The sequence below is a fragment of the Triticum urartu genome, chromosome 6A (genome assembly GCF_056163025.1).
Source record: "Triticum urartu cultivar PI428250 chromosome 6A, HENAU_Tu73, whole genome shotgun sequence".
In the NCBI taxonomy this organism is placed as follows: Eukaryota; Viridiplantae; Streptophyta; class Magnoliopsida; order Poales; family Poaceae; genus Triticum; species Triticum urartu.
Genome location: NC_141878.1, coordinates 88352680 through 88424768, shown reverse-complemented (window position 1 = coordinate 88424768; position 72089 = coordinate 88352680). Strand labels below are relative to the sequence as shown.

The 72089-nt window shown below is 45.2% G+C and overlaps 2 protein-coding genes, 3 non-coding genes and 1 pseudogene across 5 annotated transcripts; 4 read left to right on the top strand and 2 right to left on the bottom strand.

Moving 5' to 3' along the window:
- Nucleotides 1–36987: 36987 nt before the first annotated feature.
- LOC125513583 (polyubiquitin-like) lies at nucleotides 36988–39869 on the top strand. Its single transcript, XM_048678721.2, has 2 exons — nucleotides 36988–37144; nucleotides 38082–39869. Exon 2 carries the CDS (start codon nucleotides 38082–38084, stop codon nucleotides 39681–39683), a length of 1602 nt encoding a protein of 533 aa, XP_048534678.1. The 5' UTR covers nucleotides 36988–37144; the 3' UTR covers nucleotides 39684–39869.
- A 244-nt stretch (nucleotides 39870–40113) lies between these two features.
- On the top strand, nucleotides 40114–40209 carry LOC125517792 (small nucleolar RNA snoR31/Z110/Z27). The gene has a single exon (XR_007287800.1). It is a non-coding gene; the product is annotated as a small nucleolar RNA snoR31/Z110/Z27 (small nucleolar RNA).
- A 210-nt stretch (nucleotides 40210–40419) lies between these two features.
- On the top strand, nucleotides 40420–40535 carry LOC125517687 (small nucleolar RNA SNORD14). Its single transcript, XR_007287735.1, has one exon. It is a non-coding gene; the product is annotated as a small nucleolar RNA SNORD14 (small nucleolar RNA).
- Nucleotides 40536–40614: 79 nt separating this feature from the next.
- LOC125517685 (small nucleolar RNA SNORD14) lies at nucleotides 40615–40731 on the top strand. The gene has a single exon (XR_007287733.1). It is a non-coding gene; the product is annotated as a small nucleolar RNA SNORD14 (small nucleolar RNA).
- A 5762-nt stretch (nucleotides 40732–46493) lies between these two features.
- LOC147964135 (uncharacterized) lies at nucleotides 46494–47546 on the bottom strand. Its single transcript, XM_087531171.1, has one exon. The coding sequence runs from the start codon at nucleotides 47544–47546 to the stop codon at nucleotides 46494–46496; it is 1053 nt and encodes a 350-aa protein (XP_087387297.1).
- Nucleotides 47547–48470: 924 nt separating this feature from the next.
- Nucleotides 48471–49292, bottom strand: LOC147964134 (uncharacterized; annotated as a pseudogene).
- Between the last annotated feature and the right edge of the window lie 22797 nt (nucleotides 49293–72089).

Here is a 72089-nt window from a genome sequence, read left to right as displayed (position 1 = left end):
CATGCTAGAATTGTATTAACCGGAAACATAATACATGTGTGAATACATAGACAAACAAAGTGTCACTAGTATGCCTCTACTTGACTAGCTCGTTAATCAAAGATGGTTATGTTTCCTAACCATGAACAATGAGTTGTTATTTGATTAACGAGGTCACATCATTAGTTGAATGATCTGATTGACATGACCCATTCCATTAGCTTAGCACCCGATCGTTTAGTATGTTGCTATTGCTTTCTTCATGACTTATACATGTTCCTATAACTATGAGATTATGCAACTCCCGTTTACCGGAGGAACACTTTGGGTACTACCAAACGTCACAACGTAACTGGGTGATTATAAAGGAGTACTACAGGTGTCTCCAATGGTACATGTTGGGTTGGCGTATTTCGAGATTAGGTTTTGTCACTCCGATTGTCGGAGAGGTATCTCTGGGCCCTCTCGGTAATGCACATCACATAAGCCTTGCAAGCATTACAACTAATATGGTAGTTGTGAGATGATGTATTACGGAACAAGTAAAGAGACTTGCCGGTAACGAGATTGAACTAGGTACTGGATACCGACGATCGAATCTCGGGCAAGTAACATACCGATGACAAAGGGAACAGCGTATGTTGTTATGCGGTCTGACCGATAAAGATCTTCATAGAATATGTAGGAGCCAATATGGGCATCTAGGTCCCGCTATTGGTTATTGACCGGAGACGTGTCTCGGTCATGTCTACATTGTTCTCGAACCCGTAGGGTCCGCACGCTTAAGGTTACGATGGCAGTTATATTATGAGTTTATGTATTTTGATGTACCGAAGGTTGTTCGGAGTCCCGGATGTGATCACGGACATGACGAGGAGTCTCGAAATGGTCGAGACATAAAGATTGATATATTGGAAGCCTATGTTTGGATATCGGAAGTGTTCCGGGTGAAATCGGGATTTTACCGGAGTACCGGGAGGTTACCGGAACCCCCCGAGAGCCATATGGGCCTTAATGGGCTTTAGTGGAAAGGAGAAAGGGGCAGCCCAAGGTGGCTGCGCACCTCCCCCCTCCCCTAGTCCTATTAGGACTAGGAGAGGTGGCCGGCCCCCCTCTCTATCTTTCCCCTCCGAGGAATCCTAGTTGGACTAGGATTGGGGGGGGGGGGATCCTACTCCCAGAGGGAGTAGGACTCTCCTGCGCCCTCCTCCTTGGCCGGCCAGCCCTCCCCCTTGGATCCTTTATATACGGGGGCAGGGGGCACCTATAGACACACAAGTTGATCCACGTGATCTATTCCTTAGCCATGTGCGGTGCCCCCTGCCACCATATTCCTCGATAATACTGTAGCGGAGTTTAGGCGAAGCCCTGCTGTTGTAGTTCATCAAGATCGTCACCACGCCGTCGTGCTGACGGAACTCTTCCCCGACACTTTGCTGGATCGGAGTCCGGGGATCGTCATCGAGCTGAACGTGTGCTCGAACTCGGAGGTGCCGTAGTTTCGGTGCTTGATCGGTTGGATCGTGAAGACGTACGACTACTTCCTCTACGTCGTGTCAGCGCTTCCGCAGTCGGTCTGCGTTGGGTACGTAGACAACACTCTCCCCTCTCGTTGCTATGCATCACATGATGTTGCGTGTGCGTAGGAAATTTTTTGAAATTACTACGTTCCCCAACAGTGGCATCCGAGCCTAGGTTATTTATGTTGATGTTATATGCACGAGTAGAACACAAGTGAGTTGTGGACGATACAAGTCATACTGCCTACCAGCATGTCATACTTTGGTTCGGTGGTATTGTTGGACGAGACGACCCGGACCAACCTTACGCGTACGCTTACGCGAGACCGGTTCCCTCGACGTGCTTTGCACATAGATGGCTTGCGGGCGACTGTCTCTCCAACTTTAGTTGAACCAAGTATGGCTACGCCCGGTCCTTGCGAAGGTTAAAACGGAGTCTATTTGACAAACTATCGTTGTGGTTTTGATGCGTAGGTGAGATTGGTTGTTGCTTAAAGCCCGTAGCAGCCACGTAAAACTTGCAACAACAAAGTAGAGGACGTCTAACTTGTTTTTGCAGGGCATGTTGTGATGTGATATGGTCAAGGCATGATTTTTATTGTATGAGATGATCATGTTTTGTAACCGAGTTATCGGCAACTGGCAGGAGCCATATGGTTGTCGCTTTATTGTATGCAATGCAATCGCGATGTAATGCTTTACTTTATTACTAAACAGTAGTGATAGTCGTGGAAGCATAAGATTGGCGAGACGACAACGATGCTACGATGGAGATCAAGGTGTCGCGTTGGTGACGATGGTGATCATGACGGTGCTTCGGAGATGGAGATCACAAGCACAAGATGATGATGGCCATATCATATCACTTATATTGATTGCATGTGATGTTTATCTTTTTATGCATCTTATCTTGCTTTGATTGACGGTAGCATTATAAGATGATCTCTCACTAAATTATCAAGAAGTGTTCTCCCTGAGTATGCACCGTTGCCAAAGTTCGTCGTGCCCAGACACCACGTGATGATCGGGTGTGATAAGCTCTACGTCCATCTACAATGGGTGCAAGCCAGTTTTGCACACGCAGAATACTCAGGTTAAACTTGACGAGCCTAGCATATGCAGATATGGCCTCAGAACACGGAGACCGAAAGGTCGAGCGTGAATCATATAGTAGATATGATCAACATAACGATGTTCACCATTGAAAACTACTCCATCTCACGTGATGATCGGTTATGGTTTAGTTGATTTGGATCACGTAATCACTTAGAAGATTAGAGGGATGTCTATCTAAGTGGGAGTTCTTAAGTAATCTGATTAATTGAACTTAAACTTATCATGAACTTAGTACCTGATAGTATCTTGCTTGTTTATGTTGATTGTAGATAGATGGCTCGTGCTGTTGTTCCGTTGAATTTTAATGCGTTCCTTGAGAAAGCAAAGTTGAAAGATGATGGTAGCAATTACACGGACTGGGTCCGTAACTTGAGGATTATCCTCATTGCTGCTCAGAAGAATTACATCCTGGAAGCACCGCTGGGTGCCAGGCCTGCTGCTGGAGCAACACCAGATGTTATGAACGTCTGGCAGAGCAAAGATGATGACTACTCGATAGTTCAGTGTGCCATGCTTTACGGCTTAGAATCGGGACTTCAACGACGTTTTGTACGTCATGGAGCATATGAGATGTTCCAGGAGTTGAAGTTAATATTTCAAGCAAATGCCCGGATTGAGAGATATGGAGTCTCCAATAAGTTCTATAGCTGCAAGATGGAGGAGAACAGTTCTGTCAGTGAGCATATACTCAAAATGTCTGGGTATAATAATCACTTGATTCAATTGGGAGTTAATCTTCCGGATGATTGCGTCATTGACAGAATTCTCCAATCACTGCCACCAAGCTACAAGAGCTTCGTGATGAACTATAATATGCAAGGGATGAACAAGACTATTCCCGAGCTCTTCGCAATGCTGAAAGCTGCGGAGGTAGAAATCAAGAAGGAGCATCAAGTGTTGATGGTTAACAAGACCACTAGTTTCAAGAAAAAGGGCAAAGGGAAGAAGAAGGGGAACTTCAAAAAGAATAGCAAGCAAGTTGCTGCTCAAGAGAAGAAACCCAAGTCTGGACCTAAGCCTGAAACTGAGTGCTTCTACTGCAAGCAGACTGGTCACTGGAAGCGGAACTGCCCCAAGTATTTGGCGGATAAGAAGGATGGCAAGGTGAACAAAGGTATATGTGATATACATGTTATTGATGTGTACCTTACTAGAGCTCGCAGTAGCACCTGGGTATTTGATACTGGTTCTGTTGCTAATATTTGCAACTCGAAACAGGGACTACGGAATAAACGGGCACTGGCAAAGGACGAGGTGACGATGCGCGTGGGAAACGGTTCCAAAGTCGATGTGATCGCGGTCGGCACGCTACCTCTACATCTACCTTCGGGATTAATATTAGACCTAAATAATTGTTATTTGGTGCCAGCGTTGAGCATGAACATTATATCTGGATCTTGTTTAATGCGAGACGGTTATTCATTTAAATCAGAGAATAATGGTTGTTCTATTTATATGAGTAATATCTTTTATGGTCATGCACCCTTGAAGAGTGGTCTATTCTTATTGAATCTCGATAGTAGTAATACACATATTCATAATGTTGAAGCCAAAAGATGCAGAGTTGGTAATGAAAGTGCAACTTATTTGTGGCACTGTCGTTTAGGTCATATCGGTGTAAAGCGCATGAAGAAACTCCATACTGATGGACTTTTGGAACCACTTGATTATGAATCACTTGGTACTTGCGAACCGTGCCTCATGGGCAAGATGACTAAAACACCGTTCTTCGGTACTATGGAGAGAGCAACAGATTTGTTGGAAATCATACATACCGATGTATGTGGTCCGATGAATATTGAGGCTCGTGGCGGATATCGTTATTTTCTCACTTTCACAGATGATTTAAGCAGATATGGGTATATCTACTTAATGAAACATAAATCTGAAACATTTGAAAAGTTCAAAGAATTTCAGAGTGAAGTTGAAAATCATCGTAACAAGAAAATAAAGTTTCTACGATCTGATTGTGGAGGAGAATATTTGAGTTACGAGTTTGGTGTACATTTGAAAAACTGTGGAATAGTTTCGCAAATCACGCCACCCGGAACACCACAGCGTAATGGTGTGTCCGAACGTCGTAATCGTACTTTACTAGATATGGTGCGATCTATGATGTCTCTTACAGATTTACCGCTATCATTCTGGGGTTATGCTTTATTGACGGCCGCATTCACGTTAAATAGGGCACCATCAAAATCCGTTGAGACGACGCCTTATGAACTGTGGTTTGGCAAGAAACCAAAGTTGTCGTTTCTTAAAGTTTGGGGCTGCGATGCTTATGTGAAAAAGCTTCAACCTGATAAGCTCGAACCCAAATCAGAGAAATGTGTCTTCATAGGATACCCAAAGGAGACTGTTGGGTACACCTTCTATCACAGATCCAAAGGCAAGACATTCATTGCTAAGAATGGATCCTTTCTAGAGAAGGAGTTTCTCTCGAAAGAAGTGAGTGGGAGGAAAGTAGAACTTGACGAGGTAACTATACCTGCTCCCTTAGTGGAAAGTAGTACATCACAGAAAACTGTTTCAGTGACACCTACACCAGTTGGTGAGGAAGCTAATGATAATGATCATGAAACTTCAGATCAAGATACTACTGAACCTCGTAGATCAAACAGAGTAAGATCCGCACCAGAGTGGTACGGTAATCCTGTTCTGGAAGTCATGCTACTAGATCATGATGAACCTACGAACTATGAAGAAGCGATGGTGAGCCCAGATTCCGCAAAGTGGCTTGAAGCCATGAAATCTGAGATGGGATCCATGTATGAGAACAAAGTATGGACTTTGGTTGACTTGCCCGATGATCGGCAAGCAATTGAGAATAAATGGATCTTCAAGAAGAAGACTGACGCTGATGGTAATGTTACTGTCTACAAAGCTCGACTTGTCGCAAAAGGTTTTCGGCAAGTTCAAGGGATTGACTACGATGAGACCTTCTCACCCGTAGCGATGCTTAAGTCCGTCCGAATCATGTTGGCGATTGCCGCATTTCATGATTATGAAATTTGGCAGATGGATGTCAAAACTGCATTCCTGAATGGATTTCTGGAAGAAGAGTTGTATATGATGCAACCGGAAGGTTTTGTCGATCCAAAGGGAGCTAACAAAGTGTGCAAGCTCCAGCGATCCATTTATGGACTGGTGCAAGCCTCTCGGAGTTGGAATAAATGCTTTGATAGTGTGATCAAAGCATTTGGTTTTATACAGACTTTCGGAGAAGCCTGTATTTACAAGAAAGTGAGTGGGAGCTCTGTAGCATTCTGATATTATATGTGGATGACATATTACTAATTGGAAATGATATAGAATTTCTGGATAGCATAAAGGGATACTTGAATAAGAGTTTTTCAATGAAAGACCTCGGTGAAGCTGCTTACATATTAGGCATTAAGATCTATAGAGATAGATCAAGACGCTTAATTGGACTTTCACAAAGCACATACCTTGACAAGATTTTGAAGAAGTTCAAAATGGATCAAGCAAAGAAAGGGTTCTTGCCTGTATTACAAGGTGTGAAGTTGAGTAAGACTCAATGTCCGACCACTGCAGAAGATAGAGAGAAAATGAAAGATGTTCCCTATGCTTCAGCTATAGGCTCTATCATGTATGCAATGCTGTGTACCAGACCTGATGTGTGCCTTGCTATAAGTTTAGCAGGGAGATACCAAAGTAATCCAGGAATGGATCACTGGACAGCGGTCAAGAACATCCTGAGATACCTAAAAAGGACTAAGGATATGTTTCTCGTATATGGAGGTGACAAAGAGCTCACCATAAAAGGTTGCGTTGATGCAAGCTTTGACACTGATCCGGACGATTCTAAATCGCAAACCGGATACGTGTTTACATTGAACGGTGGAGCTGTCAGTTGGTGCAGTTCTAAACAAAGCGTCGTAGCGGGATCTACATGTGAAGCGGAGTACATAGCTGCTTCAGAAGCAGCGAACGAAGGGGTCTGGATGAAGGATTTCATATTCGATCTAGGTGTCACCTAGTGCATCGGGTCCAATGAAAATCTTTTGTGACAATACTGGTGCAATTGCACTGGCAAAGGAATCCAGATTTCACAAAAGGACCAAGCACATCAAGAGACGCTTCAACTCCATCCGGGATCTAGTCCAGGTGGGAGACATAGAGATTTGCAAGATACATACGGATCTGAATTTTGCAGACCCGTTGACTAAGCCTCTTCCATGAGCAAAACATGATCAGCACCAAGGCTCCATGGGTGTTAGAATCATTACAGTGTAATCTAGATTATTGACTCTAGTGCAAGTGGGAGACTGAAGGAAATATGCCCTAGAGGCAATAATAAAGTTATTATTTATTTCCTTATAATCATGATAAATGTTTATTATTCATGCTAGAATTGTATTAACCGGAAACATAATACATGTGTGAATACATAGACAAACAAAGTGTCACTAGTATGCCTCTACTTGACTAGCTCGTTAATCAAAGATGGTTATGTTTCCTAACCATGAACAATGAGTTGTTATTTGATTAACGAGGTCACATCATTAGTTGAATGATCTGATTGACATGACCCATTCCATTAGCTTAGCACCCGATCGTTTAGTATGTTGCTATTGCTTTCTTCATGACTTATACATGTTCCTATAACTATGAGATTATGCAACTCCCGTTTACAGGAGGAACACTTTGGGTACTACCAAACGTCACAACGTAACTGGGTGATTATAAAGGAGTACTACAGGTGTCTCCAATGGTACATGTTGGGTTGGCGTATTTCGAGATTAGGTTTTGTCACTCCGATTGTCGGAGAGGTATCTCTGGGCCCTCTCGGTAATGCACATCACATAAGCCTTGCAAGCATTACAACTAATATGGTAGTTGTGAGATGATGTATTACGGAACGAGTAAAGAGACTTGCCGATAACGAGATTGAACTAGGTACTGGATACCGACGATCGAATCTCGGGGAAGTAACATACCGATGACAAAGGGAACAACGTATGTTGTTATGCGGTCTGACCGATAAAGATCTTCGTAGAATATGTAGGAGCCAATATGGGCATCCAGGTCCCGCTATTGGTTATTGACCGGAGACGTGTCTCGGTCATGTCTACATTGTTCTCGAACCCGTAGGGTCCGCACGCTTAAGGTTACGATGACAGTTATATTATGAGTTTATGTATTTTGATGTACCGAAGGTTGTTCGGAGTCCCGGATGTGATCACGGACATGACGAGGAGTCTCGAAATGGTCGAGACATAAAGATTGATATATTGGAAGCCTATGTTTGGATATCGGAAGTGTTCCGGGTGAAATCGGGATTTTACCGGAGTACCGGGAGGTTACCGGAACCCCCCGAGAGCCATATGGGCCTTAATGGGCTTTAGTGGAAAGGAGAAAGGGGCAGCCCAAGGTGGCTGCGCACCTCCCCCCTCCCCTAGTCCTATTAGGACTAGGAGAGGTGGCCGGCCCCCCTCTCTATCTTTCCCCTCCGAGGAATCCTAGTTGGACTAGGATTGGGGGGGGGGGAATCCTACTCCCAGAGGGAGTAGGACTCTCCTGCGCCCTCCTCCTTGGCCGGCCAGCCCTCCCCCTTGGATCCTTTATATACGGGGGCAGGGGGCACCTATAGACACACAAGTTGATCCACGTGATCTATTCCTTAGCCGTGTGCCGTGCCCCCTGCCACCATATTCCTCGATAATACTGTAGCGGAGTTTAGGCGAAGCCCTGCTGTTGTAGTTCATCAAGATCGTCAGCACGCCGTCGTGCTGACGGAACTCTTCCCCGACACTTTGCTGGATCGGAGTCCGGGGATCGTCATCGAGCTGAACGTGTGCTCGAACTCGGAGGTGCCGTAGTTTCGGTGCTTGATCGGTTGGATCGTGAAGACGTACGACTACTTCCTCTACGTCGTGTCAGCGCTTCCGCAGTCGGTCTGCGTTGGGTACGTAGACAACACTCTCCCCTCTCATTGCTATGCATCACATGATCTTGCGTGTGCGTAGGAAATTTTTTGAAATTACTACGTTCCCCAACAGTGGCATCCGAGCCTAGGTTATTTATGTTGATGTTATATGCACGAGTAGAACACAAGTGAGTTGTGGACGATACAAGTCATACTGCCTACCAGCATGTCATACTTTGGTTCGGCGGTATTGTTGGACGAGACGACCCGGACCAACCTTACGCGTACGCTTACGCGAGACCGGTTCCCTCGACGTGCTTTGCACATAGATGGCTTGCGGGCGACTGTCTCTCCAACTTTAGTTGAACCAAGTATGGCTACGCCCGGTCCTTGCGAAGGTTAAAACGGAGTCTATTTGACAAACTATCGTTGTGGTTTTGATGCGTAGGTGAGATTGGTTGTTGCTTAAAGCCCGTAGCAGCCACGTAAAACTTGCAACAACAAAGTAGAGGACGTCTAACTTGTTTTTGCAGGGCATGTTGTGATGTGATATGGTCAAGGCATGATTTTTATTGTATGAGATGATCATGTTTTGTAACCGAGTTATCGGCAACTAGCAGGAGCCATATGGTTGTCGCTTTATTGTATGCAATGCAATCGCGATGTAATGCTTTACTTTATTACTAAACAGTAGTGATAGTCGTGGAAGCATAAGATTGGCGAGACGACAACGATGCTACGATGGAGATCAAGGTGTCGCGTTGGTGACGATGGTGATCATGACGGTGCTTCGGAGATGGAGATCACAAGCACAAGATGATGATGGCCATATCATATCACTTATATTGATTGCATGTGATGTTTATCTTTTTATGCATCTTATCTTGCTTTGATTGACGGTAGCATTATAAGATGATCTCTCACTAAATTATCAAGAAGTGTTCTCCCTGAGTATGCACCGTTGCCAAAGTTCGTCGTGCCCAGACACCACGTGATGATCGGGTGTGATAAGCTCTACGTCCATCTACAATGGGTGCAAGCCAGTTTTGCACACGCAGAATACTCAGGTTAAACTTGACGAGCCTAGCATATGCAGATATGGCCTCAGAACACGGAGACCGAAAGGTCGAGCGTGAATCATATAGTAGATATGATCAACATAACGATGTTCACCATTGAAAACTACTCCATCTCACGTGATGATCGGTTATGGTTTAGTTGATTTGGATCACGTAATCACTTAGAAGATTAGAGGGATGTCTATCTAAGTGGGAGTTCTTAAGTAATCTGATTAATTGAACTTAAACTTATCATGAACTTAGTACCTGATAGTATCTTGCTTGTTTATGTTGATAGTAGATAGATGGCTCGTGCTGTTGTTCCGTTGAATTTTAATGCGTTCCTTGAGAAAGCAAAGTTGAAAGATGATGGTAGCAATTACACGGACTGGGTCCGTAACTTGAGGATTATCCTCATTGCTGCTCAGAAGAATTACATCCTGGAAGCACCGCTGGGTGCCAGGCCTGCTGCTGGAGCAACACCAGATGTTATGAACGTCTGGCAGAGCAAAGATGATGACTACTCGATAGTTCAGTGTGCCATGCTTTACGGCTTAGAATCGGGACTTCAACGACATTTTGTACGTCATGGAGCATATGAGATATTCCAGGAGTTGAAGTTAATATTTCAAGCAAATGCCCGGATTGAGAGATATGGAGTCTCCAATAAGTTCTATAGCTGCAAGATGGAGGAGAACAGTTCTGTCAGTGAGCATATACTCAAAATGTCTGGGTATAATAATCACTTGATTCAATTGGGAGTTAATCTTCCGGATGATTGCGTCATTGACAGAATTCTCCAATCACTGCCACCAAGCTACAAGAGCTTCGTGATGAACTATAATATGCAAGGGATGAACAAGACTATTCCCGAGCTCTTCGCAATGCTGAAAGCTGCGGAGGTAGAAATCAAGAAGGAGCATCAAGTGTTGATGGTTAACAAGACCACTAGTTTCAAGAAAAAGGGCAAAGGGAAGAAGAAGGGGAACTTCAAAAAGAATAGCAAGCAAGTTGCTGCTCAAGAGAAGAAACCCAAGTCTGGACCTAAGCCTGAAACTGAGTGCTTCTACTGCAAGCAGACTGGTCACTGGAAGCGGAACTGCCCCAAGTATTTGGCGGATAAGAAGGATGGCAAGGTGAACAAAGGTATATGTGATATACATGTTATTGATGTGTACCTTACTAGAGCTCGCAGTAGCACCTGGGTATTTGATACTGGTTCTGTTGCTAATATTTGCAACTCGAAACAGGGACTACGGAATAAACGGGCACTGGCAAAGGACGAGGTGACGATGCGCGTGGGAAACGGTTCCAAAGTCGATGTGATCGCGGTCGGCACGCTACCTCTACATCTACCTTCGGGATTAATATTAGACCTAAATAATTGTTATTTGGTGCCAGCGTTGAGCATGAACATTATATCTGGATCTTGTTTAATGCGAGACGGTTATTCATTTAAATCAGAGAATAATGGTTGTTCTATTTATATGAGTAATATCTTTTATGGTCATGCACCCTTGAAGAGTGGTCTATTCTTATTGAATCTCGATAGTAGTAATACACATATTCATAATGTTGAAGCCAAAAGATGCAGAGTTGATAATGAAAGTGCAACTTATTTGTGGCACTGTCATTTAGGTCATATCGGTGTAAAGCGCATGAAGAAACTCCATACTGATGGACTTTTGGAACCACTTGATTATGAATCACTTGGTACTTGCGAACCGTGCCTCATGGGCAAGATGACTAAAACACCGTTCTTCGGTACTATGGAGAGAGCAACAGATTTGTTGGAAATCATACATACCGATGTATGTGGTCCGATGAATATTGAGGCTCGTGGCGGATATCGTTATTTTCTCACTTTCACAGATGATTTAAGCAGATATGGGTATATCTACTTAATGAAACATAAATCTGAAACATTTGAAAAGTTCAAAGAATTTCAGAGTGAAGTTGAAAATCATCGTAACAAGAAAATAAAGTTTCTACGATCTGATTGTGGAGGAGAATATTTGAGTTACGAGTTTGGTGTACATTTGAAAAACTGTGGAATAGTTTCGCAAATCACGCCACCCGGAACACCACAGCGTAATGGTGTGTCCGAACGTCGTAATCGTACTTTACTAGATATGGTGCGATCTATGATGTCTCTTACAGATTTACCGCTATCATTCTGGGGTTATGCTTTATTGACGGCCGCATTCACGTTAAATAGGGCACCTTCAAAATCCGTTGAGACGACGCCTTATGAACTGTGGTTTGGCAAGAAACCAAAGTTGTCGTTTCTTAAAGTTTGGGGCTGCGATGCTTATGTGAAAAAGCTTCAACCTGATAAGCTCGAACCCAAATCAGAGAAATGTGTCTTCATAGGATACCCAAAGGAGACTGTTGGGTACACCTTCTATCACAGATCCAAAGGCAAGACATTCATTGCTAAGAATGGATCCTTTCTAGAGAAGGAGTTTCTCTCGAAAGAAGTGAGTGGGAGGAAAGTAGAACTTGACGAGGTAACTATACCTGCTCCCTTAGTGGAAAGTAGTACATCACAGAAAACTGTTTCAGTGACACCTACACCAGTTGGTGAGGAAGCTAATGATAATGATCATGAAACTTCAGATCAAGATACTACTGAACCTCGTAGATCAAACAGAGTAAGATCCGCACCAGAGTGGTACGGTAATCCTGTTCTGGAAGTCATGCTACTAGATCATGATGAACCTACGAACTATGAAGAAGCGATGGTGAGCCCAGATTCCGCAAAGTGGCTTGAAGCCATGAAATCTGAGATGGGATCCATGTATGAGAACAAAGTATGGACTTTGGTTGACTTGCCCGATGATCGGCAAGCAATTGAGAATAAATGGATCTTCAAGAAGAAGACTGACGCTGATGGTAATGTTACTGTCTACAAAGCTCGACTTGTCGCAAAAGGTTTTCGGCAAGTTCAAGGGATTGACTACGATGAGACCTTCTCACCCGTAGCGATGCTTAAGTCCGTCCGAATCATGTTGGCGATTGCCGCATTTCATGATTATGAAATTTGGCAGATGGATGTCAAAACTGCATTCCTGAATGGATTTCTGGAAGAAGAGTTGTATATGATGCAACCGGAAGGTTTTGTCGATCCAAAGGGAGCTAACAAAGTGTGCAAGCTCCAGCGATCCATTTATGGACTGGTGCAAGCCTCTCGGAGTTGGAATAAATGCTTTGATAGTGTGATCAAAGCATTTGGTTTTATACAGACTTTCGGAGAAGCCTGTATTTACAAGAAAGTGAGTGGGAGCTCTGTAGCATTCTGATATTATATGTGGATGACATATTACTAATTGGAAATGATATAGAATTTCTGGATAGCATAAAGGGATACTTGAATAAGAGTTTTTCAATGAAAGACCTCGGTGAAGCTGCTTACATATTAGGCATTAAGATCTATAGAGATAGATCAAGACGCTTAATTGGACTTTCACAAAGCACATACCTTGACAAGATTTTGAAGAAGTTCAAAATGGATCAAGCAAAGAAAGGGTTCTTGCCTGTATTACAAGGTGTGAAGTTGAGTAAGACTCAATGTCCGACCACTGCAGAAGATAGAGAGAAAATGAAAGATGTTCCCTATGCTTCAGCTATAGGCTCTATCATGTATGCAATGCTGTGTACCAGACCTGATGTGTGCCTTGCTATAAGTTTAGCAGGGAGATACCAAAGTAATCCAGGAATGGATCACTGGACAGCGGTCAAGAACATCCTGAGATACCTAAAAAGGACTAAGGATATGTTTCTCGTATATGGAGGTGACAAAGAGCTCACCGTAAAAGGTTACGTTGATGCAAGCTTTGACACTGATCCGGACGATTCTAAATTGCAAACCGGATACGTGTTTACATTGAACGGTGGAGCTGTCAGTTGGTGCAGTTCTAAACAAAGCATCGTAGCGGGATCTACATGTGAAGCGGAGTACATAGCTGCTTCGGAAGCAGCGAACGAAGGGGTCTGGATGAAGGAGTTCATATCCGATCTAGGTGTCACCTAGTGCATCGGGTCCAATGAAAATCTTTTGTGACAATACTGGTGCAATTGCACTGGCAAAGGAATCCAGATTTCACAAAAGGACCAAGCACATCAAGAGACGCTTCAACTCCATCCGGGATCTAGTCCAGGTGGGAGACATAGAGATTTGCAAGATACATACGGATCTGAATGTTGCAGACCCGTTGACTAAGCCTCTTCCATGAGCAAAACATGATCAGCACCAAGGCTCCATGGGTGTTAGAATCATTACAGTGTAATCTAGATTATTGACTCTAGTGCAAGTGGGAGACTGAAGGAAATATGCCCTAGAGGCAATAATAAAGTTATTATTTATTTCCTTATAATCATGATAAATGTTTATTATTCATGCTAGAATTGTATTAACCGGAAACATAATACATGTGTGAATACATAGACAAACAAAGTGTCACTAGTATGCCTCTACTTGACTAGCTCGTTAATCAAAGATGGTTATGTTTCCTAACCATGAACAATGAGTTGTTATTTGATTAACGAGGTCACATCATTAGTTGAATGATCTGATTGACATGACCCATTCCATTAGCTTAGCACCCGATCGTTTAGTATGTTGCTATTGCTTTCTTCATGACTTATACATGTTCCTATAACTATGAGATTATGCAACTCCCGTTTACCGGAGGAACACTTTGGGTACTACCAAACGTCACAACGTAACTGGGTGATTATAAAGGAGTACTACAGGTGTCTCCAATGGTACATGTTGGGTTGGCGTATTTCGAGATTAGGTTTTGTCACTCCGATTGTCGGAGAGGTATCTCTGGGCCCTCTCGGTAATGCACATCACATAAGCCTTGCAAGCATTACAACTAATATGGTAGTTGTGAGATGATGTATTACGGAACGAGTAAAGAGACTTGCCGATAACGAGATTGAACTAGGTACTGGATACCGACGATCGAATCTCGGGTAAGTAACATACCGATGACAAAGGGAACAACGTATGTTGTTATGCGGTCTGACCGATAAAGATCTTCGTAGAATATGTAGGAGCCAATATGGGCATCCAGGTCCCGCTATTGGTTATTGACCGGAGACGTGTCTCGGTCATGTCTACATTGTTCTCGAACCCGTAGGGTCCGCACGCTTAAGGTTACGATGACAGTTATATTATGAGTTTATGTATTTTGATGTACCGAAGGTTGTTCGGAGTCCCGGATGTGATCACGGACATGACGAGGAGTCTCGAAATGGTCGAGACATAAAGATTGATATATTGGAAGCCTATGTTTGGATATCAGAAGTGTTCCGGGTGAAATCGGGATTTTACCGGAGTACCGGGAGGTTACCGGAACCCCCCGAGAGCCATATGGGCCTTAATGGGCTTTAGTGGAAAGGAGAAAGGGTCAGCCCAAGGTGGCTGCGCACCTCCCCCCTCCCCTAGTCCTATTAGGACTAGGAGAGGTGGCCGGCCCCCCTCTCTATCTTTCCCCTCCGAGGAATCCTAGTTGGACTAGGATTGGGGGGGGGAATCCTACTCCCAGAGGGAGTAGGACTCTCCTGCGCCCTCCTCCTTGGCCGGCCAGCCCTCCCCCTTGGATCCTTTATATACGAGGGCAAGGGGCACCTCTAGACACACAAGTTGATCCACGTGATCTATTCCTTAGCCGTGTGCGGTGCCCCCTGCCACCATATTCCTCGATAATACTGTAGCGGAGTTTAGGCGAAGCCCTGCTGCTGTAGTTCATCAAGATCGTCACCACGCCGTCGTGCTGACGGAACTCTTCCCCGACACTTTGCTTTATCGGAGTCCGGGGATCGTCATCGAGCTGAACGTGTGCTCGAACTCGGAGGTGCCGTAGTTTCGGTGCTTGATCGGTTGGATCGTGAAGACGTACGACTACTTCCTCTACATCGTGTCAGCGCTTCCGCAGTCGGTCTGCGTAGGGTACGTAGACAACACTCTCCCCTCTCGTTGCTATGCATCACATGATCTTGCGTGTTTTTTTTGAAATTACTACGTTCCCCAACACTACCGTCGCAGGGCTTCGCCTAAGCACCGCTACAATATGACCGAGGTGGAATATGGTGGAGGGGGGCACCGCACACGGCTAAGAAACGATCACGAAGATCAAATTGTGTGTCTAGAGGTGACCCCCTGCCCCCGTATATAAAGGTGCCAGGGGGAGGGGGTGGCCGGCCTAGAAGGGGGCGTGCCAAGGGGAGTCCTACTCCCACTGGGAGTAGGACTCCTTCCTTCCTTGTTGGAGTAGGAGAAGGGGAAAGAGGGGGAGAGGAAGAAGGAAAAGGGGGCTGCGCCCCTTGTCCAATTCGGACCAGAGGGGGGGCGCAGGCCTCCTTCCTTTTGGCCTCTCTCCTCTATTCCCGTATGGCCCAATAAGGCCCATATACTCCCCGGCGAATTCCCGTAACTCTCCGGTACTCCGAAAAATACCCGAATCACTCGGAACCTTTCCGATGTCCGAATATAGTCGTCCAATATATCGATCTTTACGTCTCGACCATTTCGAGACTCCTCGTCATGTCCCCGATCTCATCCGGGACTCCAAACTCCTTCGGTACATCAAAACTCATAAACTCATAATATAACTGTCATCGAAACCTTAAGCGTGCGGACCCTACGGTTCGAGAACAATGTAGACATGACCGAGACATGTCTCCGGTCAATAACCAATAGCGGAACCTGGATGCTCATATTGGCTCCTACATATTCTACAAAGATCTTTATCAGTCAGACCGCATAACAACATACGTTGTTCCCTTTATCATCGGTATGTTACTTGCCCGAGATTCGATCGTCGGTATCTCAATACCTAGTTCAATCTCGTTACCGGCAAGTCTCTTTATTCATCCCGTAATACATCATCTCACAACTAACTCATTAGTTGCAATGCTTGCAAGGCTTTATGTGATGTGCATTACCGAGAGGGCCCAAAGATACCTCTCCGACAATCGGAGTGACAAATCCTAATCTCGAAATACGCCAACCCAACATGTACCTTTGGAGACACCTGTAGAGCACCTTTATAATCACCCAGTTATGTTGTGACGTTTGGTAGCACACAAAGTGTTCCTCCGGCAAACGGGAGTTGCATAATCTCATAGTCATAGGAACATGTATAAGTCATGAAGAAAGCAATAGCAACATACTAAACGATCGGGTGCTAAGCTAATGGAATGGGTCATGTCAATCAGATCATTCACCTAATGATGTGATCCCGTTAATCAAATGACAACTCTTTGTCCATGGTTAGGAAACATAACCATCTTTGATTAACGAGCTAGTCAAGTAGAGGCATACTAGTGACACTCTGTTTGTCTATGTATTCACACATGTATTATATTTCCGGTTAATACAATTCTAGCATGAATAATAAACATTTATCATGATATAAGGAAATAAATAATAACTTTATTATTGCCTCTAGGGCATATTTCCTTCAGTCTCCCACTTGCACTAGAGTCAATAATCTAGTTCACATCCCCATGTGATTTAACACTAATAGGTCACATCTTTATGTGATTAGTTCACATCTTCATGTGGCCAACACCCAAAGGGTTTACTAGATTCAGTAATCTAGTTCACATCGCTATGCGATTAACACCCAAAGAGTACTAAGGTGTGATCATGTTTTGCTTGTGAGAGAAGTTTAGTCAACGGGTCTGCCACATTCAGATCCGTATGTATTTTGCAAATTTCTATGTCAACAATGCTCTGCATAGAGCTACTCTAGCTAATTGCTCCCACTTTCAATATGTATCCAGATTGGGACTTAGAGTCATCTGGATTAGTGTCAAAACTTGCATCGACGTAACCCTTTACGACGAACCTTTTTTTTCACCTCCATAATCGAGAAACATATCCTTATTCCATTAAGGATAATTTTGACCGTTGTCCAGTGATCTACTCCTAGATCACTATTGTACTACCTTGCCAAATCAGTGTAGGGTATACAATAGATCTAGTACATAGCATGGCATACTTTATAGAACCTATGGCTGAGGCATAGGGAATGACTTTCATTCTCTTTCTATCTTCTGTCGTGGTCGGGTTTTGAGTCTTACTCAATTTCACACCTTGTAACACAGACAAGAACTCTTTCTTTGACTATTCTATTTTGAACTACTTCAAAATCTTGTCAAGGTATGTACTCATTGAAAAAAACTTATCAAGCATCTTGATCTATCTCTATAGATCTTGATGTTCAATATGTCAGCAGCTTCACCGAGGTCTTTCTTTGGAAATTTCCTTTCAAACACTCCTTTATGCTTTGTAGAATAATTCTACATTATTTCCGATCAACAATATGTCATTCACATATACTTATCAGAAATGTTGTAGTGCTCCCACTCACTTTCTTGTAAATACAGGCTTCATCGCAAGTCTGTATAAAACTATATGCTTTGATCAACTTATCAAAGCGTATATTCCAACTCCGAGATGCTTGCACCAGTCCATAGATGGATCGCTGGAGCTTGCATATTTTGTTAGCACCTTTAGGATTGACACAACCTTCTGGTTGTATCATATACAACTCTCTTTAATAAATCTATTAAGGAATGCAGTTTTGTTTATCCATTTGCCAGATTTCATAAAATGCGGCAATTGCTAACATGATTCGGACAGACTTAAGCATAGATACGAGTGAGAAACTCTCATCGTAGTCAACACCTTGAACTTGTCGAAAACCTTTTGCGACAATTCTAGCTTTGTAGATAGTAACACTACTATCAGCGTCCGTCTTCCTCTTGAAGATCCATTTATTCTCAATTGCTTGCCGATCATCGGGCAAGTCAACCAAAGTCCATACTTTGTTCTCATACATGGATCCCATCTCAGATTTCATGGCCTCAAGCCATTTTGCGGAATCTGGGCTCACCATCGCTTCTTCATAGTTCGTAGGTTCGTCATGGTCAAGTAGCATGACCTCCAGAACAGGATACCGTACCACTCTGGTGCGGATCTCACTCTGGTTTACCTACGAGATTCGGTAGTAACTTGATCTGAAGTTACATGATCATCATCATTAGCTTCCTCACTAATTGGTGTAGTAGTCACAGGAACAGATTTCTGTGATGAACTACTTTCCAATAAGGGAGAAGGTACAATTACCTTATCAAGTTCTACTTTCCTCCCACTCACTTCTTTCGAGAGAACCTCCTTCTCTAGAAAGGATTCATTCTTAGCAATGAATGTCTTGCCTTTGGATCTGTGATAAAAGGTGTACCCAACAGTAACTTTTTGGGTATCCTATGAAGACACACTTTTCCAATTTGGGTTTGAGCTTATCAGGATGAAACTTTTTCACATAAGCATTGCAACCCCAAACTTTAAGAAACGGCAACTTTGGTTTCTTGCCAAACCACAGTTCATACAGTGTCGTCTCAACAGATTTAGATGGTGCCCTTTTAACGTGAATGCAGCTGTCTCTAATGCATAACCCCAAAACGACAGTGGTAGATCGGTAAGAGACATCATAGATTGCACTATATCCAATAAAGTATGGTTATGACGTTCGGACACACCATTATGCTGTGGTGTTCCATGTGGCATGAGTTTGTGAAACTATTCCACATTGTTTTAATTGAAGACCAAACTCGTAACTCAAATATTTGTCTCCGCGATCAGATCGTAGAAACTTTATTTTCTTGTCACGATGATTTTCCACTTCACTCTGAAATTCTTTGAACTTTTCAAATGTTTTAGACTTATGTTTCATCAAGTAGATATACCCATATCTGCTCAAATCATCTGTGAAGTTCAGAAAATAACGATACTTGCCGTGAGCCTTAACACTCATCGAACCGCATACATCAGTATGTATTATTTCCAATAAGTCAGTTGCTCGCTCCGGAGAACGGAGTCTTAGTCATCTTACCCATGAGGCATGGTTTGCAAGCATCAAGTGATTCATAATCAAGTGATTCCAAAATCCCATCAGCATGGAGTTTCTTCATGCGCTTTACACCAATATAACCTAAATGGCAGTGCTACAAATAAGTTGCACTATCATTATTAACTTTGCATCTTTTGGTTTCAATATTATGATTATGTGTATCACTATGATCGAGATCCAACGAACTATTTTCATTGGGTGTGTAACCATATAAGGTTTTATTCATGTAAACAGAACAACAATTTATTCTCTTACTTAAATGAATAACCGTATTACAATAAACATGATCAAATCATATTCATGCTTAATGAAAACACCAAATAACACTTATTCAGGTTCAACACTAATGCCGAAAGTATAGGGAGTGTGCGATGATGATCATATCAATCTTAGAACCACTTCCAACACACATCGTCACTTCACCCTTAACTAGTCTCTGTTTATTCTGCAACTCCCGCTTCGAGTTACTAATCTTAGCAACTGAACTAGTATCAAATACTGAGGGGTTGCTATAAACACTAGTAAAGTACACATCAATAACATGTATATCAAATATACTTATGTTCACTTTGCCATCCTTCTTATCTGCCAATCACTTGGGGTAGTTCCGCTTCCAGTGACCAATCCATTTGCAGTAGAAACACTTAGTCTCAGGCTTAGGACCAGACTTGGGCTTCTTCACTTGAGCAGCAACTTGCTTGCTGTTCTTCTTGAAGTTCCCCTTCTTCCCTCTTCCCTTTTCTTGAAACTAGTGGTCTTGTCTACCATCAACACTTGATGTTTTTTCTCGATTTCTACCTTCGTCAGTTTCCGCATTACGAAGAGCTTGGGAATCGTTTCCGTTATCCCTTGCATATCATAGTTCATCACGAAGTTCTACTAACTTGGTGATGGTGACTAGAGAATTCTGTCAATCACTATCTTATTTGGAAGATTAACTCCCACTTGATTCAAGCGATTGTAGTACTCAGACAATCTGGGCACATGCTCACTAGTTGAGCGATTCTCCTCCATCTTTTATCTATAGAACTTGTTGGAGACTTCATATCTCTCAACTCGGGTATTTGCTTGAAATATTAACTTCAACTCCTGGAACATCTCATATGCTCCATGACGTTCAAAACGTCTTTGAAGTCCCGATTCTAAGCCATTAAGCATGGTGCACTAAACTATCAAGTAGTCATCATATTGAGCTAGCCAAACGTTCATAACGTCTGCATCTGCTCCTGCAATAGGTCTGTCACCTAGCGGTGCATCAAGGACATAATTCTTCTGTGCAGCAATGAGGATAAACCTCAGATCACGGATCCAATCCGCATCATTGCTACTAACATCTTTCAACACAATTTCCTCTAGGAACATATCAAAATAAACACAGGGAAGCAACAACGCGAGCTATTGATCTACAACATAATTTGCAAAATACTACTAGGACTAAGTTCATGATAAATTTAAGTTCAATTAATCATATTACTTAAGAACTCCCACTTAGATAGACATCCCTCTAATCCTCTAAGTGATTACGTGATCCAAATCAACTAAACCATGTCCGATCATCACGTGAGATGGAGTAGTTTCATTGGTGAACATCACTATGTTGATCATATCTACTATATGATTCACGCTCGACCTTTCGGTCTCCGTGTTCCGAGGCCATATCTGTATATGCTTGGCTCGTCAAGTATAACCTGAGTATTCCGCGTGTGCAACTGTTTTGCACCCGTTGTATTTGAACGTAGAGCCTATCACACCCGATCATCACGTGGTGTCTCAGCACGAAGAACTTTCGCAATGGTGCATACTCAGGGAGAACACTTCTTGATAATTAGTGAGAGATCATCTTATAATGCCACCGTCAATCTAAGCAAGATAAGATGCATAAAAGATAAACATCACATGCAATCAATATAAGTGATATGATATGGCCATCATCATCTTGTGCTTGTGATCTCCATCTTCGAAGCACCGTCGTGATCACCATCGTCATCGGCGCGACACCTTGATCTCCATCGTAGCATCGTTGTCGTCTCGCCAATCTTATGCTTCCACGACTATCACTACCGCTTAGTGATAAAGTAAAGCATTACAGCGCGATTGCATTGCATACAATAAAGCGACAACCATATGGCTCCTGCCAGTTGCCGATAACTCGGTTACAAAACATGATCATCTCATACAATAAAATTTAGCATCATGTCTTGACCATATCACATCACAACATTCCCTGCAAAAACAAGTTAGATGTTCTCTACTTTGTTGTTGCAAGTTTTACGTGGCTGCTACGGGCTTAAGCAAGAACCAATCTTACCTATGCATCAAAACCACAACGATAGTTTGTCAAGTTGGTGCTGTTTTAACCTTCGCAAGGACCGGGCGTAGCCACACTCGGTTCAACTAAAGTTGGAGAAACTGTCACCCGCTAGCCACCTTTGTGCAAAGCACGTCGGGAGAACCGGTCTCGCGTAAGCGTACGCGTAATGTCGGTCCGGGCCGCTTCGTCCAACAATACCGCTGAACCAAAGTATGACATGCTGGTAAGTAGTATGACTTATATCGCCCACAACTCACTTGTGTTCTACTCGTGCATATAACATCAACACATAAAACCTAGGCTCGGATGCCACTGTTGGGGAACGTAGTAATTTCAAAAAAATTCCTACGCACACACAAGATCATGGTGATGCATAGCAACGAGAGGGGAGAGTGTGATCTACGTACCCTTGTAGACCGACAGCGGAAGCGTTGTGACAACGCGGTTGATGTAGTCGTACGTCTTCATGATCTGACCGATCCAAGCACCGTTACTCCGGCACCTCCGAGTTCTTGGCACACGTTCAGCTCGATGACGATCCCCGGGCTCCGATCCAGCAAAGCGTCGGGGAGGAGTTCCGTCAGCACGACGGCGTGGTGACGATCTTGATGTTCTACTATCGCAGGGCTTCGCCTAAGCACCGCTACAATATGACCGAGGTGAAATATGGTGGAGGGGGGCACCGCACACGGCTAAGGAACGATCACGAAGATCAACTTGTGTGTCTAGAGGTACCCCCCTGCCCCCGTATATAAAGGAGCAAGGGGGAGGGGGCGGCCGGCCTAGAAGGGGGCGTGCCAAGGGGAGTCCTACTCCCACTGGGAGTAGGACTCCTTCCTTCCTTGTTGGAGTAGGAGAAGGGGAAAGAGGGGGAGAGGAAGAAGGAAAAGGGGGCTGCGCCCCTTGTCCAATTCGGACCAGAGGGGGGGCGCATGCCTCCTTCCTTTTGGCCTCTCTCCTCTATTCCCGTATGGCCCAATAAGGCCCATATACTCCTCGGCGAATTCCCGTAACTCTCCGGTACTCCGAAAAATACCCGAATCACTGGAAACCTTTCCGATGTCCGAATATAGTCGTCCAATATATCGATCTTTACGTCTCGGCCATTTCGAGACTCCTCGTCATGTCCCCGATCTCATCCGGGACTCCAAACTCCTTCGGTACATCAAAACTCATAAACTCATAATATAACTGTCATCGAAACCTTAAGCGTGCGGACCCTACGGTTCGAGAACAATGTAGACATGACCGAGACATGTCTCCGGTCAATAACCAATAGCGGAACCTGGATGCTCATATTGGCTCCTACATATTCTACGAAGATCTTTATCGGTCAAACCGCATAACAACATACGTTGTTCCCTTTGTCATCGGTATGTTACTTGCCCGAGATTCGATCGTCGGTATCTCAATACCTAGTTCAATCTCGTTACCGGCAAGTCTCTTTACTTGTTCCGTAATACATCATCTCACAACTAACTCATTAGTTGCAATGCTTGCAAGGCTTTATGTGATGTGCATTACTGAGAGGGCCCAGAGATACCTCTCCGACAATTGGAGTGACAAATCCTAATCTCGAAATACACCAGCCCAACATGTACCTTTGGAGACACCTGTAGAGCACCTTTATAATCACCCAGTTACATTGTGACGTTTGGTAGCACACAAAGTGTTCCTCCGGCAAACGGGAGTTGCATAATCTCATAGTCATAGGAACATGTATAAGTCATGAAGAAAGCAATAGCAACATACTAAACGATCGGGTGCTAAGCTAATGGAATGGGTCATGTCAATCAGATCATTCACCTAATGATGTGATCCCATTAATCAAATAACAACTCTTTGTCCATGGTTAGGAAACATAACCATCTTTGATTAACGAGCTAGTCAAGTAGAGGCATACTAGTGACACTCTGTTTGTCTATGTATTCACACATGTATTATATTTCCGGTTAATACAATTCTAGCATGAATAATAAACATTTATCATGATATAAGGAAATAAATAATAACTTTATTATTGCCTCTAGGGCATATTTCCTTCACCAAGATGAGGATAATCTTTGTGTTATATGTAATGCTTATGTCCATGAGGACAGATCTCACTTGTTCTTCCAGTGAATTTCAGCTCCAGAGTGTGGAATTACCTTCAGATTGACTGGTCCCAGGGGTCTAATACCCAGGAGTGTGTTTCCAGTGCCAGAACCAGTTTTGGCCACCCTTTTTTCTTTGAAGTGATGCTCACAGCAGCATGGAATATTTGGATCCTCAGAAATGGGAGGATCTTTAGGGGGGAGCAGGCTCGTTTTGCCACTTGGAGGTGCAATTTTATACATGATATCCTTCTTTTGGCTCACAGGCTTAACATTAGCGTTAGAGCTCAACTCATACCTTGGGTCAATGCCCTTCTGTAAATATAGGTTAGCATCAGCTCTTGCCTCGGGTCATGACCCTTTGTAACTATAGGTAAGTATTAGATAGGACTTTTTTTGTTTTGGCACTTTCTCAGTGCTTTGTATTTTGTTGGACCTTCTCTTTTTTTAAATAAAATGGGCTGTGGGGTTTTACCCTACAGTAAATATTCAAAAAAAAAGATGACATGATGTAGAGGGATAGTTTCATGCAATATGATAAAAACCCCATCTTGTTATCCTCGATGGCAATGATACAATACGTGCCTTGCTGCCCCTTCTGTCACTGGGAAAGGACACCGCAAGATCGAACCCAAAGCTAAGCACTTCTCCCATGGCAAGAACAACCAATCTAGTAGGCCAAACCAAACTGATAATTCGGAGAGACTTGCAAAGATAACCAATCATACATAAAAGAATTCAGAGAAGATTCAAATATTATTCATAGATAGACTTGATCATAAACCCACAATTCATCGATCTCAACAAACACACCGCAAAAAGAAGATTACATCGAATATATCTCCACGAGAGAGGGGGAGAACATTGTATTGAGATCCAAAAAGAGAGAAGAAGCCATCTAGCTACTAGCTATGGACCCGTAGGTCTGAAGTAAACTACTCACACTTCATGGGAGGGGCTTCGATGATGATGTAGAAGCCCTCCGTGATTGATGCCCCCTCCGGCGGAGCTCCGGAACAGGCCCCAAGATGGGATCTCGTGGATACAGAAAGTTGCGGCGGTGGAATTAGGTTTTTGGCTCCCTATTTGATCGTTTGGGGGTACGTGGGCATATATAGGAGGAAGAAGTACGTCGGTGGAGCAATAGGGGGCCCACGAGGGTGGGGGCACGTCTGGGGGGTAGGGCGCGCCCCCTACCTTGTGGCCTCCTGTTACATGCCTTGACGTAGGGTCCAAGTCTCCTGAGTTGTATTCGGTGAGAAAATCACGTTCCCGAAGGTTTCATTCCGTTTGGACTCCGTTTGATATTCCTTTTCTTTGAAACCCTAAAACAGGCAAAAACAACAATTCTGGGCTGGGCCTCCGGTTAATAGGTTAGTCCCAAAAATAATATAAAGTGGATAATAAAGCCCAATAATGTCCAAAACAGTAGATAATATAGCATGGAGCAATCAAAAATTATAGATACGTTGGAGACGTATCATAGTGCTTAGGCAAAGCCCTGCGAAGATTGTTCTTCACCAACACCGTCACCGCCCCGTCGTGCTGCCGGAACTCATCTACTACTTCGCCCGTCTTGCTGGATCAAGAAGGCGAGGACGTCATCGAGCTGAACGTGTGCTGAACACGAAGGTGTTGTACGTTCAGTACTTGATCGGGACGGATCGTGAAGGTGTATGACTACATCAACCGCGTTGATAAAACGCTTCCGCTTTCGGTCTATGAGGGTACGTAGACACACTCTCCCCTCTCGTTGCTGTGCATCACCATGATAGATCTTGCGTGTCCGTAGGAAAATTTTGAAATTACTGCGTTCCCTAACAGTGGCATCCGAGCCAGGTCTATGCGTAGATGTTATATGCACGAGTAGAACACAAAGGAGTTGTGGGCGTGGGTATATACATATTTCTTGCTGTCACTAGTTGATTCTTGATTCAACGGTATTGTTGGATGAAGCGGCCCAGACCGACATTACGCGTATGCTTACGCGAGACTGGTTCTACCGACGTGCTTCGCACACAGGTGGCTGGTGGGTGTCAGTTTCTCCAACTTTAGTTGAATCGGATTCAATGAACATGGTTCTTTCTGAAGATCAAAAAGCAATCACTATACCACGTTGTGGTTTTTGATGCGTAGGTAAGAACGGTTCTCGCTCAGCCCGTAGCAGCCACGTAAAACTTGCAACAACAAAGTAGAGGACGTCTAACTTGTTTTTGCAGGGCATGTTGTGATGTGATATGGTCAAGACATGATGCTAAATTTTATTGTATGAGATGATCATGTTTTCTAACAGAGTTATCGACAACTGGCAGGAGCCATATGGTTGTCGCGTTATTTTATGAAATGCAATCGCCATGTAATTGCTTTACTTTATCACTAAGCGGTAGCGATAGTCGTAGAAGCAATAGTTGGCGAGACAAAAACGATGCTTCGATAGAGATCAAGGTGTCAAGCCGGTGACGATGGTGATCATGACAGTGCTTTGGAGATGGAGATCAAAGGCACAAGATGATGATGGCCATATCATATCACTTATATTGATTGCATGTGATGTTTATCCTTTATGCATCTTATTTTGCTTAGTTCGGAGGTAGCATTATAAGATGATCTCTCACTAAATTTCAAGGTATAAGTGTTCTCCCTGAGTATGCACCGTTGCTACAGTTCGTCGTGTCGAGACACCACGTGATGATCGGGTGTGATAAACTCTACGTTCACCTACAACGGGTGCAAGTCAGTTTTGCACAGGCAGAATACTCAGATTAAACTTGACGAGCCTAGCATATGCAGATATGGCCTCGGAACACTGAGACTGAAAGGTCGAGCGTGAATCATATAGTAGATATGATCAATATAGTGATGTTCACCATTGAAAACTACTCCATCTCACGTGATGATCGGACATGGTTTAGTTGATATGGATCACGTGATCACTTAGATGATTAGAGAGATGTCTATCTAAGTGGGAGTTCTTAAGTAATTTCATTAATTGAACTTTAATTTATCATGAACTTAGTACCTGATAGTATTTTGCATGTCTATGTTGTTGTAGATAGATGGCCCGTGCTGTTGTTCCATTGAATTTTAATGCGTTCCTAGAGAAAGCTAAGTTGAAAGATGATGGTGGCAACTACACGGATTGGGTCCATAACTTGAGGATTATCCTCATTGCTACACAAAAGAATTATGTCCTGGAAGCACCGCTAGGTGACAAACCCGCTGCAGGAGCAACGCCAGATGTTGTGAACACCTGGCAGAGCAAAGCTGATGACTACTCGATAGTTCAGTGTGCCATGCTTTACGGCTTAGAACCGGGACTTCAACAACGTTTTGAACGTCATGGAGCATATGAGATGTTCCAGGAGTTGAAGTTAATATTTCAAGCAAATGCCCGAATTGAGAGATATGAAGTATCCAATAAGTTCTACAGCTGCAAGATGGAGGAGAATAGTTCTGTCAGTGAACATATACTCAGAATGTCTGGGTACCACAACCACTTGACTCAGCTTGGAATTAATCTTCCTGATGATAGTGTCATTGACAGAGTTCTTCAATCACTGCCACCAAGCTACAAGAGCTTCGTGATGAACTATAATATGCAAGGGATGGATAAGACAATTCCCGAGCTCTTCGCAATGCTATAGGCTGCGGAGGTAGAAATCAAGAAGGAGCATCAAGTGTTGATGGTCAACAAGACCACCAGTTTCAATAATAAGGACAAAGGGAAGAAGGGGAACCTCAAGAAGAACAACAAGCAAGTTGCTACTCAAGTGAAGAAGCCCAAGTCTGGACCTAAGCCTAAGACTGAGTGCTTCTACTGCAAAGGAACTAGTCACTGGAAGCGGAACTGCCCCAAGTATTTGGCGGATAAGAAGGATGGCAAAGTGAAAGGTATATTTGATATACATGTTATTGATGTGTACCTTACTAATGCTCGCAGTAGTGCCTGGGTATTGTTACTGGTTCTGTTGCTAATGTTTGCAACTCGAAACAGGAGCTACGGATTAAGCGAAGATTGGCTAAGGACGAGGTAATGATGCGCGTGGGAAATGGTTCCAAAGTCGATGTGATCGCCGTCGGCACGCTACCTGTACATCTACCTTTGGGATTAGTTTTAGACCTAAATAATTGTTATTTGGTGCCAGCGTTGAGCATGAACATTATATCTGGATCTTGTTTAATGTGAGACGGTTATTAATTTAAATCAGAGAATAATGGTTGTTCTATTTATATGAGTAATATATTTTATGGTCACGCACCCTTGATGAGAGGTCTATTTTTATTAAATCTTGATAGTAGTAATACACATGTTCATAGTATTGAAGCCAAAAGATGCAGAGTTGATAATGATAGTGCAACTTATTTGTGGCACTGCCGTTTAGGTCATATTGGTGTAAAGCGCATGAAGAAACTCCATTCTGATGGACTTTTGGAATCACTTGATTATGAATCACTTGGTACTTGCGAACCATGCCTCATGGGCAAGATGACTAAAACTCCGTTCTCCGAAACAATGGAGCGAGCAACAGAGTTATTGGAAATCATACATATTGATGTATGTGGTCCAATGAACATTGATGCTCGCGGCGGATATCGTTATTTTCTCACCTTCACAGATGATTTGAGCAGATATAGGTATATCTACTTAATGAAACATAAGTCTGAAACATTTGAAAAGTTCAAAGAATTTCAGAGTGAAGTGGAAAATCATCGTAACAAGATAATCAAGTTTCTACGATCTGATCATGGAGGTGAATATTTGAGTTATGAGTTTGGATTTCATTTGAAACAATGCGGAATAGTTTCGCAACTCACGCCACCTGGAACACCACAATGTAACGGTGTGTCCGAATGTCGTAACCACACTTTATTAGATATGGTGCGATCTATGATGTCTCTCACTGATTTACCGCTATCGTTTTGGGGTTATGCTTTAGAGACGGTTGCATTCACGTTAAATAGGGCACCATCTAAATCCATCAAGACGACACCTTATGAACTGTGGTTTGGCAAGAAACTCAAGTTGTCGTTACTTAAAGTTTGGGGCTGCGATGCTTACGTGAAAAAGCTTCAACCTGATAAGCTCGAACCCAAATCGGAGAAATGTGTCTTCATAGGATACCCAAAGGAGACTGTTGGGGTACACCTTCTATCATAGATCCGAAGGCAAGATATTCGTTGCTAAGAATGGATCCTTTCTAGGGAAGGAGTTTCTCTCGAAAGAAGTGAGTGGGAGGAAAGTAGAACTTGACGAGATAATTGTACCTTCTCCCTTATTGGAAAGTAGTTCATCACTAAAATCAGTTCCAGTGATTCCTACACCGGTAAGTGAGGAAGCCGATGATGATGATCATGAAACTTCTGATCAAGTTACTACCGAACCTCGTAGGTCAACCAGAGTAAGATCCGCACCAGAGTGGTATGGTAATCCTATTTTGGAAGTCATGTTACTTGATCATGATGAACCTACAAACTATGAGGAAGCGATGATGAGCCCGGATTTCACAAAATGGCTTGAGGCCATGAAATCTGAGATGGGATCCATGTATGAGAACAAAGTATGAACTTTGGTTGACTTGACCGATGATCGACATGCCATAGAGAATAAATGGATCTTCAAGAAGTCTGACGCTGGCGGTAATGTTACTGTCTACAAAGCTCAATTTGTTGCGAAAGGTTTTTGACAAGTTCAAGGAGTTCACTATGATGAGACCTTCTCACCCGTAGCGATGCTTAAGTCCGTCTGAATCATGTTAGCAATTGCCACATTTTATGATTATAAAATTTGGCAAATGGATGTCAAAACTGCATTCCTTAAGGGATATCTTAAAGAAGAGTTGTATATGATGCAACCAGAAGGTTTTGTTGATCCAAAAGGTGCTAACAAAGTGTGCAAGCTCCAGCGATCCATTTATGGACTGGTGCAAGCCTCTCGGAGTTGGAATATACGCTTTGATAGTGTGATCAAAGCATATGGTTTTATACAGACTTTTGGAGAAGTCTGTATTTACAAGAAAGTGAGTGGGAGCTCTGTAGCATTTCTGATATTATATGTAGATGACATATTGTTGATCGGAAATGATATTGAATTTCTGAATAGCATAAAAGGATACTTGAATAAGAATTTTTCAATGAAAGACCTTGGTTAAGCTGCTTATATATTGGGCATCAAGATCTATAGACATAGATCAAGACGCTTAATTGGACTTTCACAAAGCACATACCTTGATAAAGTTTTGAAAAAGTTCAAAATGGATCAAGCCAAGAAAGGGTTCTTGCCTATGTTACAAGGTGTGGAGTTGAGTCAGACTCAATGCCTGACCACTGCAGAAGATAGAGAGAAAATGAAATGTGTTCCCTATGCTTCAGCCATAGGCTCTATCATGTATGCAATGTTGTGTACCAGACCTGATGTGTGCCTTGCTATTAGTTTAGCAGGGAGGTACCAAAGTAATTTAGGAGTGGATCACTAGACAGCGGTCAAGAACATCCTGAAATACCTGAAAAGGACTAAGGATATGTTTCTTGTTTATGGAGGTGATAAAGAGCTCGTCGTAAACAGTTACATTGATGCAAGCTTTGACACTGATCCGGATGACTCTAAGTCATAAACCGGATACGTATTTTTTTAAATGGTGGAGCTGTCATTTGGTGCAGTTCCAAGCAGAGCGTCGTGGCGGGATCTACATGTGAAGCAGAGTACATAGCTGCTTCGGAAGCAGCACATGAAGGAGTCTGGATGAAGGAGTTCATATCTGATCTAGTTGTCATACATAGTGCATCGGGTCTAATGAAAATATATTTTTGACAATACGGGTGCAATTGCCTTGGTAAAGGAATCCAGATTTCACAAGAGAACCAAGCACATCAAGAGATGCTTCAATTCCATCCGCGATCAAGTCAAGGAGGGAGACATGGAGATTTGCAAGATACATACGGATCTGAATGTTGCAGACCCGTTGACTAAGCCTCTCTCACGAGCAAAACATGACCAGCACCAAGGCTCCATGGGTGTTAGAATCATCACAATGTAATCTAGATTATTGACTCTAGTGAAAGTGGACTGAAGGAAATATGTCCTAGAGGCAATAATAAAGTTGTTATTTATATTTCCTTATCCCATGATAAATGTTTATTATTCATGCTAGAATTGTACTAACCGGAAACTTACTACATGTGTGAATACATAGACAAACATAGTGTCACTAGTATGCCTCTACTTGACTAACTCGTTAATCAAAGATGGTTAAGTTTCCTAGCCATGGATAAAGAGTTGTCATTTGATAAACAGGATCACATCATTAGAGAATGATGTGATTGACTTGACCCATCTGTTAGCTTAGCACGTTGATCGTTTAGTTTGTTGCTATTGCTTTCTCCATAACTTATACATGTTCCTATGACTATGAGATCATGCAACTCTCGAATACCGGAGGAACACTTTGTGTGCTATCAAACGTCACAACGTAACTGGGTGATTATAAAGGTGCTCTACAGGTATCTTCGATGGTGTTTGTTGAGTTGGCATAGATCGAGATTAGGATTTGTCACTCCGTCTATCAGAGAGGTATCTCTGGGCCTTCTCGGTAATGTACATCACTATGAACCTTGCAAGCAATGTGACTAATGAGTTAGTTGCGGGATGTTGCATTACGGAACGAGTAAAGAGACTTGTCGGTAACGAGATTGAACTAGGTATTGAGATACCAATGATCGAATCTCGGGCAAGTAACATACCGATGACAAAGGGAACAACATATGTTGTTATGCGGTTCGATCGATAAAGATCTTCGTAGAATATGTAGGAGCCAATATGGGCATCCAGGTTCCGCTATTGGTTATTGACCGGAGAGGTGTCTCGGTCATGTCTACATAGTTCTCGAACCCGTAGGGTCCGCAGGCTTAACGTTCGTTGATGATATAGTACTATATGAGTTATGTATGTTGGTGACTGAATGTTGTTCAGAGTCCCGGATAAGATCACGGACATGACGAGGAACTCTAGAATGGTCCAGAGATAAAGATTGATATATGAGATAATAGTGTTTGGTCTCCGAAAGGGGTTCCGGATGTTTCCCGAAATGTTTGGGTACGATAACACTTTATTTGGGCAAAAGGGAAAAGCCCACAAGGTTTTTGGAAAAGAGCAAAAGGAAAGTTTCGACCCCAAGGCTCAACATATAAATAGAGGGTAGGGCTAGCACCCAAGACACATCAAGAAACACCAAGCCGTGTGCCGGCAACCCCGTGCCCTCTAGTTTATCCCTCGTCATAGTTTTCGTAGTGCTTAGGCGAAGCCCTGCGAAGATTGTTCTTCACCAACACCGTCACCATGCCGTCGTGCTGCCGGAACTCATCTACTACTTCGCCCGTCTTGCTGGATCAAGAAGGCGAGGACGTCATCGAGCTGAACGTGTGCTAAACACGGAGGTGTTGTACGTTCGGTACTTGATCAGGACGGATTGTGAAGGTGTACGACTACATCAACCGCGTTGATAAAACGCTTCCGCTTTCGGTCTATGAGGGTACATAGATACACTCTCCCCTCTCGTTGCTATGCATCACCATGATAGATCTTCCGTGTGCGTAGGAAAATTTTGAAATTACTGTGTTCCCCAACAATGGTTACATTAATATTAAAAATAGTTTTGAGAGAAACTAGAATTGTTTCGGAGTTCCTGGAAGAGTTTCAGGGTTTACTGGGATTTTTTATATAAGTGAGAAATGTTTTCGATGATATTTAATTGATAATAAAAGGCTCTAATATTGATTAGGGGGCTTTTATAATTAATTAAATATCAACAGGTCAAAGAACATAAAAAAGGCCAAGTGGTGGGAGGTGATTGGGCCCTAGGGTCCAATCTACTATATCTAAATAGGAGCCTCCACTACCCTATTTTCCTGCATTCTCGTGCGTCCACGTCTCTATAATTATTTCCAGTTGTTTGATTAACCATGTATGGCTCAGATATGCACTTGATTCCTCCGTGCATGCTACATGCCCCTCCGGTTGACTCCTTCGGGCTTTCCTCAACCCATGGAAGCGGAAGCGGAAGTAAGTCCAATCGATACGTGTGATGTAATCGAAATTGCGAGTCTCCGAAAACTGCTCCTCATAAAATGGTATCCCCGTCTCTCCCGTTCCCTATCTCTCTTCTCCCCACTCGACACTCACGCGACGATGGATGCAGGAGAACCCAACTGCCTATATGGTTTACGACCGCCGTCGACGGTAGAATAGGCGGCTACAGAGGCACGCCCCCTAGCTTGAAGCTAGAGGGGCCCGAATTGGACCCCCTTAAGCCGACGCAAGGGAAGGACTCCTCCGACTTGTGGCGCCCCCTCCCTCTCCTCCAACCTATATATATTAGAGATTTTTGCCACAATTAAACACACAGCTTTGGAGCCTCCTTTAGTTCTCTCGTTCTAGTTGTAACTAGTAAGATGCCCGTACTACGCTACGGGGTCACAAAAGATCAGGTGAAACATTGTTGTTTATTTAAATTATTTCCAAGATCCAATTCATTTCTATGTCCCGCAAAAAAAAGTTCCTAGACATTGATCAAACGATGTTATATTGTTGATAGGTTGGCATCGAGCACAACCAAAAATACTACTTTTGTGTTTGTTATGTCTTTTTTTTTCTCTATGTTCATTGCTTCTGTTGACTTCAGATTCTGCCTATGGGGAGAAACATCCAATTTTTTAAGACACATCCCGAATATTTGTCTCCTGGTTGTCCGTTGTGAACGTTTTCTTTGCATAGACCTGGTTGATGTAAGAAAAGTTATAAGTAGTCAAATACTAATATTTTTGTATATACATACATGTGCACTCACCCCTTCTATATAAATATGATTCAAGAGCATCTTTTACTTTACATTTTGTTTCTTTGTTCCGTACAAAATGTATTGAAAGTGTTGTCCATTCGGTTTTTTGTTTGCCTAAATAACTTTAGACCCCATAAAGGTTTTTTTCCCTTTGTCTAAATATTCTACAAACCCGTTTATGTACATACCAATTTTAGGTGAGAAGGTAGATGAAGCGAGATCTCGAGGGCTGAGAGCATCTCCAGCCGCGTCCCCAGAAAGACCTCCCCAGACGATTTTCTCGTGCTGACGCCGAAAAAACGGCCCAGTCGCGTCCCAGGAGTCCGATTTTCGCCGGCCTGGGCCGAAAACAGCGCCGAAGGACCCAGGCCGAACCCGGCGCGCTGGGGCGCCCGGGGGCACCGGGGCGAGCTGTTTTGGCGCGAAAAAGCCGCGGACCAGCCGCGTCAGCGACACGGCGCCTCGTCTTCCCCCAACGGCCTCGGTTCCCACGGGGAATCAGTGGCAAGGCTGCTGCCGGTCAGCCTTACCATTGATTCCTCACGGGCGGCGCGTCACGGGACGGCGCGCCGATGCCTCCCCTCCCTCGCACGCGTTCACACGGGCGCGGCGCGGCTATATAGCCGGTGGCCTCACTCGCCTGTGCCCACACCAGCCCCGCCCCTCGCCGCCGCCCAGCCCCTCCCTCTCCCTCTCTACCTCTCCCGAGCCCGTCGCCATGGCAGAGCGTTTCCCCGGAGACGAGGCGGCGGCCAACGGCTTCGGCCGCCGTTCGCTGCGCGAACAGGAGTCCTGGCTCCTGTTCCAGGCGAACATCCCGGGCCGCTGGACATGCGCGTCGGGCCGACGGGGTGGAGACTCGGCGACGGGGGAGTGCCCGTTCCCCCGTTGCCCGACGCCGTGGCCAAGCCCAAATACTTCGCCGAGGAGGTCGAGGTCGTACGCGCCTCCCTCACTGACGCCCAGCTCTCCCTCCCCCAGTACGCCGCCGACAACCACGCGGCTTGGGCGGCGTACTTCGAGCGCCGCCAGCAGTAGCGGTTGGCGTCCACCAACGACGCGCCGGTGGTCGGCGGCCAGAAGAACAGCGAGGGGCGCCACCTGTGGTGGGGCGTCCCCGGCCGCACACTCGAGGGCGTGCTGACGTACCTCGAGGGCGGCAACGACCCGCCGTTGGCGTACCCGGCGAGGGTGGCCGCCCCGGCACACCACCGACGCGCCGGGCCATGGGCGCCAAGGAGGTTCAGGTCCTCCTCCTCTTCTTCCTCCTCGCGATCTTCCTCGCACTCCTCCGGTACTCCGGCCCTGCTCGGCGTCAAGGCCGAGCCCGCGGCGGAGACGCCGCTCGGCCGGCGCACTCGCGGCGCCGGCATCGTCATCAACGAGGGCGGCCGGTGCGCCTCCTCGTCGGCTCCTCCTCCGCGCTTCGTCAAGCCAAAGACGGAGTCGGGGCTCGCGCCGGTGAAGAAGGAGCCGGCCGCGCCGGTGAAGACGGAACTCAACGACGACGACGCGGCCCTGGAATGGGCGCGCAGGGACTCCATAGCGATGGAGAAGGAGCATCTGGAGAAGGCGAAGGAGCGCCAGTGCGCCGCCCTGCGCCGCTTCGCGGAGCGCCGACGCGGCCGCGACGAAGGTGGAGTCGTCGTCATCTGCGACAGCGACGACGACGACGCGTCGCCGCCATCAGCCCGCGTTGGCGACGCCGGTCAGGGGTCCACCAGGGACGGCCGTGTCAAGGAGGAGAAGTCCGATGATGGCGGCGATGACGACGACTACTCGACGTTCAGCCAGTTTCTCTTTTAGACTAGTTATCTATTTTGCTACGTAATTAAAATTCACGAACATGTCTAATATATGCCTAAGTTTGCCGAAATTTATCGTGTTTAGCCGAACTTCGCCGAACTGTGCCGAAATTTGCTATACAAATTTTACTTTTAAACGCGCCTGGGGCGGCCCTGGGCCGGCGGCTGGGGATCAACTCGCCCCAGGCCTAATTTTTACGCCGGCTCACCCTCAGGCGGCGATTTTAGGCGCATCCTGAAAGGCCAACGACTGGAGATGCTCTAATATTGTTGGCATAGATGTTTGGAGCAAATGACTAAAAGAAGGGTATACTATGCTTGGCGGATGATGCCATGGCCTCATAGATGCCTAAAATATTGCTTTCGTTTATGGTGGCGGTGTACGTAGATTCTTGTCGCAGTTAATGGGGTGCGGACTAGAGATGGATCTTGTGTTAACCAACAGCTGGTTAGGGTGTGGTCGCAATTGCCAAATGTGTGAACGGATTTTCTATTTGCCGCATGCTCTCTGTCCCCCTCAATATGGGACAAGAAGGAGAAAGCTGTGCAGGGAGAACAAAAAGTCATCTGTAAGGTGAAAATTGAGAAGAAAATGTTTGGTCGGAAATCATACGTCTGATTTTGCTCAATGTGTACCTTACCAACAATATGGCATTGCTTTGAAGGATGTCTTGGTACATCTTTTATTGTTCACTAGACTCTTGACACTTAAATAAACAATTCCCGCCGATTTTTTGTGATTCTATAGCATAGCACGGGCATCTTACTAGTAGGAGTAGAGATTTGGAGTTGATCTAATTAAAGATAGACCTAGAATTCTCTAAGCCTCGTAATAAAGAAGGAAGATCAAATGAAGGCCCACACCGAGTTATAAAAGAAGAAGCTCGAGATCGAGAAGAACGTCCAAAAGAAGAAGCTCAAGATCGAGACGAGCATTGTAAGACAAAAGCTAACGAGGTGAAGCTCACGCTAATAACGAAGGAAGTGGAGATCATGACGGTCAAACTTGAGCAAATGTGTCCCAAGGAAAAAGGTTTGGTTCAAAAAGAGGGGAAAGAAGATGCTCGAGCTATATGAACGAACAATGGCCGAGAGCATAATCATTTTGTATACCGACATGTGTGCCATCATGAACTACGGCTAAGATGCATGAATTATGGCCAATTTTGACTTGACAGGTTCATTTTATTTTTCTAGCTGTGTTGGTCTGATGTCAATTTCAACACGCACAGACATGGATTTATTTTTTATTTATTCGTTTGGATCGGCTGGAGGCGCGTCATCCGTTCGCGTCCGTCTAAATCTGACCATCGGCCACTCCATTTCAACCGAATTTTATTTCGAGAAGTTTATTTATTTATTTCGAGAAGTGAACGGCCACAATTACGCCACGTCAACGTAGCAACACCGACGCGGAAGGAAGGAGCGTCACGGCACGGGATTCCTTCTCCACCCCGGCCGGTCACCAGCGGCCATAAATACCCACCAACCTCCCAGCCCGCAATCCAATCCGCACCACCGCTCCGACGAACGGAACCAACAAATCCCCCAGCCGATCTCGTCTCCGGTCGACTCCAGCTCCCCCTCCTCCGGTCCTCCCCCACCGCCCCAAGGTACGGCGATTCCCTTCCCCTCTCCCCGTACCGTCCGGATCCACGTTTCCGTGGTAGTTGGAGGATTATTGCCGTCGAATTTTGCCCGGCTATGCTCCGATCTGGGGTTGCGGGAACGAAGCTTGTTGTCCCGATCAATCGCTCATGTTAGATAGCTGAAGCTTCAAGCAAATTCGTAGGAATTATGCGTGTATATGAAATCGTAGGGGTTATGCCTGTAGATGTCGTGTTCTCCCAAATCTGTTCGTCTTCGGAGCCAATTCATGATGCCGTCTGATCTCATATGCATGTTTTCTCTCTACTAGGACGTCCGTTCCTGCTTGATAGATTCGCTTAAGTCTTCATGATCGAATCCAGTAGTAGCTTTGTGTGCCAGATCCGTCGCTCGTGATCATGTTCTTGTCGTACCAGGATCGTCCTTAAACTCCTTATAGGCCTAGGACTAGGATTGTTGATTGTTTTCCCTCTCAAAGCTAGGTTTATTTTCTTAGAAGATGATAATATCCGACAGCTATATGGAGCCCTAGATAAAAGATATCTGTGGATTTTCTGTGGTACATGTTCTGTCAGTTCCTCTTTAATCAATATAAGGAAAATATACTGCTGCCCATTGTTTATTCTCTATGGCGTGATGTGTAAAAGCTTACAAAATGCATTAGTATTTATAATGTTAGTTTGCTTGCCTCATATGCATGTTTTCTCTACTAGTTCTGTCTTCCTCCCTGATATCTTCTTAAACTCTCTATGATTGAATCCAATAGTAATTTTGTGTGTCTGGTTTTTTCTCTGATGAGCATACTGCTTTTTTGCAGAAAATATGCTGCTGCTGCTGTTTATTCTCTATGACTTGATGTATAAAAGCATTAGTATTTATAATGTGGGTTTGCTTGGTCTGCTTCTAGAGGCTCATTATCCTGTTTGGTATTATTCTCTGCAGATGCAGATATTTGTGAAGACATTGACAGGCAAGACCATCACCCTTGAGGTGGAGTCGTCTGACACCATTGACAACGTCAAGGCAAAAATCCAGGACAAGGAGGGCATCCCCCCGGACCAGCAGCGCCTCATCTTCGCTGGCAAGCAGCTGGAGGACGGCAGGACCCTTGCTGACTACAACATCCAGAAGGAGTCCACCCTCCACCTTGTCCTCCGCCTTCGGGGAGGCATGCAGATCTTTGTCAAGACCCTCACTGGCAAGACAATTACACTTGAGGTGGAGTCGTCTGACACCATCGACAATGTCAAGGCGAAGATCCAGGACAAGGAGGGCATCCCCCCGGACCAGCAGCGCCTCATCTTTGCTGGCAAGCAGCTTGAGGACGGCAGGACCCTTGCTGACTACAACATCCAGAAGGAGTCCACCCTCCACCTTGTCCTCCGCCTTCGGGGAGGCATGCAGATCTTTGTCAAGACCCTCACTGGCAAGACCATCACCCTTGAGGTGGAGTCCTCGGACACCATCGACAACGTCAAGGCGAAGATCCAGGACAAGGAGGGCATCCCCCCGGACCAGCAGCGCCTCATCTTTGCTGGCAAGCAGCTCGAGGACGGCAGGACCCTTGCTGACTACAACATCCAGAAGGAGTCCACCCTCCACCTTGTCCTCCGTCTTCGGGGAGGCATGCAGATCTTTGTGAAGACCCTCACTGGCAAGACCATCACCCTTGAGGTGGAGTCCTCGGACACCATCGACAACGTCAAGGTGAAGATCCAGGACAAGGAGGGCATCCCCCCTGACCAGCAGCGCCTCATCTTTGCTGGCAAGCAGCTCGAGGATGGCCGTACCCTTGCTGATTACAACATCCAGAAGGAGTCCACCCTTCACCTTGTCCTGCGTTTACGAGGTGGCATGCAGATCTTTGTGAAGACCCTTACTGGCAAGACCATCACTCTGGAGGTTGAGAGCTCGGACACCATCGACAACGTCAAGGCCAAGATCCAGGACAAGGAGGGCATCCCCCCGGACCAGCAGCGCCTCATCTTTGCTGGCAAGCAGCTGGAGGATGGCCGTACCCTTGCTGATTACAACATCCAGAAGGAGTCCACCCTTCACCTTGTCCTGCGTCTCCGAGGTGGTATGCAGATCTTTGTGAAGACCCTTACCGGCAAGACCATCACTCTGGAGGTTGAGAGCTCAGACACCATCGACAATGTCAAGGCCAAGATCCAGGACAAGGAGGGCATCCCCCCTGACCAGCAGCGCCTCATCTTTGCAGGAAAGCAGCTGGAGGATGGCCGCACTCTTGCTGACTACAACATCCAGAAGGAGTCCACTCTTCACCTTGTCCTGCGTCTTCGTGGTGGTATGCAGATCTTTGTGAAGACCCTTACTGGCAAGACTATCACTCTGGAGGTTGAGAGCTCAGACACCATCGACAACGTCAAGGCCAAGATCCAGGACAAGGAGGGCATTCCCCCGGACCAGCAGCGTCTCATCTTCGCTGGCAAGCAGCTGGAGGATGGCCGCACCCTTGCCGACTACAACATCCAGAAGGAATCCACTCTCCACCTGGTGCTCCGCCTCCGCGGTGGTCAGTAATTGCCGTGGGTGCTCTGGTGGGTGCCCCTGTCTTCCATGTGAAGTGTTAGTCTCATTTGTGTCAAGTCCTACTATCATGTCTGGTTTCATGGACCATCGAGTCCCCGTGAGATGTGTGTTGGTTTCGTTTAAACAGTTGCTGGAATAGCAGTACGGTCAAGTATGAATAAGTGAACTTTGAACTAATCTGCCTATGTGTATTTTACTGTTTTTTTAAATATCTTCCGGTTAAATTGGTTGCCACTTCTAGTTTTTATTTGGCAATCTACTTTTGCGGCCTTTTGTGATCTGAACTGTAGCTTAATTCCATTCGACTCCAGTTTATTTATTACTATTTGGTTCTAATATGTTTTGTAGGTTCTTTGTTTTGCTTTTGAGGAGTTCGTTGCAATGAAAACATATTGTTTCTTCTTTAATTTGGTTTGTGTTCACTATCATGTGATGAAACCTTGAAACAATCTTAGGACACCTTCTGACACAGTGCTGTTATACTGTGAATGAGAAGTCTTTATTTTCTGATGATGCTAAATGCTGCTCATTGCATATTGTTGGCCCCCCTTTATTTTGTCAGATTTTGAAGTTTAGCTGCAAGTGTTCTTGGTTTGACTTGTGTCATTGTGTGCTTGTCTTGGTTGGGATCCCCTCATTTCAGTGCTTTCATACAGTGTGCATGATTTTATGTCGGTCCTTATTTTCTGACTTCATTCTTATTGTGATTTGCTGCTGGGAGAAGTATTGACAATGCTGCTAAATTTAAGGCTTGTTTCTCAAAACATTCGCAGTTGCAAGAGCTTTTGCCTTGCCAGGCTTGAGAGCTGATGCTGATAATTCCTTCCTTGGATGTCTGAGCCTTGTTATTTTCCTGGTCAACATTGTGTTTCAAAATGAGCTTCAGCACTGTAAACATAGTATGTTCAATATGCCCCTGCATCGCAAATGATGATAAAATCAAGGCTTGTTTCTCAGAACATTCGCAGTTGCCACGTAAGAGCTTTTGCCCAGCCAGGCTTGAGAGCTAATGCTGTTTGATCCTTGGATGTCTGATGCAATGCTGGGTATATATATTTGCTTTAGTTCCATTTGGTGTTAATTCAGTGGGTGGTAATGTATGCCCAAGGCTTGTTTCTCAAAACATTTGCAGTTGCCGTCTAAGAGCCAAGCTTTAGCTAATGTTGTTAGATCCTTCCTTGGATGTCTAGGGCATGTATGAGTCTCATCTTCTGTCTCCTTTTGTTTTCTTCTTTTGGTTCTATCTTCCTAATCCTTGATATCGTGTATATATTGGCTTGACAGTGATAAAAAACACTAACAAAACATACTTCCTCCGTGAAGAAATATAAGAGCGTTTATAGATCACTAAAGTATAGTGATCTAAACGAGGGAGTAGCATCTTTCGGGACTGATTGCTCTTTGTGCCATGCTGTCAAATCTTCAATTTTGACATCCACCCTCCAGATTTCCTTCTTTTTTTTTTTGCATTCTTTTGTTTAGATTACCTATATGTTGAAAATTTAGAGACATGGATGTTTTGTGTATTTGTTCATGTTTGTCCAGTGATGAAAAGCATGTTAATAATACCATCTTTTGGGATATGCGTCCACGCTACCCATTCTGCATTTTCTGAAGCCAAATTGAACAACTTCCTGAATTATTTCATTGCTCTGTCTACCTAGTTCTGTCTCAAAGGAATCACTTGGATTCCACTTAAACCTGGTGCATGAATCCGTGTCAGCAAGAACCGAAACAAAGCCTAGGGCTTGGGTTTAGGGTTTTTTGGCGAGATTCAAATCATGTGACTCGCCCCTTGATGACTCACTCACCTTCTCCGTGGCTCAAATCTCCAAAAGATGGGAAACTTGAGTTGCTTTGTCTACTGTAGGTTCTAATTGTCCGTGGTAGGAATGCTCCCATGAAATCGTTCTGAAGCTGAAATGCTATATTTGCTTTGTTGATCCTGCTGCGTTCAATTATGATATGTTCTATAGTAGCCAATTGAAGTGCTTGTATCAACCCGTTCGGGTTAAATTCTTGTCTGCCTTTGGAGTGTGTAGGTCTGCATGGTGGTCAATGCTCCTAGTTCTCTACTCTTGAGGTTCTGGATGCAAAATTTACCATCAAAGTGAGCACAAGCTGAACTGATGCATTTCGTATCAAGATCATGTTTTCACGAAAGAAAAGTATTTTCTGCATGCTCGTTGATTTTCTTTGGTCCTTTCCGTAAATCAACATGGCACTTAGCAACAAATCATTCTAGAGATAGCCGTTCTTCATCGATTTCTCCTTGGAGCAACTCTTCCAAGATGCTTAATTCTGAACCAGGGTGATCAGTTTAAGATTTACTTCGTGGCAGCACAAGAATAGATGGTCCAAGTGACAAAACCATGAAAGAAGAATCTAATAAAGAAAAAGAATCATCAAAAATGGCCCTGACCTCTGGCAAGGGCACGAAAGGATAGTCTGTTTGCTTGGATTTTCTACAATCCATCAACCAATCGATAGTCTGTTGTGCATGGCTTGCATGGCGGGTGGGGCGTGACGAGTGATGGTTTAGCGCATTGCTACACGATGCATAGTGGTGTGCGTACCGCATAGGCACGCGACCAGTGGCACGGTGGTCGTGTTGCACGGTGCGTGGAGATGCTGGTGCTCCATGGGGACAAGTAGAAGTAAGAACATGTCATGGCCTTTTGGGTTTGTTTTGAATCAGAATGATCCAATCTCTTGACGATGGTTTACAGGACGCTTATATATCTCCTGGAGAGACACGACGATCCAGAGGAGGTGTCGGTTCCAGAGAGATGCATCGGTTGCCAGGACACAGGCGTCCGCGGATGCAACCGCTTGGCCGTTGGGCAAGGGAAGATTTCCCTTTTACAGATCTCAACACTTCCCCTAATCTACGCTTGACCATGTAGATTATTTTCACGATTGTCGGGGAAGCTTTATCATCTCAAAATATTCTTCTTTAAAAGTTCTTCATAAAATCTTTGATGAGATCTTGAAACATATACTCACAAAGAAAAATAGCATAATGTGATATCATTAAAATGAGGATATTTCAAGAAGAGACTCCCCCTGACACCTGCAAGTCCCTAAGTCTTCGCATACCAATTCCATAAACACATTTTTGAAATGTAGAATGTGGTAGAAACTTGGTAAATAAATCAGCAAGGTTGTCGCATGATTTGACTTGCAGAATGCTTATTTCCCCGCTTTTCTGAAGATTATGGGGAAAAATCATTTAGGAGAAATATGCTTGGTGATATTATTCTTGATATATCCTGTTTGCATCTGCGCAACACAGGCCGCATTATCTTCATATATAATGGTAGGTGATTTTATTGAACCCATTCCACATGACTGTTGTATGTGGTTTATCATTCTGCGAAGCCATACACATTCGCATGTTGCTTTAAATAATGAAATTATTTCAGAATGATTGGTAGATGTTGCCACCAGAGTCTGTTTGGAAGACTTCCATGATATAACAGTGCCACCATGTAGGAACACGAAGCCGGTCTACGATTTGGCATTATGGGGATCAGACAAATAGCCGGCATCTGCATATCCAATCACATCAGAGTCCTGATTTTTTTGGAACTGGAAAAATAGGCCAAGATCATTTGTGCCTTGGAGATATCGAAAGATATTTTTCACTCCAGACCAATGACGTTTGGTGGGAGTTGCGCTATGTCTAGCAAGTAGATTCACTGCAAATGCAATATCAGGTCTTGTGCAATTTGCAAGATACATAAGCGCTCCAACAGCACTAAGGTATGGAACTTCAGGTCCCAACACCTCTTCTCCATCATCCCTTGGTTTGAAAGGATCTTTCTCTATGTCTAGAGATCGAACCACCATAGGAGTTTTAGATGGATAGGATTTGTCCATATTGAATTTCTCCAATATTTTCTGGATATAGGCAGATTGGTGTACCATGATTCCTGAGGGAAGATGCTCAAGTTGAATACCTAAGCAAAATTTGGTTTTACCCAAATCCTTCATCTCAAATTCCATCTTTACGTGATTGCATGCTTCATCAATGTCTGGTGTGCTGCCGATGATGTTGAGATCATCAACATACACAGAAATGATGCAAAATCCTGTAGAGGACTTCTTGATGAAAACACATGGGCAATCAACACTATTGGAGTATCCTTTCTGAAGAAGGAACTCACTGAGTCGGTTGTACCACATCCGTCCCGACTGCCTTAAGCCATATAATGACTTATTCAGCTTTACACAATACATGTTGCGTTTTGCATTTTTATTCAGGACAGAGATTCCATCAGGAACCTTCATATATATGTCCGAATCTAGTGACCCGTAAAGGTATGCGGTCACGACGTCCATCAACTGCATAGATAGACGATTTTGCACTGCCAAGGATATAAGATATCGGAAAGTGGTTGCACTCATTACTGGAGAATATGTTTCAGTGAAATCAATGTCGGGTTTCTGCATGAAACCTTGTGCTACGAGCCTTGCTTTATATCTCACCGCCTCATTGTTCTCATTCCGTTTCCGGAAAAAACCCATTTGAATCCCACAGGGAAAACACTGGAAGGTGTAGGTATTGCTTCAGTGAATACCTTTCTTTTGTTAAGCGAGGCAATTTCTGCTTGGATTGCATCCTTCCATTTAGGCCAGTCGGAGCGCTTTTGGCACTCAACGATAGACCTTGGATCATGATCAGTGAGAAGGGTATCTGCAATCTTTTCAGCAAAATATATGTCGACTGTCGTAGTCTTACGGTCAAATAATTCTCCAGAATCAACATAGTTGATGGATATTTCCTGCACCCCTAGTGACTCTTCGTGATTTCCCAATACGATCAAGTCTGGGTGTTCCGATGTCCCAGTCAGTTTGTGCATACTGGAACTGGGTTGTGGAGGTTGCCCTTCCACTGGGTGTAAACTGCCCATCAGGTGTTTGTCAACGTTGAGTTGACCTGCATTTACTGACTTCGAGGTTTTTTTCCTCGATTTCCTTTGCTGCTTGCTAGAAGCATGCTCCGGGTCAGAGGCCGTACTACTCCCCCTCTTTTTAGGAATAGGGAGTTGAGTGGTTTTTATTGGTACCTCCACTCTTTCTGGCGCGTTTCTGGCCGGGTTTAAGGATTTTGTAACACCTTTCAAATCAGTAAATGAATCTGGCAGATTATTTGCAAGATGTTGCAAATTAATGATCTTCCGAACTTGAAGTTCGGTCTCTTGGGTACGTGGATCAGAGGATCAAATGGCATGAGCATTCCAATCAATTTCCGAGCATTCTTTCTGGTACTTGAAATCTCCCCCTAATGTCGGAAAATGTTCCTCATTAAATATGCAATCAGCGTGACGGGCTGTGAACAGATCCCAGTCAGGGGTTCCAGGTACTTGATAATCGACGGCGATTTGTACCCCACATAGATCCCCAACTTCCTGTGTGGGCCCATAGATGTCCGCTGTGGTGGTGAGATCGGGATGTATGCAGCACATCCGAACTTACGCGGATGGGAAATGCTTGGAGGATTTCCACGTACCAATTCTAGAGGGGAAGAACTGTGATATGCAGTTGGCCTCAATTGTATCAAGTCAGCAGCGTGTAAAACAGCGTGACCCCAACAAGAGGTTGGCAAGTTGCAATTCGTCAACAAAGGTCTTGCAATGAGTTTGATCCTCTTAATCATTGCTTCAGCCAAACCATTTTGTGTATGGACATATGGAACAGAGTGCTGAACTTCAATCCCCAAAGCCATGCAATAATCATTGAAAGCACGTGAGGAGAATTCTGCAGCATTGTCCATCCGAATTGATTTAATTCGACTTTCAGGATAATGAGCTTGCAACTTAATGACTTGCCTCATTATCTTGGCAAATGCATGGTTTCGTGTGGATAGAAGACACACATGTGACCATCGTGTAGATGCGTCAATCAGAACCATGAAATACCGGAAAGGTCCAGATAATGGCTGAATGGGACCATAAATATCTCCTTGAATACGTTCAAGGAACTGAAGTGGTTCAGCTTGTATTTTGAGGTGCGAGGGCCTCAAAATTAGCTTTCCCGTGGCACAAGATGTGCACACAAAATCAGAAGATTGAGGAAATTTTGACTCAAGCAAATTATGACCAATGGAATTGCTAGTAATTTTTCTCACCATCCCTATTCCAGGATGGCCTAGGCGATCATGCCAGGTTTGGAATGCGTTAACATTCTGAAAAATTACTTTGTATGCAACATGTTCCACGGGTTTGATGTACGTATAGTACACACCAGACGATAGAGAAGGAATTTTCTCATGTACCTTTTTGCCATATCCGTCATCTTTAGTAAAGAGCAGATACTCCTCTTTGTTGTCTTCATGGGTTTCAATATGAAAACCATTTTTACGGATATCTCGATAACTGATCAGGGTACGTGCAGAATCGGGATACAGTAAAGCATCCTCAATTGTCACATATGTACCACTTGGGAGGGTGAATATGGCACGTCCAGTACCAACAATCACAGTATCGCGTCCAGCGATAGTTAGAATATCTCCATTTGTCTTTTTCAGAGTTTGGAAATATTTCATCTCCCTCAGTATGGAGTTTGTGGCACCACTGTCCACAAGGCATAATTCCTCTTCCATCGGATTGTCCCCGTAGAAAACTATATAAAACAAAGAATTTTCAATAAGAAAACCTCATAGTAATATATAGAATACAATCTTTATTATATCAAATGTGCTGATACAATACAATATAAAGACAACAACAAACTTATGTTCTTATTACAATCATCACAAATGGACATAATTAAGTAGATCACTAGGAGATTGAGGGACTAGTCGAAGTCGCCAAACACGTTGTTTGCGGTGTACTCAATCAACGTGTTCTCCATTTCAGCAGTAGCCTCAGGCAGATAAGGAATCACGGCGTTGCTCGGTCTAGGAGGAACATCGTGCGAACCACCAGCTCCTTTTGCGCTATCCGGATGAAGGTTGAAGTTGGCTTCAAACCTTTTCCCTTGAGGTGCTTTGCGTCCCTGAGATTGCTGGTACAGCATAACCAGATGCTTGGGCATTGTGCACTTTTCAGTAGAATGCGTGGAGCATCCACACTTGTTGCAAAGCTTAGATTTATCAAACCTGAGCTTTGAAGTGCCTTTTCCCTTGCCTGGGTATCTAGATCTCCTGTTCCCATTGCGCTTTCGCTTATGCTCGAAATTGGATTGTTTACCCCGAGGGGTACCATTAAACTTCTGTCTATTTGCAACATTCAGATGGACTTCAGGTAAAGGTTGTGCCCCAACTGGGTGCTGAGAGCCATTCTTAGTGAGTAGCTCATCATGCTTTTCAGCCTGAAGTAACATGTGAATAAGCTCGGAATAGACAGTGTAGTTACGAGCACGGTATTGCTGTTGGAGGATCCTATCTGAAGGGAGCATAGTAGACAATGTTTTCTCTATCTTCTCCCCCTCAGTAGGTTCCTTCTCACAAAAACGCAGTTTGGAACATATCTTATGAACAACATGATTGTACTCACCGATGGACTTGAAATCCTGAAGACGGAGATGAGTCCAATCATGGAGTGCTTCTGGCAGGACTACTGCCTTCTGCTGTTCATACCTCGTTTTGAGGGCCAGAAACAGAGTACTAGGAGATTCCTCCTGTAAATACTCAGACTTGAGATCTGGATGAATATGGTGCCTTATGATGAATAAAGCAGCATAGTTCTGCTGTTCTGTCAGCGGCGTGACCCCATCCGGGAGAGGAGTCTCCGGGGGTTGTATTGCACGCGCTATCCCACGAGACGCAAGACTGATCTTGATGTCCATAGCCCATGTAGGGTAATTGTGGCCATTGAGGGCAAGCTCCTCAAACTCTTTGGCAGTCATCTTCGCCTACATAGGAGAACCAGAGATAATTAATTTACGGGTGGTAAATTAAAAACCATCATGGTTGTGTAATAAGAATGCAAAAATTTGATACTCAAGTGTAAACTTGAAAAATTCTCAACCTCAATTGTGTGAACATAACACTTTGAAGATCACTTAGATCTCACAGTAATAGGCTACATCGCCATTACCTTGTGTATGCTACAATTCAAATATAAGGAATACACGTTGGAGGTAATCGTTTGTCGAGAATGACAAAGCGTAGACCTCACAGTAAGAGAGGACAGTCTGCAAATAAGCAGTAGATCACAACTCATTACCTTGTGATTCCAAATAAAATGAGGGAGAAACATTCAAAAATTTGCAAGTTTGATATGCGAGAGAAGATCTTAATCGCAAAGACATGTTCGATAAAAATGAGATGTGGTAAACACATGGAACATGTCATTCTTCCCAGATGAAATCCGGTTCTTTATTTATATTATCAATCCATTACATAATATAAACACACCTACTAATAATTACACAAGTCCTAACATAGAATAAATCTAGAACAGGACTAAAATGTAAGTAGTAGTCAACCTAAGTACTAAACAATGCTAAACATAGACTAAAATTGCACAAATACAATAATTAGTACTAATGTTAAGAAAGCAGAGAAAAAAAATAAAAAAATCCACACTTCTGGCCGGCCCACCCGCCACAGCACTACACAGGGGGGAAAACGCGGGCGCCTGGGCCTGGGCCTGCCCGGCCTTTGGCCGGCCCACACGCCGCCACACCGCACAAGACAGGGGGGAGCGGGCGGATCGGAAAAGGGTCGGAGTATCCGAACCCCAAACCACCACCTCTGCTCGATCCCCACTGTCACACGGCGGTGCCAGCGGAAGGAGTGGCCTTCGCAGGCCCTCGCGATTCCGGTGATCACTGGCGTAGCACCGACGACCCCTCCTTGTTCGAAGAATAGTCGACGACGACGTGATCCGGGCGAGCGGTCCCTGGTGCGGCGCTGGCGAGTCCGAGGTTCGCCAGAGCCCACGAACCAGGGCGGCGGCTGGGGCGACGGTCGATGGCGGTGACGGCGCGCCCGAAGAGACGCCCGAAGCGCCATGCGGCTCGGCTGCTCGAGCCCGCAGCCATCTCCTGCCCATGCGTGGCGATGGCGTCAGCGCCCTCCATGCCGGCTCCAAGGCGGACTACTCCAGAGGCACCGGTCAGCGCGGAGATGAAGGCGAGCACCTCCTCCTCGTTCACGACGGCGCGCATCGGTACAGGGGCGTAGCCAGGCGGGCGGAGGCTCGGGCCAGCGGCCACGGCATCAGGCGTCGGCGTTGACGGCGGGATCCATGCGGTCGGCGGAGGAGGTGGTGGGGGCGGAGACCCAGTGGGCAGGGCAGGCGCGTTAGCGGCCCCGTGCATCATGGGGGCGCTCGGGCCGGCCACCAGCCAAGGGTCGTACCCCATGGATGCTTGGCCACGGGCGCGGGGAGCACCGCAGTGGGCGCGTCCGGGAGCACGGGGACCGTGTCCAGGGGCTTGGTGAGCACCGCGATGGGCGCATCCAGCGGCGCGGTGGCTGCCAGGGGCGGCACGTCCAGTGGCGCTCCGACCGAACTATCGGATGGCTTGCATCCGGCGATGGAAACGGCAGTGGCCACCAACTCCATGGCGGCGAAGGGCAATGAGGCTGTAGCGGCGACCGTCCTCGCAGATTAGACGGAGGAAGAAGGAGACGAGGCCTGTCATCTCACTGGCAGCGAGTGCTTTCTCTCTTCTCCTTTCTCTGTTGCCTTTTTGCTCTCGCTGGTTGTTCTACGGGCTGATAACGTGTTTTGAATCAGAATGATCCAATCTCTTGACGATGGTTTACAGGATGCTTATATATCTCCTGGAGAGACACAACGATCCAGAGGAGGCGTTGGTTCTAGAGAGATGCGTCGGTTGCCAGGACACAGGCGTCCACGGATGCAACCGCTTGGCCGTTGGGCAAGGGAAGATTTCCCTTTTACAGAATTAATCACAACAGGGTTCAAACGATTTTAGACCAAAATTTGTACCGGCGACATAAGTTTATGCCCCTCTTGGCCTCTTGGTTCACAACAGTGGAAGGACCGAAGCTCTCGAATAGTCTCCTAGTTCCCAAGCCCACGATAGTTCCACCACAAGCAACTTATTTGTCCTGTCGAGGTTGCTCCATAGTTGCAGCCTCATTGCTTTCCTCTTCTTTCCTGTAGAGTCGCTCGAAAACTTCATCATAGAAAAGATCAACAAGCATCAACACGCTCCCTACATCACCCTTCCCATGCACATTATTTGCATCCATGCCCACCCTTCAATAAACAACATTATTGCCATGTCCTCTACCTCCAAACGGCCTAATCCTCGTCTCCCATTACCTCCTTTGTGAAAGTGAAATTGATACACAAATTTCTATTCATGTTTGAGACGGAAATCGGTGGTAAGAGAGTATCAAAACTGACAACCCATTTGGATTTTGCAGTGGCCCTTAAGCGGTGTATAGGCTTAAGTGGCGTCCTGGATCTGTTTTGGTCACATGAGGTAGATGTTACTTTAAATTACGTTTCTTCGTAACATATTGATGTAAGGTGGAGAATATACCGCAAGGCATGGCATTTTACTGGCTTTTATGCCAAGGCTCAGAGCAGTGAGTGATCATTGAGTTGGGATATGTTGAGATGGCTTAGGGGGGCGAGTGGCCTACCCTGGCTGTGTGGGGAAATATTCAATGAAATTCTTGGCAATGGTTAAATATTCTGGTGCAAATGACATAGTAGAATGGTAGATGAATGGTTTTGGTTCAGTTGTTGACTTCTTTCAGTTCCAAGACCTAGCATACTCTGGTGTACCTTATACATGGGACAGTATGCAGGAAGGAGTTGATATTGTGAAGATTAGGTTGGATCATTTCCTAGCTGATCTGGCGTTCATGCAATTTGTGTGAGGCGACTATGGTTAACATATATTCCCTCGCCAAGGTTGGACCATTGTGTGGTGTCAGTCAAGATTCAATTGTTGATGCACGAGGAGAATGGGAGGGGGTACAAGCCTTTATAATGAATATGCTTGGCATAACCAAGAGCCATGTGATGCAACATTCATGTAAGGATGGAAAAAAAGGCTTGGGTGAGGGCGGTCTAGTTGGGATAAACAACACCCTAATGCACATGCAAGTTCATCTGACTGAGTGGAAGAGTGACAAGTTTGGACATGTTAAAAGGAAAATCAAGAAAGTACGTAAAAAGTTTGAATGTGAGAGATAAGTGTCTTGTATCGTGGAACCTCAAGGAGGGAGTGGGAGCTCGCCAGGAAGCTCAATAAGATTTTCCATACAAAGGAGATCATGGCGCGACGAGGGTGGACTGGTTGCGTGCCAGCCATAGGAATACGAGTTTTTTTCCATACCACAGCAAAATCGTATACATTCTTTGGAAGATGTTCATGGGGGTATGTGAAACAAAAGATGAGATATGTGGAGGCGGTGCTACATCATTTGCCTGTGAAGGTTATTGAGCCGATGAATGAAATGCTTCTCGGCCGTTTCAAGAAGAAGTTGAGGGAAAATTGTTTTCCATGAACCCATCCAAAGGCTAGGGAGTTGATGGGTATAATGCACGTTTTTTCCAGTGCCATTGGAAGGTGATTAAAGACTATGTTACAAAGCGGTTTTGGGATTTCTTAATGGAGGCATTATGCCAAAAGTGATTAACAAAATGGAAATCTATTTAATTCCAAAACTTAAGTTCCCTAGGAATATTACTCAACATAGGATAATTTCTTTGTGTAATGTTATCTATAACTTTGATTAAAAGTTTTGGCTAACCATTTGCAGGAAATCTTGATGAGATTATTGCTGAAGAGCAATGTGCACTGTGCTGAGAAGGCTTGTTACAGATAATGTGTTGATGACATATGAGTGCATTCACTTGATGATGAGGAAGAAGGGTAGACAAGGATGGTGTGCAGCTAAGCCGGACAAGATGAAGGCTTACGACCATAGAGTGAGCTTTCCTGCATGGGATAATGCAACAACATGAATACATGCCCTTACGCAGCCTCCGGTGGTTGATACGTCCATTTTGCATCATGCTTTTATATTGATATTTATTGCATTATGGGCTGTTATTACACATTATGTCACAATACTTATGCCTATTCTCTCTTATTTTACAAGGTTTACATAAGGAGGGAGAATGCCAGCAGCTGGAATTCTGGGCTGGAAAAGGAGCAAATATTAGAGACCTATTCTGCACAACTCCAAAAGTCTTGAAACTCCACGGAAGTTATTTTTGGAAATAATAAAAAATACTGAGCGAAGAAAATACCAGAGGGGGCCCACACCCTGGCCACGAGGGTGGGGGCGCGCCCTACCCCCCTAGGCGCGCCCTCCTGCCTCGTGGGACCCCTGTTGGCCCTTCGGTGCCCATCTTCTTCTATCTGAAGTCTTTCGTCCGAAGAAAAATCATAAGCAAGCTTTCGGGACGAGACTCCGCCGCCACGAGGCAGAACCTTGGCGGAACCAATCTAGGGCTCTGGCGGAGCTGTTCTACCGGGGACACTTCCCTCCGGGAGGGGAAATCATCGCCATCGTGATCACCAATGCTCCTCTCATCGGGAGGGGGCCAATCTCCATCAACATCTTCACCAGCACCATCTCCTCTCAAACCCTAGTTCATCTCTTGTATCCAATTCTTGTCTCTAAGTCTGGGATTGGTACCTGTAGGTTACTAGTAGTGTTGATTACTCCTTGTAGTTGATGCTAGTCGGTTTATTTGGTGGAAGATCATATGTTCAGATCCTATATGCACATTAATACTCCTCTGATTATGAACATGAATATGCTTTGTGAGTAGTTACGTTTGTTCCTGGGGACATGAGAGAAGTCTTGCTATTAGTAGTCATGTGAATTTGGTATTCGTTCGATGTTTTGATGAGATGTATGTTGTCTCTCCTCTAGTGGTGTTATGTGAACGTCAACTACATGACACTTCACCATTACTTGGGCCTAGATGAAGGCATTGGGAAGTAATAAGTAGATGATGGGTTGCTAGAGTGACAGAAGCTTAAACCCTAGTTTATGCATTGCTTCGTAAGGGGATGATTTGGATCCATATGTTTCATGCTATGGTTAGGTTTACCTTAATACTTCTTTTGTAGTTGCGGATGCTTGCAATAGGAGTTAATCATAAGTGGGATGCTTGTCCAAGTAAGGACAGCACCCAAGCACCGGTCCACCCACATATCAAATTATCAAAGTACCGAACGCGAATCATATGAACGTGATGAAAACTAGCTTGACGATAATTCCCATGTGTCCTCGGGAGCGCTTTCTTCTATATAAGAGTTTGTCTAGGCTTGTACTTTTCTACAAAAATGATTGGGCCACCTTGCTGCACTTTATTTACTTTTGTTACTTGTTGCTCGTTACAAATTATCATATCACAAAACTATCTATTACCTATAATTTCAGTGCTTGCAGAGAATACCTTGCTGAAAACCGCTTATCATTTCCTTCTGCTCCTCGTTGGGTTCGACACTCTTACTTATCGAAAGGACTGCGATAGATCCCCTATACTTGTGGGTCATCAAGACTCATTTCTGTCGCCGTTGCCTGGGAGTGAAGCGCCTTTGGTAGGTGGAATTTGGTAAGGAAAAATTTATATAGTGTGCTGAAATTTACTGTCACTTGTTACTATGGAAAGTAATCCTTTGATGGGCTTGTTCGGGGTATCTTCACCTCGACCAGTAGAGCAAAGAGTTGCTCCTCAACCTACTTAAAATGAAAATGTCTACTTTGAAATTCCTTCGGGTATGATAGAAAAACTGCTAGCTAATCCTTTTGCAGGAGATGGAACGTTACATCCTGATGAGCACCTAATATATGCGGATGAAGTTTGTAGATTATTTAAGCTTGCAGGTATGCCCGATGATGTTATCAAGAAGAATGTCTTCCCTTTATCTTTGAAGGGAGATGCATTGACATGGTATAGGCTATGTGATGATATGGGATCATGGAACTACAAATGATTGAAATTGGAATTTCATCAAAAGTTTTATCCTATGCATCTTGTTCATCGTGATCGTAATTATATATATAATTTTTGGCCCCGCGAAGGTGAAAACATCGCTCAAACTTGGGGGAGGCTTAAATCAATGTTATATTCATGCCCCAAGCATGAGCTCTCAAGAGAAATGATTATCCAAAATTTTTATGCTCGGCTTTCTGATAACAATCGCACCATGCTCGATACTTCTTGTACTGGCTCTTTTATGATGAAGACTATTGAATTCAAATGGGATTTATTGGAAAGAATTAAACGCAACTCTGAAGATTGGGATCTCGACGAAGGTAAGGAGTCAGGTATGACACCTAAGTTTGATTGTGTTAAATCTTTTATGGATACCGATGTTTTCCGTAAATTTAGCACTAAATATGGACTTGACTCTGAGATAGTAGCTTCTTTCTGTGAATCTTTTGCTGCTCATGTTGATCTCCCTAAGGAGAAGTGGTTTAAATATCATCCTCCCATAGAAGTAAAAGTAGTTGCACCAATTAAAGTTGAAGAAAAGACTATCACTTATAATGATACTATTGTTCCTACTACTCATGTTGAGAAACCACCTTTTCCTGTTAGGATAAAAGATCATGCTAAAGCTTCAAATGTGGCTCGTAAAAGCAATATTATAACCTATACACCTCCTGAGCAAGTTAAAGTTGAACCTAATATTGCTATTGTTAAGGATCTCCTGGCTGATAATATTGATGGACATGTTATTTATTTCTGTGATGAAACTGCTAGAATTGCTAAACCTTGTCCCAAAGATAAACATAGACCTGTGGTAGGCATGCCTGTTATTTTTGTTAAAATAGGAGATCATTGTTATCATGGCTTGTGTGATATGGGTGCTAGTGCTAGTGCAATACCTATTGACTTATACAAAGAAATTATGCATGATATTGCACCTGTTGAGTTAGAAGATATTGATGTCACAATTAAACTTTCCAATAGAGATACTATTTCACCAATTGGGATTGTTAGAGATGTTGAAGTCTTGTGTGGGAAAACTAAATATCCTGCTGATTTTCTTGTTCTTGGTTCCCCACAAGATAGCTTTTGTCCCATTATATTTGGTAGACCCTTCTTAAACACTGTTAATGCTAGGATAGACTGTGAAAAGGATGTTGTTACTATTGGTTTAGGTATATGTCTCATAAGTTCAACTTCTCTAACTTTCGTAGACAACACCGTGAAGAGGAACTGCCTAGTAAAGATGAAATTATTGGTCTTGCTTCTATTGCCGTACCTCCTAGTGATCCTTTAGAACAATATTTGCTAGACCATGAAAATGATATGTTTATGAATGAAAGAAGGGAAATAGATGAAGTGTTCTTTAAACAGGGACCTATTCTGAAACACAACTTGCCTGTTGAAATCTTAGTGGATCCTCCTCCACCCAAGGGTGATCCCGTGTTTGAGCTTAAACCACTGCCCGATACTCTTAAATATGCTTATCTTGATGAAAAGAAGATATATCCTGTCATTATTAGTGCTAACCTTTCAGAGAAGGAGGAAGAAAAATTGTTGAAAACTCTGAAGAAGCACTGTGCTGCTATTGGATATACTCTTGATGATCTTAAGGGCATTAGTCCCACTCTATGTCAACACAAAATAAATTTGGAGAAAGATGCCAAACCAGTTATTGATCACCAACAACGGCTGAATCCTAAGATGAAAGAAGTGGTAAGAAAAGAAATACTAAAGCTCCTTGAGGCAGGTATAATTTATCCCGTTGCTGATAGTCAGTGGGTAAGTCCTGTCCATTGTGTTCCTAAGAAGGGAGGTATTACTGTCGTTCCTAATGATAAAGATGAATTGATTCCGCAAAGAATTATTACAGGTTATAGGATGGTAATTGATTTCTGCAAATTAAATAAGGCTACTAAAAAAGATCATTACCCCTTACCTTTCATTGATCAAATGCTAGAAAGATTATCCAAACATACACATTTTTGCTTTCTAGATGGTTATTTTGGTTTCTCTCAAATACCTGTGTCAACTGATGATCAATCAAAGACCACTTTTACTTGCCCTTTCGGTACTTTTGCTTATAGATGTATGCCCTTTGGTTTATGTAATGCACCTGCTACCTTTCAAAGATGCATGATGGCTATATTCTCTGATTTTTGTGAAAAGATTTGTGAGGTTTTCATGGACGATTTCTCCGTCTATGGATCCTCTTTTGATGATTGCTTAAGCAACCTTGATCGAGTTTTGCAGAGATGTGAAGAAACTAACCTTGTCTTGAATTGGGAGAAGTGCCACTTTATGGTCAATGAAGGTATTGTCTTGGGGCATAAAATTTCTGAAAGGGGCATTGAAGTTGATAAAGCTAAAGTTGATGCTATTGAAAAGATGCCGTGTCCCAAGGACATCAAAGGTATAAGAAGTTTCCTTGGCCATGCTGGCTTTTATAGGAGGTTCATTAAGGACTTCTCAAAAATTTCTCGGCCTCTGACAAATTTATTACAAAAAGATATACATTCGTCTTTGATGATGATTGTGTATAAGCATTTGAAATACTTAAGAAAGCATTAATCTCTGCACCTATCGTTCAGCCACCTAATTGGAATTTACCTTTTGAAATTATGTGTGATACTAGCGATTATGCTGTAGGTGTTGTTCTAGGGCAAATAGTTGATAAGAAATTAAATGTTATTCAATATGCTAGTAAAACTCTAGATAATGCCCAGAGAAATTATTCCACTACTGAAAAAGAATTTTTAGCAATTGTATTTCACTACAAAAAAAAGACACATCCGTGACATTTTGGGCCGAACGAAATTTTTTTCTGTCATACATATGACACTTCTATGACGATAATTGTGACAAAACCCGGTATCATCATAGATGTGGTGGGCTCCTACTTCTATGACAAAAAATCATGACAGAAAATGGGCTTTTCGTCCTGGGCGGGCCGGAGACGCGGCTGCATGACATTCTTTGGGCCGTCCATGACGGAAAAAACCGTGGTAGAAGCGAGGGGGAGGAAAATTTCAGGGAGTTCCCGGTTACGGTGGGAGGTCGGGGGCCGAGCGATGCACGTTTCTCTCATACACGTACGCGCGTGTGTGCGAGGCGTTGGGATCTAACTGAACCCGAGCAATTGCACTGCAGGCTACACGTTACTGAATCCGAGCGATCAATCGATGGCTGTTAACTGAACCCGATCGAGCGATTCCTTTGCTACTGCTGCTAACTGAAGCCGATCGATTGGATGAACAGTGAGCGTTGCAGGGGGGGTTGGATGAACAATGAGCAGTGGCGTTGCCTCTGGATGAATAGGACCCCATGGTGTGGAGGGCTGGATGAACAGTAGACGGTGGAGGGGTGCCCGTGGAGGGGTGGTTGAACAGGACCCCGTGGTGTGGAGGGTTGGATGAACAGTAGACGGTGGAGGGGTGCCCGTGGAGGGGTGGTTGAACAGTAGTCGGTGGAGTAGTGCGCGGTGGAGGCTGGATGAACAGGAGCCCGTGGAGGCTGGAGGAGGTCGACGGTGGAGATGAACAGTATCCCATGGAGTCCCGTTTTGCGGTACGCCACACCCCTCCCGATGAACAGGACCCATGTTTCGACCTTAGGAGGCCCGTTTCGTCCGTTTTGCGGTATGCCACACCCCTCCCGATCAACAGGACCCCCATTTCGACCGTAGGAGGTCCGTTTCGTCCGTTTTGCGGTACGCCACACCCCTCCCGATCAACAGGACCCCCGTTTCGACCGTAGGATGTCCGTTTCCTCCGTTTTGCGGTACGCCACACCCCTCCCGATCAATAGGACCCCGTTCCGAACGTAGGAGGTCCGTTTCCTCCGTTTTGTGGTACGCCATGCCACGTTTCCATCGCCTATTCCGTCCAAGCCCTCCCGGTGAACACGACCACACATTCCGTTCCGACCCAGCCGGTTGGCTCCCACGCGTTCCGTTGCCTCCCGATGAACACGACGCATTCCGTTGCCTCCCCATGAACATGACGCATTCCGTTGCCTCCCCATGAACACGACGACGACGCTGTTTCTCCGTTCCGACCCAGCCATGTACAGGAGCCTTGGCCGTACGTATGCGCAAGTAGGCGTTCGGGACCCCGCCCGTATGTACACATACGTGGCCGTATTTTCTTTCTTGCACCCTGGCCGCCGTACGTACGTGTACATGCTACGTGCGCGCCTCTACTACGACACGTACGCGCCTCTACTACGACACGTGCGCGCCTCTACATCCACCAGTATATATGTACGTACACGTTCGCGACCAGAATGACAACGCTACGTACGTGTAACACCACGGATATGATTTACCCAATATGTAATCCAACTCTTGCTGTTTCCGACTTTAAGTTATTTTATTTTCTCGGGTTCGGGTTTTTGTCTCCGTGTGTTGTTATCGTTGTCATGCATCTCATATCATGTCATCATGTGCATTGCATTTGCATACATGTTCATCTCATGCATTTGAGCATTTTCCCCGCTGTCCGTTTTGCATTCCGGCGCTTCGTTCTCCTCCGGTGGTCATTTCTACCTTTCTTTCATGTGTGGGGATTAAACATTTCCGGATTGGACCGAGACTTGCCAAGCGGCCTTGGTTTACTACCGGTAGACCGCCTGTCAAGTTTCGTACCATTTGGACTTCGTTTGATGCTCCAACGGTTAACCGAGGGACCGAAAAGGCCTCGTGTGTGTTGCAGCCCAACACCCCTCCATTTTGGCCCAAAACCCACCAAAACCCTCTCCATCATCTAGAGCGTTCGATCACGATCGCGTGGCCGAAAACTGCACCTCATTTGGACTCTCCTAGCTCCTCCTATGCCTATAAATAGACCCCCTCCTCGAAATTCCGGATCCCCTCTTCAAAACCCTAAAAATCTGCTTCCCTTGCCGCCGGACGTGTCCGAATCGGGCCGGATATGTCCGCCCGCCGCTGCCGACCAACGGGCCGCTGCCACGTGTCCCCGGGAGAGCCCCACTTCGCCGCCACCGCCCGCGGCCCGCCGAGCCCGCTCGGGGCCCCCGCGACCCAGGGAGCGCCGCCCGCGCCTTCCTCGCCCAGAGCCGGCCGCGCCTCCTCCCGCCGCCTTCTTTTCCGTCGCCGGCGACCTCAGCAGCCTCCGCCGCCGCCCGCCTCCTTCCCCGCTGAGCCGGCGAGCTCGGGTCGCCGTCCCGCGCCGGCGAGCGCGCCGCCCCGCCGCCAACCGCGTCCGTCGCCGTCGCCCACTCCGGCCTCCTCCTCTCCCTCGTCTCCGGCAAGTCCCTGACGAGCTCCACTGCCGCAGCTACAGTCCCGGCCGGCGAACATCGGGAAGCGTGCCGCCGGATCTCAGATCTAGATCCCGTTTGGGTTGACTTTCTCCCGAAACCCTAGTTCATATTGCCATGTTCATCATGCTATAACTTTGCATCCGTAACTCCGTTTTGGGCATATAGCATATCAAAAAGTTCGTCTCAGAGAGTATATCATTTCATTCCATTGAATAATTTTCATTTGAGTTCATCTTGTTGCCTGAAATGCTGTTAGAAGAGGGCTACTTGAGATAATTGTCAGATCTGCTGCTCCATTTAGCTATTTGTCATTTTTGCCATGATTATTGTGTGCATGATATGCCCATGAGCTCTACATATGTTTTGTTAAGGGTTTTGCCATCTTTCCAGAGGTACAACCCATGTATTTTTGTGATGTGTGTGGTGACTAGCACAAGCTTGCAAAGTGAGGCACTTGGTAATGCTGATTTCAGGGACTTGGCATTTCCACCAAGTCCTTGAGCTGTTTATCTCATATGGCCATATGTTCATGTTGTTTCCTAGTGATCCGTGCCTCTTTTGAGGATGATCAGTAAGGATGTTTTGTTAATCTTGTAGTGCTCTATCCATCCATGTCTTTGTTTGCAATTATGGAGCACCCTAGCTCAAATCAATCGAGCTCTACTTTTGCTATTTCGTGAATCTGGGCAGATTGTCTACTTGTTAGCAATTTTGTCGAGGATGTTGTAGTTGATCCGTGCATGCCATGCTATTGTTCTTGCCATTTCTAGCTTGCATTTTGTGTATTCTTGATGGGTGTATGCTTAGATTATCATGACTTGCTCCGTAGTGAGTGCATCGAGCTCGTAAACATGCCTACTTGATATCTGTTTTCAGCATGCTCCAGTTTTCACCAAGTCTGTGATCTCATTATGTTTTTGTCATGTTCACATGCTTGCAATTGTATTTTCTGATCCCTTTTGGCTCAAGGTCACTAAGGGACTTTTGTTAAGCTCTTTGATTAGCTCCATGCCATGCTTTACTTTGCCATGTTCAGGTCCTGTAGCATGTAGTTTTGTTGCTCCAAAGAGTGCTACCCGATCTGAAATTCCAGACAAGTGTTAATTTCACTAAGTCTGAGATCTGTTTACCATATGCATTTTGCCATGCTTGTTTGAACCTGTTAATGGATGATTTGGCCGTAGCTCAGTGCTAGACTTTTGTTAAGCATCATGAATGGATTCCTGCCATGTATTTTGATGCCATGTTTGGGTGCTATAGCATGTTCATCTTGTTGCATTTAGATGGCTACTTGCTGTAAATCGCAGAACGTGGCCATATTTGAATCGCTTGCCATTTCCAAACCGTAACTCTGATTCCGGCGTTCTCTATATCGTTTTCAAGCGATTTCATCTAATCTTTCTAGTAGAACACTTGGATTTCCAAGTTGAGGCCCGGTTCATGCATTCCTTGTCAATTCTTGCATATGTATCCCGCGTCGCATCCCGCATAGCATACCATCCTTGCATCATATTGTTTGAGCCTTGCACGTGGTTGATTGTGTCCTTGTTGCTTGTTTGTCTTGTTTGGGTAGAGCCGGGAGACGAGTTCGCTAACGAGGAGCCCGTTGAGTTTGCTTTGGAGGATTCAGTCAACTCTGACAACTTTGCAGGCAAGATGATCATACCCTCGAAATCACTACTATCTTTGCTATGCTAGATTGCTCGCTCTTTTGCTATGCCAATGCTACGATGCCTACCACTTGCTTTCAAGCCTCCCAAATTGCCATGTCAAACCTCTAACCCACCATGTCCTAGCAAACCATTGATTGGCTATGTTACCGCTTTGCTCAGCCCCTCTTATAGCGTTGCTAGTTGCAGGTGAAGATTGGAGACCGTTCCTTGTTGGAACATTATTTACTTGTTGGGATACCATTATATTGCCATGTTATCTTAATGCATCTATATACTTGGTAAAGGGTGGAAGGCTCGGCCTCTCGCCTAGTGTTTTGTTCCACTCTTGCCGCCCTAGTTTCCGTAATATCGGTGTTATGTTCCCGGATTTTGCGTTCCTTACGTGGTTGGGTTATAATGGGAACCCCTTGACAGTCCGCCTTGAATAAAACTCCTCCAGCAATGCCCAACCTTGGTTTTACCATTTGCCACCTAGCCTTTTCCCTTGGGTTTCACGGACTCAAGGGTCATCTTATTTTAAACCCCCCCGGGCCAATGCTCCTCTGAGCGTTGGTCCAACCTATAGCACCGTGCGGGGCCGTCCCTTGGCAACTTGGGTTACGTTGGCTCCCGTACGCTTAGCTTATCCGGTGTGCCCTGAGAACGAGATATGTGCAGCTCGTATCGGGATTTGTCGGCACAACGGGTGGTGTTGCTGGACTTGTTTTACCATTGTCGGAGTTGTCTTGAAGAACCGGGATATCGAGTCTGATCGGAACGTCTCGGGAGGAGGTCTATTCCTTCGTTGACCGTGAGAGCTTGTCATGGGCTAAGTTGGGACTCCCCTGCAGGGATTTGAACTTTCGAAAGCCGTGCCCGCGGTTATGGGCAGATGGGAATTTGTTAATGTCCGGTTGTAGATAACTTGAATCTTAATTTAATTAAAATGAATCAACAGTGTGAGTTACCGTGATGGTCTCTTCTCGGCGGAGTCCGGGAAGTGAACACGGTGTTGGCGTAATGCTTGCGCAGGTTGTTCTCCAGTTTCTTGCTCGCGCTTTGCCTTCTCTTCTCGCTCTCTTTTGCGAACAGGATAGCCACCATATATGCTAGTCGCTTGCTGCAGCTCCACATATATTTACCCTACCTTACCTATTAAGCTTAAATAGTCTTGATCGCGAGGGTGCGAGATTGCTGAGTCCCTGTGGCTCACAGATTACTATTACACCAGATGCAGGGCCTGATGATTCCGCTCCAGATGACGCGCTTGAGCTCAAGTGGGAGTTCGACGAGGACTCTCAACGATACTACGTGTCTTTCCCTGATGATCAGTAGTGGTGCCCAGTTGGGGTGATCGGGACCGTGTCGCATGTTGGGTTATCTTTTATTTTGGCGCCGTAGTCGGGCCATGAGTGTTTGAATGTTGTAATGCTATTTATGTACCTTGATTGACGTGGCGAGTGTAAGCCAACTATGTTATCTCCCCTTTTATTATCTATATTACATGGGATGTTGTGAAGATTGCCTAACTTGCGACATATGCCTTCATTGCGATTATGTCTCTAAGTCGTGCCTCGACACGTGGGAGCTATAGTCGCATCGAGGGTGTTACAAGTTGGTAATCAGAGCCTTCCCCGACCTTAGGAGCCCCATTGCTCGATCGTTTTAGCGGCGAGTTGTGTCTAGAAAATGTTTTGAGTCATTTAGGAATTATATATCGGAGAGTTTAGGAATTCTTTTTACTTCCCAGTCTCCTCATCACTTTGGTAAGGCATCCTGACGTAGAGTTTTGACTCTTCTGTTCTCAAATTTCACTAATTTTTTTTAGGATCACGCGGGTATCTTGGAATCGTTCCGATGGTTTTATGACGAGAACATTGTCTTGGTGCCTCCTGTCAGGGGTTTTGTGGAAGTGTCCCAGGGAGTTGAGCTCTGAGGTGTTGTCGTCATAATTTTATCGTTGCAGTTCTGGAATACCCGAGTTTAGTACGCCGACATCGAAAATCTCTTTTATGCAGTTCGTTGGTGAGATAACCTCGACGCCACCCAGTACTGGGGCGGGAGTTCGGGAGTATCGCCATAACTTGTATAACGGATGCTTTTCGAAGGTTGAGGTAGATGGTTTCCGAAGTTTTTCTCGGTTATGTGTTGAAGGATGGATACAGCTGGATGTAGGAATTGCTAGATTTGGGTGAGATATTATGCTTCCCCTGTATCCCCAACACCTGATTGCATAACCGGAAAGGTTCGGGAGTTTCATAGGTGGGAATTCTTGTAGCTCTAGTTCTTCTTCCACGGATATTTGGTTTGAGATTGGGATTTCTTACCGAGTATTAGTTCTTGATCCGTACCTTGTTGATTTATGTCTTTACCTAAATTCTAAGTGGCTTCTCAATTTATGGATATGTGACCATTTCAAGAGGAATGCATTCGTTCATTTTGTTCGGATGTGAAGACTTTATGTTGCAATTTTCATTCCGTTGGATTCAGCTTCAATATTTATCTGTCAATGTGCTAACGGTGGTCAACCTCTTCAGGATGGCTCCCTCTAAAAGCACCAATCAAAATCAGAATCAAGATCCGCCACCACCTCCACCTCCTCCGGAGGCATGGCAAGCTGTGATGGCCGCAACCAATGCAAACACACAGTTGATCATGCAAATTCTCCAAGAGCGCAATCAAGGCAACCGAGGAAACCAAGGCAACAATCAGAATCACTTTGCTACACTCAACCAGTTCCTTGCTAACGGGCCAAAGACTTTCAGCAATTGTGTTGAGGCAACCGATGCTGACGATTGGCTCGTGGATCTGTGCAAGCATTTCGAGTGCAGTAACGTCAGGCCTGAGGACTTCGTCAAGTTCGCTTCCTTCCAACTCAAAGATCAAGCTGCAGAATGGTTTCAATAGTACAAGGATTCCAGAGGTGGACGTGTTATTACCTGGGATGAATTCTGTCAAGATTTCAGAGCTCACCATATCCCTCAGAGCGTGGTTGAAAGCAAGCGTGAGGAATTCCGCAACCTGAAGCAAGGCTCTTTGTCTGTCTATGACTACAACAAGTTGTTTCAGAAGCTCGCCCGCTTTGCCAAGCAGGACGTCCCTGATGAGAAGAGCATGATATACCCGTTCAGGGGTGGTCTCAGAGAAGAAATTCAGCTCGCTCTTGTTCTCTTCGAGCCCTTGAGGTACGATGAGTTCTACAACATGGCACTGAAGCAAGAGGCCGCTCAACTAAGGTGTGATGCTTCCAAGAAGCGAGTCAGAGATGCTACTCCTTCTTCCTCTACTCAAGTGGCCAAGCAGCAGAAGTATTGGCTTCCTCCTCCTCCGTTCCATCAGCCGTATCAGCAGAAGAGCAATGGTGGCAGTGGATCTTCCCACCCACCCAACCCTGGCTTTCAGAACAAGACTTCGTCTCAAGCTCCAAGATCAAGTGCTCCGTATCACCGTCCGCTTTCAGAGGTCACGTGCAACAAGTGCCAACAAAAGGGTCACTATGCCAACAAGTGCTTCAATCCGAGGCGTCTTCCTCCTCCTCCTGTCAGATCGGCAAGTACAGCTGTGGTCAAGCATAACCCCAAGCACGCCAAGGTTAACATGGTGAATGCAGCTCAGGCAGAGGACTCGCCAGATGTTATCATGGGTAACTTTCCAATTAACTCTTTTCCCGCAAAAGTTCTTTTTGACACTGGTGCATTGCATTGTTTCATGTCAAGATCATTTGTTTCCAAGCATGACTTCGTTTCGCAAATGTTGGGTAAACCTATGGGAGTGGTTTCTCCGGCTAAGTCTATGAGGGCTACTTCAATAGTCCCGGATGTTTCTATCATGATGGGTGATTTCAAGTTTCTGGCTTCCCCAATGGTTCTTGGTAACTCGGATATTGATCTTATTCTCGGGATGGATTGGCTTTCTAAGCACAAGGCTCAGCTTGATTGTGCAGCCAGGCAGATTCAATTGACTCATTCGTCTGAGGATGTAATTGTCTTTGCCGCGAATGACGATACCATCCGTCTGTTTTCTCTTAATGAGAAGGGTGAACTGGATGCCATCTCGCAAATTCCAGTCGTTTGCGAATATCAAGACGTCTTTCCAGAAGAGCTTCCAGGAATGCGTCCGCACCGGCCAGTTGAATTTGTCATTGATCTTGAGCCTGGCATGGAACCAGTGTGCAAGCGTCCTTACAACCTTGGACCTGAAGAGTTGAAGGAGCTGAAGAAGCAACTCGATATTCAAGAGAGAATGGGTCTCATCCGGCCTAGTTCTTCTCCGTGGGGTTGTGGCATTCTTTTTGTGAAGAAGAAGGATGGAACGGACCGACTTTGTGTTGATTACCGTCCATTGAACAAGAAGACCATCAAGAACAAATACCCACTTCCCAACATCAACGAGTTGTTCGAACAACTCAAAGGTGCCCAAGTATTCTCCAAGCTTGATCTCCGTATGGGTTATCATCAGATTTGAATCCGTGAACAAGATATTCCCAAGACGGCTTTCAGGACAAGCTATGGTTCATATGAATACACTGTCAAGTCTTTTGGCCTCGTCAACGCTCCTCCGACGTTCTCTCGCATGATGAACTTCATCTTCAACGCCTACACCAATGACTTTGTTTTGGTCTATCTCGACGACATTCTGCTTTTCTCGAAGAACAAGGAAGATCATGCCAAGCACTTGCGTTTGGTACTCGATAAGCTCAGAGAACACCAGTTCTACGCCAAGTTCTCCAAGTGCGAATTTTGGCTCGATGAGGTTCTTGATATTGGTCATATTATCTTTGCCAAGGGCATTGCGGTGAATCCTGAGAAGGTGTCTGCAATTGTGAATTGGGAACCTCCTCAGAACGTGAAGCAACTCCGTAGCTTCCTCGGTCTCGCAAGCTACTGTCGAAGATTCGTTGAAAACTTTTCCAAGATCGCGAAGCCTCTCTCAAATCTTCTCTAGAAGCACGTCAAGTACGTTTGGTCTCCGGAGTGTGACATTGCTTTCAACACTTTGGAAGAGAAATTGATCACTGCTCCAGTTCTGACTCCGCCTGATGAATCCAAGCCGTACGAAGTCTTTTGTGACGCCTCTCTCCAAGGTCTTGGCGCAGTGCTGATGCAAGAGAAGAAAGTTGTTGCTTAAACCTCTCGCCAATTGAAGCCCAATGAGAAGAACTACCCCACTCATGATCTTGAGTTGGCGGCAGTTGTGCATGCTCTTTTGACTTGGAGACATCTCTTATTGGGAAGAAAAGTGGACATTTTCACTGATCACAAGAGTCTCAAGTACATCTTCACTCAGCGTAATCTCAACCTCAGGCAGACTCGATGGGTCGAAATGATTCAAGAGTACAATCTGAGTATCGAGTATACTCCAGGCAAGGCCAATGTGATTGCTGACGTATTGAGCAGGAAGGCTTACTGCAACAGTTTGATTCTCAAGCCTTATCAACCCGAGCTTTGTGAAGCTTTCCGCAAACTTAATCTGCAAGTTGTTCCTCAAGGTTTCCTCACCAACCTTCAAGTCTCTCCTACCTTGGAAGACCAGATTCGCCAAGCCCAGCTTCTTGATGCTATGGTGAAAAAGGTGAAGATTGAGATTGCCAAGAGTCAACCCAAGTACAAGTGCTACCGCCTTGATGACAAGGATACTCTCTTCTTCGAGGATCGTATTGTTGTGCCCAAAGGTGACCTTCGTAAAGTGATCATGAATGAGGCTCACAATTCTCTCCCCTCCATCCACCCTGGGAGCACGAAGATGTATCAGGACCTCAAGCAGGCTTATTGGTGGACTCGAATGAAGCGCGAGATTGCTCAATTCGTGAATGAGTGTGATGTCTGCAGAAGAGTGAAGGCAGAACACCAAAGACCAGCTGGTCTCCTCCAACCTCTTGCCATTCTAGAATGGAAGTTTGACCACATTGAAATGGACTTCGTGACTGGGTTTCCAAAGTCCAAGCATGGCAATGATGCTATATTAGTTGTCATCGACAAACTCACCAAAGTGGCTCACTTTCTGCCTATCAAAGAGTCAATCACTGCAGCTCAATTGGCGGAACTCTATACCTCTCGAATTGTCTCTCTGCACGGTATTCCACAAGTGATCTCTTCAAACCGTGGCAGCATCTTTACCTCCAAGTTTTGGGATTCTTTTCAGAAGGCCATGGGCACCAACATCCGCTTCAGCACAGCTTTCCATCCTCAAACTAGCAGTCAAGTCGAGCGTGTCAACCAGATTCTTGAAGATATGCTCAGGGCTTGTGTGATCTCCTTCGGCATGAAGTGGGAGGATTGTCTTCCTTATGCTGAATTCTCCTACAACAACAGTTTTCAAGCAAGTTCGGGCAAGGCCCCATTTGAAATTCTGTATGGCAGGAAGTGCCGTACCCCTCTCAACTGGTCCGAAACCGGTGAACGTCAGCTTCTCGAAAATGACTTAATCACAGAGGCAGAGGAAATGTGCAAAGTCATTCGAGATAACCTCAAAGCAGCCCAATCCCGCCAGAAGAGCTACTATGATAGTAAGCACCGTGATTTGGCTTTCGAGATCGGAGATCATGTTTACCTCCGCGTCTCTCCTATGAAAGGTACTCGTCGCTTCGGTATCAAAGGGAAGCTTGCCCCCAGATACGTGGGACCTTTCAAGATTGTCAGCAAGAGAGGCGATCTCGCCTATCAACTCGAGCTTCCTTCAAACTTTGCAAATGTTCATGACGTGTTCCATGTCTCTCAGCTTCGAAAGTGCTTCAAGACTCCTGACCGCACCGTCAACTTCGAGGACATTGAGCTCCAAGAAGATCTATCCTATCGTGAGCACCCCGTTGCTATTCTCGAAGAGACTGAACGCAAGACTCGCAACAAGTCAATCAAATTCCTCAAAGTCAAGTGGTCACACCATTCCGACCGTGAAGCTACCTGGGAACGCGAGGATCACCTCCGTTCTGAGTACCCGGTGTTCTTTCAGTCCTAGATCTCGGGACGAGATCCTTTCGTAGTGGTGGAGTGTTGTAACACCCCGGATATGATTTACCCAATATGTAATCCAACTCTTGCCGTTTCCGGCTTTAAGTTATTTTATTTTCTCGGGTTCGGATTTTTGTCTCCGTGTGTTGTTATCGTTGTCATGCATCTCATATCATGTCATCATGTGCATTGCTTTTGCATACATGTTCATCTCATGCATTCGAGCATTTTCCCCGCTGTCCGTTTTGCATTCCGGCGCTTCGTTCTCCTCCGATGGTCATTTCTACCTTTCTTTCGTGTGTGGGGATTAAACATTTCCGGATTGGACTGAGACTTGCCAAGCGGCCTTGGTTTACTACCGGTAGACCACCTGTCAAGTTTCGTACCATTTGGACTTCGTTTGATGCTCCAACGGTTAACCGAGGGACCGAAAAGGCCTCGTGTGTGTTGCAGCCCAACACCCCTCTATTTTGGCCCAAAACCCACCAAAACCCTCTCCATCATCTAGAGCGTTCGATCACGATCGCGTGGCCGAAAACCGCACCTCATTTGGACTCTCCTGGCTCCTCCTATGCCTATAAATAGACCCCCTCCTCGAAATTCCGGATCCCCTCTTCAAAACCCTAAAAATCTGCTTCCCTCGCCGCCGGACGTGTCCGAATCGGGCCGGACAGGTCCGCCCGCCGCCGCCGACCAAGGGGCCGCTGCCACGTGTCCCCGGGAGAGCCCCACTTCGCCGCCACCGCCCGCGGCCCGCCGAGCCCGCTCGGGGCCCCCGCGGCCCAGGGAGCGCCGCCCGCGCCTTCCTCGCCCAGAGCCGGCCGCGCCTCCTCCCGCCGCCTTCTTCTCCATCGCCGGCGACCTCACCGGCCTCCGCCGCCGCCCGCCTCCTTCCCCGGCCGAGCCGGCGAGCTCGGGTCGCCGTCCCGCGCCGGCGAGCGCGCCGCCCCGCCGCCAACCGCGTCCGTCGCCGTCGCCCACTCCGGCCTCCTCCTCTCCCTCGTCTCCGGCAAGTCCCTGACGAGCTCCACTGCCGCAGCTACAGTCCCGGCCGGCGAACATCGGGAAGCGTGCCGCCGGATCTCAGATCTAGATCCCGTTTGGGTTGACTTTCTCCCGAAACCCTAGTTCATATTGCCATGTTCATCGTGCTATAACTTTGCATCCGTAACTCCGTTTTGGGCATATAGCATATCAAAAAGTTCATCTCAGAGAGTACATCATTTCATTCCATTGAATAATTTTCATTTGAGTTCATCTTGTTGCCCGAAATGCTGTTAGAAGAGGGCTACTTGAGATAATTGTCAGATCTGCTGCTCCATTTAGCTATTTGTCATTTTTGCCATGATTATTGTGTGCATGATATGCCCATGAGCTCTACATATGTTTTGTTAAGGGTTTTGCCATCTTTCCAGAGGTACAACCCATGTATTTTTGTGATGTGTGTGGTGACTAGCACAAGCTTGCAAAGTGAGGCACTTGGTAATGCTGATTTCAGGGACTTAGCATTTCCACCAAGTCCTTGAGCTGTTTATCTCATATGGCCATATGTTCATGTTGTTTCCTAGTGATCCGTGCCTCTTTTGAGGATGATCAGTAAGGATGTTTTGTTAATCTTGTAGTGCTCTATCCATCCATGTCTTTGTTTGCAATTATGGAGCACCCTAGCTCAAATCAATCGAGCTCTACTTTTGCTATTTCGTGAATCTGGGCAGATTGTCTACTTGTTAGCAATTTTGCCGAGGATGTTGTAGTTGATCCGTGCATGCCATGCTATTGTTCTTGCCATTTATAGCTTGCATTTTGTGTATTCTTGATGGGTGTATGCTTAGATTATCATGACTTGCTCCGTAGTGAGTGCATCAAGCTCGTAAACATGCCTACTTGATATCTGTTTTCAGCATGCTCCAGTTTTCACCAAGTCTGTGATCTGATTATGTTTTTGCCATGTTCACATGCTTGCAATTATATTTTCTGATCCCTTTTGGCTCAAGGTCACTAAGGAACTTTTGTTAAGCTCTTTGAGTAGCTCCATGCCATGCTTTACTTTGCCATGTTCAGGTCCTGTAGCATGTAGTTTTGTTGCTCCAAAGAGTGCTACCCGATCTGAAATTGTAGACAAGTGTTAATTTCACTAAGTCTGAGATCTGTTTACCATATGCATTTTTGCCATGCTTGTTTGAACCTGTTAATGGATGATTTGGCCGTAGCTCAGTGCTAGACTTTTGTTAAGCATCATGAATGGATTCCTGCCATGTATTTTGATGCCATGTTTGGGTGTTGTAGCATGTTCATCTTGTTGCATTTAGATGGCTACTTGCTGTAAATCGCAAAACGTGGCCATATTTGAATCGCTTGCCATTTCCAAACCGTAACTCCGATTCCGTCGTTCTCTATATCGTTTTCAAGCGATTTCATCTCATCTTTCCAGTGGCACACTTGGATTTCCAAGTTGAGGCCTGGTTCATGCATTCCTTGTCAATTCTTGCATATGCATCCCACATCGCATCCCGCATAGCATACCATCCTTGCATCATATTGTTTGAGCCTTGCACGTGGTTGATTGTGTCCTTGTTGCTTGTTTGTCTTGTTTGGGTAGAGCCGGGAGACGAGTTCGCTAACGAGGAGCCCGTTGAGTTTGCTTTGGAGGATTCAGTCAACTCTGACAACTTTGCAGGCAAGATGATCATACCCTCGAAATCACTACTATCTTTGCTATGCTAGATTGCTCGCTCTTTTGCTATGCCAATGCTACGATGCCTACCACTTGCTTTCAAGCCTCCCAAATTGCCATGTCAAACCTCTAACCCACCATGTCCTAGCAAACCGTTGATTGGCTATGTTACTGCTTTGCTCAGCCCCTCTTATAGCGTTGCTAGTTGCAGGTGAAGATTGGAGACCGTTCCTTGTTGGAACATTATTTACTTGTTGGGATACCATTATATTGCCATGTTATCTTAATGCATCTATATACTTGGTAAAGGGTGGAAGGCTCGGCCTCTCGCCTAGTGTTTTGTTCCACTCTTGCCGCCCTAGTTTCCGTAATATCGGTGTTATGTTCCCGGATTTTGCGTTCCTTACGTGGTTGGGTTATAATGGGAACCCCTTGACAGTCCGCCTTGAATAAAACTCCTCCAGCAATGCCCAACCTTGGTTTTACCATTTGCCACCTAGCCTTTTCCCTTGGGTTTCACGGACTCAAGGGTCATCTTATTTTAAACCCCCCCGGGCCAATGCTCCTCTGAGCGTTGGTCCAACCTAGAGCACCGTGCGGGGCCGTCCCTTGGCAACTTGGGTTACGTTGGCTCTCGTACGCTTAGCTTATCCGGTGTGCCCTGAGAACGAGATATGTGCAGCTCGTATCGGGATTTGTCGGCACAACGGGTGGTGTTGCTGGACTTGTTTTACCATTGTCGGAGTTGTCTTGAAGAACCGGGATACCGAGTCTGATCGGAACGTCTCGGGAGGAGGTCTATTCCTTCGTTGACCGTGAGAGCTTGTCATGGGCTAAGTTGGGACTCCCCTGCAGGGATTTGAACTTTCAAAAGCCGTGCCCGCGGTTATGGGCAGATGGGAATTTGTTAATGTCCGGTTGTAGATAACTTGAACCTTAATTTAATTAAAATGAATCAACAGTGTGAGTTACCGTGATGGTCTCTTCTCGGCGGAGTTCGGGAAGTGAACACGGTGTTGGAGTAATGCTTGCGCAGGTTGTTCTCTAGTTTCTCGCTCGCGCTTTGCCTTCTCTTCTCGCTCTCTTTTGCGAACAGGATAGCCACCATATATGCTAGTCGCTTGCTGCAGCTCCACATATATTTACCCTGCCTTACCTATTAAGCTTAAATAGTCTTGATCGTGAGGGTGCGAGATTGCTGAGTCCCTGTGGCTCACAGATTACTATTACACCAGATGCAAGGCCTGATGATTCCGCTCCAGATGACGCGCTTGAGCTCAAGTGGGAGTTCAACGAGGACTCTCAACGATACTACGTGTCTTTCCCTGATGATCAGTAGTGGTGCCCAGTTGGGGTGATCGGGACCGTGTCGCATGTCGGGTTATCTTTTATTTTGGTGCCGTAGTCGGGCCATGAGTGGTTGAATGTTGTAATGCTATTTATGTACCTTGATTGACGTGGCGAGTGTAAGCCAACTATGTTATCTCCCCTTTTATTATCTATATTACATGGGATGTTGTGAAGATTGCCTAACTTGTGACATATGCCTTCAATGCGATTATGTCTCTAAGTCGTGCCTCGACACGTGGGAGCTATAGTCGCATCGAGGGTGTTACAGTACGCTTCGACCAGGTGGGTCCCGACTGTTAGGCACTTCCTTGTGTGTGAAGATGTAGCTGGTGGGTCCCAACAGTCAGGGGGCAAATCGTCTTTTTTGCCCGGATGCACTTCCTTGCGTGCGAAGATGTAGCTGGTGGGTCCCAGCAGTCAGGGGGCGAATCGTTTTTTTTGCCCGGACGCACTTCCTTGCATGCGAAGATGTAGCTGGTGGGTCCCAGCAGTCAGGGGGAAACGTTTTTTTCATGAAATACGGTGGCCTGTCCGGTGGGTCCCTGCTGTCAGGTGGAGGAATCATTATTTTGCGTGTAATAAGGAGGCACTTC

Coding starts and splice junctions, on each gene's coding strand:
- LOC125513583 (XM_048678721.2), top strand. CDS start 38,082: ATGCAGATATTTGTGAAGACATTGACAGGCAAGACCATCACCCTTGAG.
- LOC147964135 (XM_087531171.1), bottom strand. CDS start 47,546: ATGACTGCCAAAGAGTTTGAGGAGCTTGCCCTCAATGGCCACAATTAC.